The sequence below is a fragment of the Phalangium opilio genome, unplaced genomic scaffold, assembly GCF_054372755.1.
Source record: "Phalangium opilio isolate 3A_F unplaced genomic scaffold, DU_Popi_V2 ptg001170l_1, whole genome shotgun sequence".
NCBI classification, from domain to species: Eukaryota; Metazoa; Arthropoda; class Arachnida; order Opiliones; family Phalangiidae; genus Phalangium; species Phalangium opilio.
In genome coordinates, this window is record NW_028324255.1 from 10,994,832 (window position 1) to 11,051,968 (window position 57,137).

Consider the following 57,137-nt stretch of genomic DNA (forward strand, 5'->3'; position numbering starts at 1 on the left):
AGCCAAGTTAAAATCGCAAGTTCAGAGTAAATCATTGAAACATGGTAAAACTAACAAACTTAAGTGTAAACAGTACTATCTTAAAAACAAGGCGTTGTTTAAGAGAAATAGTGCAAAAAACTATGTGAAGCGTAAATCTCTACTTGAGACAGGGAAAAAACCTAAGAGAACTATGCCGCCAGGTGGAGACGCTAATTTGCGCTCAAAAAATAGAAAACCAAATAAACGGGATAAATTTGTCTTTGCGAAAAGACTCCTTAACGCTCTACTGATCCTCTTCAAACCGTGGCGTGACGAAACTGAACTATTAGGCGAGTTTGAATTTTACGCGGATGCTTTCGAAAACTCGCTTTCGGTGTTAAAAGATATGAGAGAATATCACGAGAAACTCTCGGTTTCCAAAGAAGTTGAAAAGAAACGCGAGGCTTCTAAAAAGGCGAAAGAGCCAGAAACCATAATTTCGGAAGCAGAAAGTGACGACGATGAAAATGCGTTGCAAGGGAAGGAAATTGTTATTGAAGTTGAGAATGCGATGGCTGATGTAGAAGCTGCCATGGAAATGAATTTTGAGACTGATGTTGACAATGTGGCGTTACTAAACTCGGATCAAAGGCGAATATATGATCACATCATGGATCACTTCTCCCAAGAGGGGGAAAAATCTGGAAACAAGTGCCTTTTTGTGTCGGGACCTGGTGGCACTGGCAAATCGTTTCTTATCGACACTCTCGCCAACGCCGTAAGGCGACGCTTTCAAAATCCTGCTAGCGTGGCAATTGCCGCGCCAACGGGTTTGGCAGCGTTGAATGTTAATGGCGTAACATTACACAGATTACTAATGTTGCCGGTAGATCATGGGCGTATTGCCGAATACCATTCCCTAAGTTCTGACAATATGAGCATTATGAAAGAAACTTTGGGAAATTTAAAACTGTTAATTATTGATGAAATTTCCATGGTCTCGTCGGTGTTACTGACTCATGTTCACTTGAGGCTCAACGAATTTTGGGAAATGAACCAACCATTTGGTGGTGTGGTCTCTATCCTTGTTTTGGGAGACTTTTTCCAATTGCCTCCAGTTCAAGGGAATCCCGCGTTCATCAAAATCACTTCCGAAGAAGCCAGACTTAGATTCAATTGCATCGGAGGAAGTGATCTTTGGAAGTTTTTTAAATACGATGAACTAACGCAAAATGTTAGACAAGCCAACAACCAAAGTTACAGCGACATTTTAAGCAGAGTTAGAATTGGAAATATTTCCGAAGCTGATGTTGCAACCTTAAAAAGTAGATTGGTTGCTGACGGACAACACATCGAGGTGGCTATGGCCCTTTTCATAAAGCTGTCCAATGAAGGGTTTCACCCAATTTGTTTGATGCCTAAATTAGCCATGTGCGAAAAATTCAACTGTGAAATGCTGCGAAAAAACGGCGAGAAAGTTGAAGTCATTCCTTGCCAGGATAGACTCGCTGACTACGGCAAAAAAATGAATAAAAACATTCTCAGGAGACTGCAAAGGCTAGAAAACGAACCGTCCAAAACGGGTGGTTTGGAGAGCAAATTATTTCTGTGCGTTGGCTGCCACATGAAGAAGGAATATCAGTTTTGAAGAAAGCGTTGTAAATGGTACGATGGGTTTCATAACTGGATTTAAGAAGGACGAACAAGGAAACGTTATTGGTATTTTTCTCAGAGTAGATCGCGAACCGAATAACGACGACGCTAACACTGACTTTTTAGTTGAGAAAATTTGCGTCAAATTTTTGCTCATGGCAAACATTTACGTTAAGCGCTCGCAGTTTCCCGTCATCCTGGCGTACGCTATTACGATACACAAAAGCCAAGGAATGAGTTTAAAATGCGCCATTATGGATTTGGGTCCGAATTTATTTGGAACGGGCATGTCGTACGTCGCTTTATCGAGAGTGACGACCTTAGCCGGACTCCATCTATTACAGTTCGATCCGACTAAAATTAAGGCGGATGGACGAGCCATAATGGAGTATAACAGGCTTCGCAAAAAATATAGGCCAGATCTGCCTGTTTTGGAAATAACGGAGTCGAAAGAAAGGCGCGGTGGGAAAAGAAGTGCGCCTACACTATCTAAAAGCTTTTTAGAATGCGAGGAAGAGAGATGTGAAGAAACACCGAAGAAGAAAAGGAAAGCCCAACAGAGTTTGGATAGTTTTCCCTTGAAGGGTTTAGCTAACGATGATCAAGTAACGTGCTATTCTAATAGCGTTTTGCAACTGCTTTTATTAGTGCCGGAATTAAGAGAATTGGTTAAGTCTTACAATGGATCGTTCGTTGAAAAACCAGTTTTACGGTAAACGACATCGAGAGTTCTCAAGGAAGTTTCAGTCGTAAAGGGTTGGAACTGAGAATGGCTGTCGGAAATCATTTTACGCAAAACGATCAACAAGACGCCAGTGAATTTTTGATGGTGCTCTTGACGACACTAAGCCAAGAAATGGAAGCCGATTACTCTAAGGCTCTAAAAGATCTTTTTTGGTCAAAGTCGCGAAACGTTACCAAATGCCCCGAATGTCAAGTTGAACAAAATTCGGAGAATGTTGTTGAAAGCAACATTTTCAATCTTCCACTAGAAAACCGAGATAAAATTGATTGGAAATCTCTAGAAAAAAGGATGGGATTAACAGAGGTGCCATGCGTATTTTGTAACAACCCAAAAATACAAGAGCGTGATGTATTGATATCCAGCGGGAAGTACGTATTTTTGTGTCTTCTCCGTGGCGATTACAAAGATGGTCGTCCAGTTAAGATTTCCACCAAAATATCAAGTTTTGAAAATCAAAATGTCACTTTGAGCAAGATGCTTTTTAAAACTAAAGGGGTGATTATTCATAAAGGTCAATCGTTAGCCGAGGGACATTATGTGAACTTTGTGAGAAAAGACAACAGCTGGTACGAGGTCAGTGATGCAATGATCAGAAAAAGGGAGAGATTCGTCAGTAACTTGACTGACGTGACTGTTCTGCTCTTGGAAAGAGTCCAGACACATTAAAGGGAATCTAACGTGCTTGAAGAATCCATATGAAATTTACCCCGCGTAAAGTCCAAAATTTCAATATTCGTACCAGAAAGGAGCATCATATCTGTCAAAGATATACTAATAGTTTCATATTCCCTTTAAAGTAATTTATGACTGGGTAAGATTGTTAATCCTAGAGGAAGTTTAAGGTTAACGATGGTTCTGGAGTAATTTTGATGTTGCCTACTATAATAACCGTGAAAGGGAGAGGAGGGAGGATTGTAAGGCCATGCTATTGTTACGAAAAAAGGCGATGATTCTTGCATTCATTTTAGAATTTTCTAGTGAAGGGTTTTTAGTACTCTGTATTAGTCTTGCCCCAATGGTGTTTAATGTAAAAAACACACTAAAAACGTAACCCCTGTTGGTAATGCTATGTGATTAAATATAATTCTTTAATAGGCTGGCGAAACTATTGAGACAAACTCATCCTATTAGTTAACATTGAACAGATTTTTTGAACTGAGATTTAGACACTCGTATCCAAATTTTAAATAAATACTGATTAAAATTAATATATTCAAAGAGTTTTCTAAATATCAGTTTCGCATCTTCCATTTTTTTCTCTTTTAAGCGCACTATTTTTTTTAAATTAAGACGCCTATAACTTTTTTACATTAACAATTTAAAAATATTCAAAAACATTAAATTAAATTTATCTAATCTAATATTATCCTGTTACAATATCAAAGATTAGCAAAGCTTTTATGTTTAAATATTATCTATTAATATAACCTTTTCTTTGTATAACTTATCAATAATGTGTACCCGACCCAATCTAATACCACTTACAAAAATCCATTTTTAAAACTATTTAATGGCCATATGAACTAATTAATTTGTCCCACTAACTAATATCCTACTATTGTTGGAGAATTTGTTTTTATAAAGTTTGAGAATTATTTCCCCAATTGCGTTTACCAATATATATATATATTACATTACCCTTGTAAATAAAATAACTAAACCATTTTTTTACAATTAATATTCCAGGAAGTTTTGCATATTCTCTATGTGTTTCTCACCAGCTGGAGTAGTCTGAGTGACGGGTGCCATTGAGTAAAACCAACAGGGGTAGAATTTGCAAAACTTCTGGAATAGGTTTTTTTCTTCAGAATTTAATAACCTTTTCATTGTCCGTTTGGTAACCCACGCGCAAAACAATAATTCTCATGTTCTAGCAGCACTGTTTCCAAACTTAAAGCTAAGAGTTGCCTGACAAAATTTAAAAAAAAAAATGACCCTCAAAATTTATTTTTAAATGAACATATAATAGCCAGTAAATGGTAAAGTTTTCTATCGCCTCTTCCCCCTCCGCCCGTTTACATAACTAATATAACGAAGAACAAAATTATTTCGACATAAATGCTACAAGCAGTGCATATTTTCAAGTTTGAAACATGCAATTTAAAGACTATTTTCGTACAACTACAAGCGTATTGGATCAACACGTGCCAGCTGCTAAGCTTCAACAGAAAGATAATTCATCATAGCCTTTACCAGTATAATAAAAGTTTAAAACTACACAGCTAAAAAAAATTATCATCATCATTATAAAAAACAACACCACAAGACTTCGATAGACAGATCAAGAAATAAAATATTCAACTTCTATGCCGAAACAACAGACACTTTAGACTGGCGTGTTCAAAGAATGAGAGCGACTTTGGATTAAAAAAAAGCAAAGATATCAAAGAAATAACCTTCGTATTGGTTGAGCGAGTGTCTATAGAACGTCAAGGTGTACCAAGGCCAAATAATACATGTCAATTATTTGATTTCCCTGCATTTATATAACGGCTTGGCAAGCCTTGCCTTCAAGTTCATCAACACAATAGAAGTTCATAATAGATATGAATTCGCCAAAAAAAACTTTTTTGAACAAAAGTTGCTTCAACGTTATTAAAATTTAGAACAGCAATGGTTTGTTACTAAAATTATGTACTTCACTATGTTGGGAGTTTGGGTGCACTCCTGTAAGCCAAGCTTCTGGGCGACAAAATTTTGAGGGAATAAGGGACTTGTCAGCATGCCTAACCTACAGGAACTGACTACCCCGTGTCCGCGGGTGGTGAAATACCCCAAATCCCCCCTCCTTCACCACCCGATTAAACCTCTAGTACTTCACTCATAACTCTAAAAACCCAACTGTGATTAACCGCATAATCACCTTGGACTTCAATTTAAATTTCCATCAAAACGCCTTATGAACGTTATTTTACGGACGTTTGCCAAACAAAACAAGCTCGATGGAATAAGTAAAATAAAGCTGCCAATTAATGACGTTAAGCAGTAATGCTATCTGAGTTCAAACGTAATAAATATAAAAAAAATAAAATGGACTGGAGATGTCGCTACCAAACACAAGACACATCATTAACTCTCTGAACTAAATTGCAGATTCTACATTAACAAAACAAAATCACGCGCGATGGAGCTAGTAAAAAGCTACCGATTAATGACATTAACCACTAACGCCATCTTAGTTCAATAGTGAAACACAAGGCTCCTCATTAACTGTGAACTAAACTGCAGACTCTACATCAATAAAACAAAACCAAGCGCGATTGAACCAGTAAAAAAAGCTACCGATTAATGACATTAACCACTAACGCCATCTTAGTTCAATAGTGAAACACAAGGCTCCTCATTAACTGTGAACTAAACTGCAGACTCTACATCAATAAAACAAAACCAAGCGCGATGGAACCAGTAAAAAAGCTACCAATTAATGACATTAACCACTAACGCCATCTTAGTTCAATAGTATGAAATATAGAAAAAAAAAATAAATCAACTGGATTGAAGATGTCACTAACGAAATACAAGGCGCTTCATTAACTCTCTAAGCTAAACTGCAGATTCTACACCAACAAATCACTACCCTTTTTAAAAAGGATCTTTAAGTATATTAGCAGTATTTTAACAAACTCCCCCTTCCCTTAATGGGAAGGGGGAGTTTGTTAGTTTAATTTAACATTAAAACCCATGCTTACTATTTTTCTGGCTATTATATATTCTCAATTTTACAGTCCTAGGATTAAATGTGTATAAATATTTTTTCATTGAATTATTCACTTAAGAGATTAACAAAATGATTATTGGTGCTCTAAAGTTAATGTTGAACTTTTCACACTTTTTAAATCCAACCTTCACGTATGACTGTCTTTGAACATTTTTTAATCCATCTCATGTATTCATAGTGAAACTTACATTTTAGATTCAGTTAAAATTAATTATAGTTATTCATAGCTTTTCCCTGTTAAGGTCTATTTTTTGCCAGTTAGGACGCAATCACTAATTATTCTCAAAAGCCTTTCTGGTGTCCAAAATAATTTTCCTTATAAAGTTATGAATGAAACCCTTTTAAAAATACGCAACTATTAGCTTTAAATGTGAAAAACAACATTTTTATTTACTGGAAAATAATTATAATGAGTACCATAAATAAATAACAACCAGGGAAATATAATTCCAAATTGCATGCTATAAATAAACGTAGCAATTATCAAACCAAATGTGTTTTTAAAATAAATCTTTAGCACATTCCAATAAAATAATAATCATGCGTGTTTTAACTTTGAAAAAAAGGTTTAACCAAAATATTCTTATTATTGTTTTAATGATTTGAAAGAAATTATTGAACAGCTATAACCTTAAAAAATTACAATTTATATTTTATAAAATAAATAATACTATTATTTGACATCAATAAACTACTGTAACTCTCATTTGACTTTATTTATCAAAGGTAAAATAGTTACCATTAGTTTCATAAATACTACTAAATAATTGTTGATCCTATTATTTCCTATATTCAATGAAAAATCTAAGCACAGTTCCATTGCCAGACTCCCGTAGTACGCTGGCTAATCATTTGTCATCTATCCCAATGGCTAAATCCAATTAAAATTGTACTTAAGGACAGAGCGTAAAATAAAATATGCCAAACTACCACACTGTACGGAATAGAAAATCTTTTTAAGACGCGTTATATTTATATTATATAATTATTATGATATTGCCAGCTTTTCCAAAATACTACAAAACTGTATTTCTTTTCCTCCGAAATATTGCCAAATTATTGCTAGTTGTCTTATTTAATGTCATTTTTAACAAAAAAATAACTATTTTAGTTTCTTAAATTAGGTTAAAGTTAATCACAAAAGATGGTAATCTATATGTTGAATCTCGTGTAAAGGTTAAGAGAAATATCCGTTCTGAATAAGATCTTATTGACACAATTACATTGGAAATGGGGTTCAAAATAAGCGTGAAAGCAACTGGTATATTCTGGTCTAGGTTCATCAGAAATAGACGAACTAAAATCTTTGTCATGACTTCACACCCTCGTATATCTACGAATTTCATCAGCTTAAATTAAGACTAAAAATATTGATGTGACGTCCCCTTAGCTACTAACTCTCAGTCTATAGAATGACAAACTATTTCCTTTTCTGCAGCTAGCGGGAATGAGCACTGAAATAAATTAATCACCACCACATGGAAGCAAAATTAATAAAAATTAAGACCGAAGTTACAGATATTAATCAAAACGCGTCTTGGATTTAACCAAGACCTAAAAAGTATCGATAAGAACATGGTTAATCACTTGACTGAATGAGCAGATATTGAAACTTTTTTTAATTAAATCTTACATGCTTAAGAAAGTAATGTTCCATCACCCTATTCCATTGAATAAACTTATTTTACTGGTAGTAAATATTTTCCCTCTCAATAATTTGAAAAATTTACTTATCTCGGGTTTTCGAGCACAATTCCATTCCCCGAAAACATTTTATAACTACATTTATTATCACTTTTAAGAGTTTTCGTGTGGAAAATACCATATGACTATAACATAACAATGACAAAACGATTTAGGGTAGTCTACTTTAGCCTCTGCTGCGCCAGATACGAACAAGGAGTATGTATAGTTGTATACCCCTTGATAGAAGTACGCCTTGTGCCATTCTCATGCCTTGTCTTTCGCTGGCCTCGTTACCAAGGCAATAGCCTACTCAATTACGCGTTAAACTGCTCGAGAATTCTGTGTGAATTACTTTTTAAGGTATTCGTCAGCAAATAGTAATTGTTTTTGTGAGCATTCCTCGCCTTGAAATAGGACAACTTCGAAATAATTCGACCAAATTGAAGTTTAAATATTCGAACAAATTTTAATTTATAAATATCTTCTACCATTTCAATTTCTATAAAACTGTTCTACCAAATGCATACAGAGTGCTACTAGAAGTCTCTGGGGCTATTAGAAATACTACATTTTCTATAGGAAGATTCGCAGCGACAAGTTTATAAATCCCATATTCCTTTGAAAACCGTTAATACATGTTCCTTCACTTCCTTGTTACTGAAGATATACAGACTAAGTAGCGGAGTCGAGCCACAGCGTCCTAGATCACGCGACTCGGTGAACGCAGGCTATATTTCAAAATAACCAAGTCAGAATTTTCAGGCTACGACCGTGCTTAAGTTAACAATTACAACAAAGAAAATCAAAAAATTACGAATATCATGGACGCCCCTACTGCTTGCGAACCATAGAAACTCCATGGCATAGAACCGTGTGACCATTGTCTGTCGTACCGCTGCTATAGACCCTTTCTACGTAAAAAAAAGAGATGTCAATCCTCAGTATCGGGACATAGGGGGGTTCACCCCTCGCCGTCTCTGCTCTATTTATGATCTTTCCATCGAGCGAGTTGGAAGGCTAAGTTTTACCCCCGTGTCTTTCCCTCTAAGATATGTCGAAGTGGTCTATTACATAATTCAGTTTAACCAGGGGTAAATAACGAAAGGAGTTAGAGACGCTAGCTTCCGTAGTGTAGAATACAGTGGGACGTTCAAACGTAGACACAGAAAAGAGAAAACGCCTCGGTCGCGCCGTCTATAATTCAAAATAAGTATGATATTTTCCAACCAATAGCGTAGCAGCAAAGTTTCGAAAGTCATACTGGGATATCGATTTTCTCCTGTCTGCTAGTTTTCGTCTGCTAGTGTTCGTCTGCTTACGACTGAGTGACAATTAGGCTTAGAGTAAAGTTTATTCATTAAGGTGCACTTGAATTAGAAACATGCAACTTTAAAGTTGGTAAATTCCTCATTCGATAATGAAATGGAATTAAATGTCGTTTTTGCATCCATCAATACAGTTTTAGTTGTTTTAATTTCTTTAGTCACAGATACAGTCGATGATCCTGATCCCACAGTTCCCACTGGCACTAACTCGGAAAAATCACTAAGCCTTGGCTCACTGGGCCGACTCTGTAACCGCGCACTTACGGCAAAACAAGTTTGAACACATTTTGAGGACTTCCCCGGCTTCAAATTGCAAATTGTTGACTTATCTTTCTTCTTTAAATCGCTGTTTACTCGCGATTGAATATAGTAATTGCATTGGGTTGATTTATGAGACGACTTCACAACATCGACACCCGCCATTTTACTTTACCCAGAATACCTTGCGGCGCGAGATTTTAAGGCAAAACTTTTAAGGTTCTGGTCTTATTTACAATACAGTTCCAAAGATGGCACTACGTTAGTTAAAAATTCTATGACGTTTCAAGGTCCCACTGTATTCTACACTACGGAACCTAGCGTCTCTAACTCCTTTCGTTATTTACCCCTGGTTTAACCAAGAGCAAAAATCATAACGTCCCCATTGAATGTGCTGCCATTGTTGAAATTTGCACTAAAATTAACAAAAGGTTTCACTATGGAGCGTACAGGGCATGAACGGGGGGATATGTTAGCAACCTATTAACGACACAATGTCATACACGTACTCTCTTAAAAGTGATAATAAATGTAGTTATAAAATGTTTTCGGGGAATGGAATTGTGCTCGAAAACCCTAGATAAGTAAATTTTTCAAATTATTGAGAGGGAAAAATTTACTACCAGTAAAATAAGTTTATTCAATGGAATAGGGTGATGGAACATTACTTTCTTAAGCATGTAAGATTTAATTAAAAAAAAGTTTCTATATCTGCTCATTCAGTCAAGTGATTAATCATGTTCTTATCGATACTTTTTAGGTCTTGGTTAAATCCAAGACGCGTTTTGATTAATACTCAAAAGGATTTCATGCAGATTTGCACAAAAACATTCCGTAGACCTGTGTAAAACAATATTCCATAGGCCTGTGCACGAAAAGATTCCATAGACCAGGAAACAAAAATATTCCACTGACCAGTGCACAAAAAGATTCCACTGACCAGTGCACAAAAAGATTGCATACGCCTCTGCACAAAGAGATTTTATACCCCATTGCAGAAAAATATTCTGTAGGTCTGCGCTTTAACAGATTTCGTAGACTTGTACACAAACAGATGTTATAGTTTAGACTCGTGTAAAAATTTAATCTATATCTATGTAAATCAAAGTCCTGACTGACTGACTGACTGACAGACTGACTGAAAATCAACGCCCAGCCCAAACCACTTGCCCTAGAAGGCTGAAACTTTGCAGGAACGTTACTCATAAGTAGTAGGCGCGTACTAAGAAAGATTTTTCCAATCCGCCACCATCTTAAAAAATGGCGACCAGAAATGTAAAAAATATTCTCTTTGCAATAAAGTACGCGCGTTTCATGCGATTTCGCAAATATTTAATACACTGGTTTACTTTAACCTTAAGACGGGCTAAATGATCTTTCGGGTTCGATTTGTCGCCATCATTTAAAATGGCGCCCAGAAATGTAAAAAAATATTCTCCTTGCAATAAAGTCCGCGCGTTTCAACCGATTTCACAAATATTTAGTACAATGGTTTCCTTTAACCTATAGACGGGCAGAATGGTCTTTCGGGTTCGATTTGTTGCCATCTCTTTAAATGGTGGCCTAAAATTTAAAACCCTTCTATAAGGAATAATGTCCGCATGAAAAGTAATGAAAACTGTCCCGACGGGCTGACGGGCAACGCCGAGTGCCTTCGTTCCTAGGGTGCTACAAAAATATTAGCCATCACTAAAATCTCCCCATTCATTATATCATTTTGATGAAGTTCTTATTACACGCGAGCGACGCCGCGGGTTAAAAGCTAGTTTTCTATAATTGGTAATTATCTTTAATTGCTTATTTTGTTTAATTAAGTTTAATCTGTACTTCGCAACTAAATTGGTTGGACGCGCAAAAGTTATAATGACAATTAAGCTAGCTAATTGCCCTACCAATTTGATTATCCGCAGTAAAACGACGTAAGTCCTAGAATGACTTTCTTTATTACTTAACCCAAGCAAAAAAGTCTTAAGTTCCACAGTTTTAACGTAAACCACGTAATTCGGAGCAGGTACTTAAAAATATTAAAAACAATACTTAAACTTTGTTTTTCTTAATGAAACGAAAATTGGCGTCCACTTTAAAAATGGGGCTATCATTTAAGACCGTTTTCAAATCTATCAAACGTATAGTTATTTTTGTAAGGGTAGTTACAAAATGGGTAAGTTTGGAAAACTTCCCATGTTATTTCTATGGAGATTCTCTAGTTTTTCGCCAAAATCTGTGATTAAATTTATGGAAATGAAAACCACCCTTAGCAACTTTATGCTTTATAAAATAAACTATTGGATTGATCATCTTGAAATTTTTACCACTTATTAAGGGCCCGGAGTTTAGTTCAGTAGAAAAATTTCAAAACAATAAACTTAATACGAAAAAAGTTAAAACCAATTCAAAAACCTTCCTTATACATAAGAGCCGTCATCAGGCCTTATCTAAGGGAGCTACCGCTCCCTTAGAATACAGTAGAGGAGTAGACACTATAGCCTTTATCAATGCATAAGGGAATATGTCGCTAAATGTTTACTATTCATTTCCGGTTTTTTCCCATTGGCTGAATGCTTTCTGTACAAGACTTATCCTTATTTGTTGAAAAATGTTTTTTGCTTATTTGTACATCTTCTGTAGAAGCAGAGAATGATATTTAGACAAAGATAACCAAGTGTCTATGAAGAAACCGAGTGCCGGAAGTAGCTCCAAAAATTTGAAAAGAACCATATACCAAACTATATTTTACCACTGACTCCTAAAACAACGGAGTGATTTTCTGTAGTTTGAAGCAAATTATTATTTCAGTAAGATGGTTAAGTTAGAATCACCTTTAGTAGTATCGAATTACAAAGCCATACTGGGCAAATTAAATTATTTTCCAGTTGTTATGTTCTTAAACATTTTGCCTACATTCTCTAATAAACTGGTTTTCCAAAAGTCAGAAATTAAGCTGCCAGCATTCTGACTTTCCAAGGATGTTTTCAATAAGTTAAATTTTGTGTGCATTTTTCTTAGTGCAGGAATTCATATCATCTACTATTCTCCATTGTCAGATCAAGATAGACTTGCTTTAACGTACGAAGTGGTTCGTGTTATGTCAGTTTTCACATTAGCGTGTTTTGAAGCGTCGTGTAGCGTATGCGTGGGCCATAACGCGGGTTTTGGCTTGACTTCTCAAAACAGGCAAATGTGTAGTGGAGATCAACTTCTTAACTACGCGTCATAGCCCACAGTTCTCGAGTTCATTTTTGTCCTGTTGTATGCAAAAACACAATCCAGTAGATAGAAGCGAGCAATATCAGAATTGCTGGAAACACAACTCGAGAAACTTTATCAATATTCAGGTTTTCAAGACATTCTCTATTTCCAAATTTGCAGCATCTTCCAAGCTTGAATTTGGTGTTCATGTCTGTTGTCAAACTGCCAACTTTAACATTCTCCATTGGTTTTTTTTCATTTTCTGTTTGACTAACATCATTGAACATGGGTTTGGTTCGTTTCTAAAAAATAATGCGATACAGAAATGTATTGATAATAACATAAGCACATCAAACCATGCACCCGTAAGCGTGAATCGGAGGGAATTTAGCCACAGGCATTGTCTAGGTAAAACTCGCGACACGGGTCTTCCTGGTGGCACAAAGGAGAAACATTTCTCAAATCGCGCAAGGGATGCTACCGGAAGCTTAGACATAAATACAAGGATTAGTATATATCTTATTCTTACCTAGTATATGCTCTACCTATATTAACACTTGTAATCATATCAAACATTTTAAACCGTGGATTTTCATGTTCGCGTCTTCGCTAATGATCGGGGAGGGGGAGGAGTGCAAAGTTAATGTTTATTTTAATTTTATTTTTTCATCTATTTATTCGGATGGGATAGTACACTGAATTTTTATAACCGTTAAAGTGGCGAATACAAAACTTGCGGTAACCTACTCTTTTCTTTTTGGTTATTATAATATTGATCTGAAACCATGTATTGTGTAAACTTATCTCTATTAGTTTTTCTATTTTGAGCAAAAATTCGAGATAATTTACGCTTAATTAACTTAAAATAACAACTGAAATAATTGGCGGCGGTAATCGTAGTGTAAAAGCAGACGACTGCTTAGATTGCCGAGGCAGGGAAGAAAATAAGCACAGGACATTGTCCAATAAAATTTTAAAATGTCCCATAATTTTGTTAAAAATTAAGGGGGTCACTGGACATTTTGACATATAAATTTTCCCAAGTTTTGATACCTTGACTATGGAGAAGCGACACCATTTTTGCACACTCCAGTGGACAATGTCCTATAAATTTTCCAGTCAAACAGGGGGTCACTGGACACATGTCCTATAAGAATTTTTTTCTTATTTCCGGCCCTGTGCCGAGGTAGGGGGATCAGGGCCGGAAATAACCACAGGACACTGGACATTGTCCAATAAAATTTTAAAATGTCCCATAATTTTTGTAAAAACTAAGGGGGTCACTGGACAATGTAACCAATAAATTTTCCGAGGTTTTGATACCTTGACTCTGGAGAATCGACACAATTTTTGCACACTTAAGTGGACAAAGTCCAATAGTTTTCTTATTTCCGGCCCTGAGGGGGATACGGGGAAGGAGAGAATTGCTTCGATACCCCTAGAGGTGGCGTAGGACCTCAAATCTCTCTCTGGCGCTATTGTACAATGGTGATTACCCGTGGTCGTATTGTGAATTCATGCTTACGGGTGGTATGATATGCTTATGATAATAACAACATTACAAACAGTAGAAACTTACCAATCGCCTTCTTTCAAAAGAATTTGCCAATGTAAACTCTACTAATGATAAGAAAACCAACAACAAACATCCAAACAGCCATATGTCCAACGCTGTCATATAGTTAATTGGAGGTAATGCGTTCCTTGCGGATACAATTTGAGTCGATAGTGTCAAAATAGACGTCACACCGAGAGTAATGCGTCCCGGCACAGCGTCAACGTCCAACCAAAATGATACAAAAGAAAGGCAAACCACGAGAAGACTCGGGACGTACGTGTTTAAAAGTGCTGACATGATCAGTCGAACGAAAGTTATTTTACAAATTAGCTCCGTAGTGTTTCCTAAAATATTAAATCTATATTAGGTTTAGTCAGGGATAGATTTAATTTTAGAAGTAGGAATGGAGAACAGAGTAATCTGGACTCGCGTCAAAGTCCCGGACCCCTTCCCCGGTAAGGGGGGTATTAAAGAAGTGGCGGGCCAGAGGTGAAAACTAATTACGTATTTTTCGTCGTCTCCGTCAGCAACCTCAACAAAACGTAGTTTAAGTGAGCCAAAAAGATAATTTAAACTTTTCGTTACGTGTTGGAGGGAGGGGCTCTATTCTGGGCTATGAGTCGGAAGGTAGTAAATACTAACCGTTCTCCATTCGTACTTCTAAAATAAAATCTATCCCAGGCTTAGTTTATAAAACGCTGACTAATCTATGACTTACGTACCCGATTGGTGTTGAACTTCCTTGGTTTCCGCTACTGGGGTTTCCATTTTGAATTGAGTAACCTTAACATGAGGACGTAGAACTATGCTCGGATATGACAAATTATCCCTTGACTCGCTCATCCAGTAGAGGTTAGCTTCTCTTGATCTGCTGTAAACTTGAAACGAAGTGTAAGTGGCTGGTTTTAATTATATTTTGGCCATTCATATCAGCACGTAAACTTTATATTACTTACAAAATGTAAGTTTGATGGAACAAACTTGTTTGTCCATTGGATACTCTCTAAAATCCATGTCGCAGTTCACCGTCATTTGGTACCTGAAAACGATAGGAATCAAATTAATTAGCTAGGTGTGGTTATATAATCACACCTAGGTATTGCGCTGATGGCTTGTGTGTGTGTGTGTCTGTGTGTGTGTCTGTCTGTGTGTCTGTCTGTCACACCCCACGTGACCGCGTTCGCAGTTTGCGTATCGGAGCAAACGTGTTCCCAATTTCCGGACTGCATTGACAGTTCACGGAAATTTGGGTTTGTCTCTGGCTATTGTACTTGAGTTCCAACACCACCAGCTTTGGTTTTCGTCCACTCGACATGGACACTAGTCTGTACTTGCTAGCTTCCAAGCACAACCATCTTCTGTTCTTCGTCAATTTCACCTTGACACCAGCTTTTATGCACCACCATCTTCTGTTCTTCGTCAATTCCACTTTGACACCAGCTTCTATGCACCACCATCTTCTGTTCTTCGTCAAGGGACCGTCCATAAACTACGTCACGCGAAAAAAAGCATTTTCTGACCCCCCCGTCCCCCCAGATCACGCTTCGTCACGCTTTTCTCAGACCCCTCCCCTAAAAACTACGTCACATTTCTTTGACCCCCCCCCTCCGCACTATGATTTGTCTTAATTTACAAATTAAATTTGATTAATTTCTTGAGTGATATGCCGCCCTCTCAGAAATATTTTGCTCGGCTGAAAATTCAAGTTCTCTTCCGTTTTAAGCTTTTTCCCTCTGATTGACCTTTAGAATTTTAATGTCTGGATGTGCTTTCTATAAGCTTCAAAAAAGTTCCATAAAGCTTAGTTAAAGGGGCACACTTTTTAGGTTTCGACACTGTCACCGAAAACAGTCTAATCGAGCTTGAGATTTAGAAAATTTGCCAAAGAATCGAAACCATTTCAATCGGCAGGGGAATTTGATTCATCCTCACAAATAATAGGGGCGAATAAACAAAGCCATAAGAGAGATTACGCAGTTTATTTTAAATGCGCTATTTAAATTGGCTATATAAAAGTGTAAATAGTTCATAATTGCATAATTTTCTACTGTTTAAGCGATGATGGAATAAAAATTTTGGTAAATTATTGTAACGGTGGACTATGGAATGTTGTCTTTCTTCTTCCATAACATAAGAGAGCCAACCTGCCTCTTACTGACTTCGTAACAAAATCAATGCTAAATGTGACGTCACGCATCGAAGAACCCCCTCCCTCCCCCTTGTCACGGACCGTCACAAATTTAGAAACCCCCTCCCCCCCATAAGAGTGTGACGTAGTTTATGGACGGTCCCCAATTCCACATTGACACCAGCTTCTATGCACCACCATCTTCTGTTCTTCGTCAATTCCACATTGACACCAGCTTCTATGCACCACCATCTTCAGGTCTTTGTCCATCACACATGGACGCCAGTCAGTCCATTCTGGCTTCTTTTCCCTCGTCATCGTTTGGTTTCAAGATATACGCGGCGATCGGCTAGGGTTACGAGAAACGTCTAGCCTCCCAATGGCAGGGCTTCCACCATCGGTTCACGCGAATGCGTTTTTATCTATTATTGGTTTCAAGATATCCGCGGCGATCGGCTAGGGTTACGAGAAACGTCTAGCCTCCCAATGGCAGGGCTTCCACCATCGGTTCACGCGAATGCGTTTTTATCTATTATTATAATGGAAACGAATCGTATATATACCCCAAAATTTGAAAACAGCGGGCAAGAGGGGTACCCTTCACTTTAAACGTCAATATTAGCAAAGTTTCGAAAGAAAATAGGAACAACTTTTTTTTAACGATTTGACTATTTTTAAAGTTATTTACTGGCGATTAAAATAATTAATATCATTTATATTTAATTAATTATTTAAGATAAACTTATTTCTATGTAATGACACAAGTGAGAGTTTATATAGAACGAGTAATGAAGATTGCATCCGAATCGAAACACTACACGCACATCAAAGTTAATATAAAGCGAGTATGATGATAAGATCTCTTACAAAACGATAACATTTCCTTTTTGCAGAATATTGAATGGAAATATTTTAAATATTTTTCGGCATTACGATTCTTTAACTAGTTGTGTAGCTATAAAGCTCTGTTTCATCTTAATATTCCAAGAACATCTTTCGATATTAACATTTCAAATTTGGTGTTTACTTTTTAATTCAGCTTTACTTCATTTATATATAGTGTAATCGCATTTTTATATTCATTATATAATATGGGTGTTAATTCTTCATCTATCCGCAAGTGTTGAAACGATTGGGTCTGTGAAATAAGATACCCTAGATTTAAACTAGAAATGACCTTGTTTCGCCTCCTCTTATAGGAGGTGTTAACGGTTCAGAGTGAGCCGAAAGTTAAATACACCCTTCAGTGATACATTTAAGTCCTCATTAGAATTATTGAGGATACAAAGGAAATTGTTAAAGACCTTGGCAATATTTCGCCAATTTGAACTATGTATTTCCGGTTTTTCTCATTGGCTGGTAGACCTGTGTTTAGAAAGTAAATTCGTCTCGGCTGGGAGAGGTTTATTTTGGTTTCCCAACTTGTGTTATTTTACAAGATTCACGAACACCTCTCCGAATCGCGCTTCTGCGTAATGATATTTTACCTTTCAAAGGGATATGGAACATTTAAAAATATTTGAGGTTCCAATTTTAAGATTATTTTCACGTATTTTATGTGAGGTGATTGAAGTTTTTAAATAATTCTAGCTTCACTCTAAAGAGGAAATACTTTTATACATCTTCGCACTTTTAACCTTATCTTTGGAACACGGGCATGGTTTTGTTATTTGACACCGGTGGTTAATTACATATAACATAGTGTAAACACTGGTTTAAAAGTAGATCGCAATGTTGAACTTAACATGATCGATCAATGTTATTTTTGAAAATATACGCAATGTTGTTTCAAAACTGAAATTATTTTCATTTCTTGAAAACCGAGTCTTGACTGACTTAGTCATATCTTGACGCCAAGGAACAAGACAATGTCCAGGGGTTGTTACTGAAGGTCGTGAGGTCAAAGTTACAGTGCGTACATCGCGATTAAGCCCCTCAACGAAACCACCTGATTCTTTGATTTTAATACTAACTTAAATCATTGAAAGTGTTGGTCTCGATTAGCTAGACCACCCTGTATGACATCATTGTAAGTCAACCAATAACGAAGGATTTTTAATCTTATCACCTATTGTCGGTTGTTGTTTTGAATCAGTTACAACGGATGATTTTAGGTACTCAGGGCGTAACGTTACAACAGCGTTCACGAATGAGGGGTGATCTTATTGGTTCGCTTAGAAATGCGCAGAGGCAGAATTTTAGTGTCAGAATGTTTTCAGCCAATGAAAAAATGTCACCTTTTAGTTTGTATTTCTGTTCACTAGATGGCGCTTGCTTCATTTAGTGTCAGAATGTTTTCAGCCAATGAAAAAATGGCACCTTTGAGTTTGTATTTCTGTTCACTAGATGGCGTTAGCTTCATTTTTAATCTGCCCCTTAACGGGCGTATATATATGGCCAGCTTGTTAATTTTATTTTTAGGTCTATTGGGGGGTGCTGAAGATGCCTTCGCGCGCAGGAGCAGCGTCTAATCAAGTGTACTATGAATGGATGTTATGTATTGACTCACTTTAGTTTTTTCGGATGGGAAAAATTCAAAATGTTTCAAGATGAAAAGTAAGCATAATTTCACTTCCAAAAGAGCCAATCTCATGGCTATTCAATTCCTGGGACCAGCTCCAAACGGAAAATATGTGTAAGATTTAGCGATAGCAGACCTTCCTTCACCTAAAAATCTATGATAAGAAAGGTAATAAAATCAGTATTATATTTAAAAGAAGACTAGCTGTTACCCGCGGCGTCGCTCGCGTATAATAAGAACTTCCATCAAAATGATATAAAGAATGGGCAGATTTTAGTGATGACCAATTTTTTTGTAGCACCCTAGGAGCGAAGGCACTCGGTGTTGCCCGTCAGCCTGTCGGGACATTTTTTATTTCCTTTCACTCGGACATTATCCCATACAGAAGGGTTTTCACTCGGACATTATCCCATACAGAAGGGTTTTTAAGTTTTTGGCCGCCATTTAAAAAGATGGCAACAAATCGAACTCAAAAGACCATTAAGCCCGCCTATAGGTTAAAGGAAAGCAGTGTACTAAATGTTTACAAAATCGGTTGAAAAGCGCGGACTTTGTTGCAGAGAGAAAATGTTTTTTTACATTTCTGGGCGCCATTTTTTAAGATGTCGGCGGATTGGAAAAATCTTTCTTATTACGAGCCTACTACTTATGAGCAACTTTCCAGCAAATTTTCAGCCTCCTAGGGCAAGCGGTTTGGGCTAGGCGTTGATTTTCAGTCAGTCAGGACTTTGATTTATATAGATATAGATATAGTTTGCGTAATGTAGGTTTTTACCTTTCTGGTATAAATTTATCTGGATCAGGAAAAAATTCTGGATCGTGATGCATAGAAAAGGTTGGAATCTCAACGACCATTCCGACTGGGATAGTTAAACCGGTGTTACCAAGCTCGTATTCCTTGCCGCAAGTTCGTGTAATCCTAAAAAGTAATGAAGTTTCATAATTTTCTAAAATAATCATCTAACGTGGTAAAGGGACTCATATTTAGGAATTGGGGGAACAAGTCTAAGAGCTTCATCAATTGCTGCTCCGATGAATTTTGCCTCAGAAAGACATTCGAAATCAATAGTCTTCTAAAATATTTGTTTAAATTTTAACACTTTTGTATTCATATGTTTTTACATGTTGGTTTGCTTAAAACGTTTCATTTAATAATAGTTAGCTGCACACTGCTTCCGCCATTGTGGAAAAGTGACTAAAACGACGCAAAGCAGCGAAAACCCAATGTGATCAGTTGCGCGATCCTGCAAACAAGCGAACTACAATATTGGGAGAATACAATATTTTTGGGCTGGTACATGTATTTAGAAAACGATTAGTCATTTTGAAACGAATATTCGTTTGATACAACCGAGTACTAGAATTCATATATTTGGATTATGAGTAATTTTCGTTTGAATCAGTACTCGATTCGGAGACTTAGTATTCAATTTGAAATCTCATCCTATACTGGTATAAAAAATTGCTTTTTCATTTTCCATTTGACACTTGACAGCGTGGTAATTTCGTACACTCTATGAAAATGGAGTGTGTTTTATCACCCTTAAGAGTAGTTTTTATGGGTCCAAATTTGACACTGTTTCAAGTGTTCATTTCCATCCCTGAAAGGATTTAATCAGACTTATTTGAACAATAAGTGTCAAAGATGAAAATAAAAATTGTGCAACAGAGGTGAAGTATAACACCTTTTTACCTCTTATATCTCCCTTTAAATTTATTTTTACTCTTTAATTAGTGTTGTGCAATTCCTTGAAGGGTGCGCATAGCACCTTTCCAAGTTTAACACTTCTATCAGAGTCGCATAACACTTTCAAAACTTTCGCATAGCACGTTTCAGAGTGTCGTATAACACGTTTAGCAGCCTGATCACCAATTTATTTGTAAATTTTTTTTATGGGAAAAAATATTTTCATTCATGAATATCATCTTTTAAAACATGTTAGTTATCAATGAATTCCAACAATAAGTTTTTTCAGAAGGGGATAATAGAAGAAGGATGACACTCTGTATCCTCTTAATGCTTTAGTTATGTAACGTCATTCTTCCCAGGCTCACCCTTTTAGTTTGATTTCCCGCTCATCAAACTACAAATGGGCATCGCATCTTAAGGTGAATTCTATAATTGTTTGGCATTAATTCCCCAGCAATCATCCCAAAAACCTCGTCTTGACGTGGGACAAAAATGCACAAGCGCGTCTTGCCATGGCATCATCTAGTCATTGAACAGATTTTGAGTGATTCATTTTCTTGTGGTCTTTATGTTTTTGGTATTACCCCATTAACACTTCTTTGCATTTGAAAGTTACCTTTTTTAATCTGCCAGATGTAAATGCGCTTGTGATTGTTTTACGTACATTTCTCCACTTTTCGTCACCTTTTAATGAAGTGAGCATGTTGTCCACAATGGGATTATTTGATTTAAAAATCTAACATCAAAATTAGTATCGTGTGAGATACAGGACTGTAAAACGAAAAACTCGTTGCCAAAGCCTGGCACTCCAATGGTAAATGTTTAGTAAACGCCATTACCACCCTAACGTTATTGTTTTATTTAAAACTTCTCCCAACTGCCAATCAATTTTTTTTTCAATTCCTGCCAAAGCACATTGATAGATTCCAAAAACTTTCCAATCCCTGTCAAAGCCATTTAAAAACCCCACAACGTTTCCAATCTCGACCAAAGGCAATGAAAAGTCCACAAGCTTTTGAAACCCTTTCAAAGACACTGAAAATTCCGACAAGCTTTCCAATCCTGCCAAAGCGGAAGATAAATTCGACAAGTTTTCCAACTCCAAACAGATCAAAGGTGCAAATGCAATTACTTTTTACTAAGAGATGTTTCAAAATCTATAATATTTAACTTAAAATTTTACACGGTTTTGCAGCGGATGTTTTTTAAAGTTAAAAATAAGTTTCAATATTAAATGTTTATTTAAAACATTATGAACTTAAAACTTTGAACATCTCTCAATGAAATTTCAGGATATTTTGACCAAGTTATACTGAGTATTCGAACTGAACCCATAATCTTTTCATTGTAAATTAATTTTAAAAAAGCCGCCGCGCACTCCAAATTTCTTAATCTTTTTAGTTGAAATCAACTGGTTGTGAATTAAATTTAATACGCAACTGATAATAAGGCAACCATCAGATTTCTTCTACCAGAAGTAGGATGAGACTAGAAGTAAAGAGCTCTAGCATTGGTAATAGATCCTGGCACTAGTGAACAAATTTGAGGATTTTATGCCGCTTCCATCGCGCCTACACTAGAGAGAAAGAAATTGGTCGAGTTCCAAAAACTTTTCCTATAACCCTTTCCCTCAACCTAAAGCCGCGGAACACGGACGCAGTTCCTTGAATCTAGTTTGGCCGTCTACCACCACGAGCGTCTCACGTTTTGGAGGGAAAATTCAGAAACCGCTACCAGAGGTCCAAGCGTTGTTGTGTTATCAAGAATATTCACTTTCGCCAAGTGAAGAATTTGGTTACCTCAATACTTATAGTCCCTTATCCTACTTCTGCTTCTACAGGTACCTTCGCAAACGAGCGTAAAGTGAAAACTGAAAGCGGTATCTGAAGCAGATTGAAGAATTCAGTTTCAGCGTGGCCTTTCGCATACTAGACTAACGCGGATTTGTTTAAGCGGTTGTGCAAGCAGGCGCTGAATCCCATTTTCAGCTAATGTCTGTTTCAATTAGATATTCCAGTTTCCTCTTGGGGCCACGTGATATATTTTGACCAATTAAGAGTTAATTTAGGGAAATCACATTCGATTTACATCATTTTTTATCTTGTCGTCCTGTTATTCTTCAATTTAGTTAGCAGAACTATTTTTCTGCCATGAAATCGGCCAAAACATTAGTACAAGAAAAAAATGCTTAAAGCTTGTCAAATAGTATCCTTGCGTGGTTCTGAAAGTATCAAGGATCGTGTTTCAAAACCTTGCATAGCAGAGAATATGGAAATCCCCTTCTTTCTTTCTATTTCGCAAAATTGAATGAACCCACCAACGAGGACTGTTCCTAATTTTCAATGTTTTTAATACAGTGCGTTAACATTAACAAACGCTTATTTCTTGCACTAGCCATCTCTACAAACTATGTTCTTTAACTAGATTTCGCATTGGACAGCAAACTTTAATATCCTTGGAAATAATTAAGTGCGCCTATGCGATAGGTGTAGGAAAGAATCAGAAACGAATTTCCGATTCTGAAGCACAAAGTTGAACTCGAAAGCAGAAAGTGTTCAATCAGTTTAAGCTTCTGTACAGCGGATTCCGCTCGTTTGCGAAGGTACCTTACGAAAAATAGTAACATACTCTTCTAGATGAGAAGCTTGAAAAATCCTTCACGAGAATCAATTTTACCAATTCTGGATCAGCAACATAGATAACTGGTGACATTCCAAAGTAAGTGCTGCGAAGGGAAAAACACTTGGAAAATGGACATAAAATACACGAAATGAAAATTATACCCCACTAAGCGGCCATATTTATCATATAGCTCTTGAATTATTTCATGAAGTAGCTGAACACATGAATGTTTAAATTAAAAATGTTATTTTGAGTGCAGAGCCGCTACATATTATAAAATTACATAAACGAACCTTTCCTTTCAAAATTCCTACGGCGTTACCCAAAAATGGGATTGGAGAATCTGAAGGTATAGGTTTTCCAACCCAAAAGTTGTGCCTTTTGAAGTATATCCTAAGAATGGTTTAAATAGCAGATAATATCACGCATTGCTTTGACGGTATATAACCATTGAACAGAATTCCATTGGAACGAAATTCCATTGGACCGAAATAAAAAATAAGTTGTTCTAGTTGACCGAAGCTAGCCGGCTGTTCCCAATGGACCTAATTCCCATTGAGCAGACTTCCCATTCCTGTTGGACAGAAGTCTCGTTGGAGCGAATTTCCCATTGGCGCGATTTCGCATTTTATCGTATTCCCATTGAGCAGACTTCCCATTCCTGTTGGACAGAAGTCTCGTTGGAGCGAATTTCCCATTGGTGCGATTTCGCATTTTATAATGCTATATTAATTAAGGTCGTTGAAAAATAAAAATGGGCCTTTTCCAAAATTTTCTAGGTTGGCCTAGGGTTAGGTTAGGTTAGGTTAGGTTGGGTTAGGTTAGGTTAGGTTAGGTTAGGTTAGGTTTGGTTTGGTTTGGTTTGGTTTGGTTTGGTTTGGTTAGGTTAGGTTAGGTTTGGTTTGGTTTGGTTTGGTTTGGTTTGGTTTGGTTTGGTTAGGTTAGGTTTGGTTAGGGTTGGTTAGGTTTGGTAGTTTGGTTAGGTTAGGTTGGGTTAGGTTTGGTTAGGTTTGGTTAGGTTTGGTTTGGTTTGGTTTGGTTTGGTTAGGTTCGTTGTGTGGAATCGGATATAGACGAATTCATTTATTCCATAAATAAGCCGGAATTGTCGTTAACAGCAGCTTCAAGCTTGAGCCAAAAAGCGACGCCAGTCATCGTTCACTACCTCTAGCGTTGGCTCTTGGCAGAACGAGAATGGCTGCTCGCCCCATGTACGGTTGGATTCTCTTCTTGTACTTAATGGTTTCATTCACATGACCAATCTGTCGAATGGGATTTCCGACCGAAGGGGATTTCTGTCGAATGGGACTTTCGGCCGAATGGGATTTCTGTCGAATGGGATTTCCGACCGAATGGGATTTCTGTCGCATGGGATTTCTGTAGAATAGGATTTCTGTCGAATGGGATTTTCGGCCGAATGGGATTTCTGTCGAATGGGATTTTCAGCCGAATGGGATTTCTGTCGAATGAAATTCTGCCCAACGGATTCTATCCAATGGGATATAAGCGCTTTGACCGATCGTTCAATTGAACGTGAAATATAATTAGATTTTCTTAGAAGAACTAAATTTGTGAGAAATAAATAAAATTGAGGGTTTAAATTAAATTTAATGAAATAATTTCAGCGATTAGAGAACGAACGCATTGTAACATACAGAGTGTTCCAAAAAGGGTGGTAGAAATGAAATATAGTAGAGTCTATGGGCAATTTTGAGTCGGAAATGTTTTATCACATTTTGCCATATAAGGAACATCTTGTAAAAGTTATGATACAATTCTAGCTAATGGGTCACTGAAATCATAACTTGAAAACGATGGTCCTTAGTGCAAATTGTCATAGAACATTTTCAATTACTTGCCCATGGAATTACCCTCTATACTTCGGTACTATCATCCATTTTGGAACTCCTATGTTCAATATATTATTCGAAAGACTAATCTGTCCTCAAACTGTACCTTTTTTGGCGGGGAAATTAAATGCATAATAAAGCGTTAAGTATGTCTTACCAATACGCTCCAAGAAACGAGCAAATAAATGCTAATAATGCACCGGTAATTTGCAATCCATCATAAACGACCATTTTTGCCGCCACTCGAGTAATATCTGGACCAAATATTTTAAAATATTTTTGCCTGTACATGCAGTGTACAGCTGAATAGTTGATCGAACCATTGAAAACACGCACCTGTTTGTTTACAGGCTTGTGTTGACCCAATATTCGCTAAAACATCGCTCGTGGATTCGTATAATCACTCCGCAGATATAATATCATCAACCTTAAAAGTTGTGTCAATCATGGAGTACACCGTTAAAGTGCGAAGATTTTGTTATAATTGTATTCACGTTCTGCACGAAGCATAATTGCTTGTGTTAAATATAAACGACTCATTATCTGATACAATTTTAATGTACATTTTTCAGCCGCATTTTAAAAATATAAACAATTTACTGTATGTTTTAAAGTGGAAAATCTTAATAACAATGAAAACTCCCTGAATATATACTTATTTATAAAAAATACATTAAAGTAGTAGCAGAAGTAAGATAAGGGACTAGAAGTATCGAGGTAACCAAATTCTTCACTTGGCGAACGGTTGGCCCTCTGGTACCGGTTTCTGGATTTTCCCCCCAAACGTAAGACGCTCGCGGCGGTAGACGGCCGAACTAGATTCAGGCACCCGCGTCCGTGTTCCTCGGCTTAAGGTTGAAGGGAAGGGGATAGAAAATGTTTTTGGAACTCGACCAATTTTTGCTGTGTGGTTATATCTAGGAGGATATAGGGGTCAGGGAGTCTTCTACTGTCAATTTTCCCATTGAAACGGACTTACAGATTATCGGCCATGGTTTCACCCCCTTTTCACTCGTTCTGCGAGATTCTTAGCCGCGCACCTAGTTCCACGCACATCGTCATCTATCGGATCATCTATTAATTTTTACCTCTCCGTGTGACGTAGTCCAGTGTGTCTGTGTGTCTGTCCGTTGTTACACCCACGTGACCGCGTTCGCAGTTTGCGTATCGAAGCAAACGTGTTCCCAATTTCCGGACCGCATTGACAGGTCACAGAAATTTAGAAAATTGTATTGCTCCGTTGGCTACTCTAAACTTGAGTTCTCACACCACCATGTTTGGTCTTCGTCCATCCCACATGGACACCAGTCTGTACATACTGGCTTCTAGTCACCACCATCTTCTGGTCTTCGTCCATTCCACTTGGACACCAGTCTGTACATACTGGCTCCTAAACACCACCATCCACTGGTCTTCCGTCTACTCCACATAGACACCAATCTGTATCATTGACTTCTAACACCACCTACCTCTGGTCTTCCGTCTATTCCACATAGACACCAATCTGTATCATTGGCTTCTACTCCATTATCATCGTTTGGATTTAGGATATACGCGGCGATCAGCTAGGGTTACGAGAAACGTCTAGCCTCCCTAAGGTGGGATCGCCTCCAAAGGTTTTCACAATGGCGCTTTTTCCTTACTGTTAAAATGGAAACGAATCGTATATATACCCCAAAATTTGAAGAAAGCGGGCAAGTAAGTACCCTTCACTTTAAACGTCAATATTAGCAAAGTTTGAGATGATAATAGGTATAACTTTATTTTAAACGATTTAACTATTATTAATGTTAATAATTGAAGTTTAAAATAATTAAAAATAATTATATTTATTTAAATATTAAAGATAAACCTCTCGTGCAAAGAGAGAGATTATCATCGCCTCCTATATCTACCAAGGCCCGTGCATGCGATATATTTCCTTCATTGCCTCCTATATCTATCAAGGCCCGTGCATTGTGATATATTTCATTCATTGCCTCCTATATCTATCAAGGCCCGTGCATTGTGATATATTTCATTCATTGCCTCCTATATCTATCAAGGCCCGTGCATTGCGATATATTTTTCAAAACAACAACCAAAATGGGAAACTCCTCTCAGAAACATAATAATTTATTTTCTCTGTATATGAAATGAAAATATGGATAATATTGCGCTCCATCTTTAATGGTATCAAAAGTGGATGAGAGGAAAAGTATGAAATTGGCCAAAAGTCGCGAGTCGTCTGAGTTTCGCCTTAGTTGACCGTTTTATTGGCGTAGCTATACTGGGCCTGTTCACTCCCTTAAAATAGGTCTTGTGTTAATTCGCGGTTACGCGGTTACTGCCGTCTGCTACTGTGTATGCTAGAACTTCCTCGATTTGTGTTAGTAGTCAGGACAGAGTAGCTGGTAATATTTTAAAAGGTATTTGATGGTATAATATGGATTTTAGTAAGGTTAGTGAAGCCCAAAAAAAAAATCTCGGTAATTTAGCTATATCGCGAGCAGGTTGCGTCGTGATGCGCGTGATCAAGTGGGCTATGGTTAAACCAAGGAGCATAAATGTCTGAACTACTTTCAGTCGCGAGTTTGCAAGTCCATCAGTCACTAATGGGCTAAATAGTTATTGGCGAAACTTTGATGTCCGCTTTTTTTAACACAGGCTCTATGGCCATTGTCATACTTTCCCTCTCATCCACATTTGATGGTATCAATCCTTGCCTGTCTATTAATATTTTACGTAGGAGTAATACGTTTTAGCGAAGTCTAGAGAGGATAAACATAAGCGAGATTGTTTCGGAAAAAAAAATACTGCTTCCATTAAAGGGTTTATACTCCCTGTTACCGTTGTATAGAGTAGTCATGATTAAAGCTTAAAAAATTACGAGAGGACAGACCTTTTTTATCCTCTTTATTTATTCTTAATAAGAATATAAAACATTTATTTTGTATCAAAAAATATTATTTGGTGCTAAGATTGCTTTAAAAAAATCCAACTTGGTAAAAAAGACAAATGATATTTTTCAAATCTAATGAGATAACGCCCACCTAGTTGAAAATTGCCCTTTTTTATCCGCGGGAGCCATTCTTAATGAGAATTTCGATGCTAGTAGGTTGTCAATTAAACTACCGGTATATTATTGTTGTTGGAAATTGGATACTAAGTCAAATTAAGTGGTTATAAAGAGCCAGCAGGTATTTGCCGCCTCTTTTTGTGAGTATTTGATTTTTGTATGTAAAATGGAGGAAGATAATGTTGAGAGTAAGGATGAAATGCGGAAGCGCAAAGCGCGGGAAAGGATGAGGGCAAAAAGGTCGACGTTTTCATTGGATACTTAAGTTTATATAATCTTCTCGACACGGAGAGTGTTACATAAGATGACGTCACACCGCTAGGCGGCGTGACTAGCAATAAACATAGTTGTTCTGTAAACTAGTATGCTCTCAAGTAGACATTACAGTGCTAGACCTTGCCGAATAAACAAGCTTTACTAGAACTACCCTTAGTCGTTATTTACTCGTGCACACATACGTAACATGGTGTCAGAAGTGGGGTGTGAAAAGAAACAAGAAATCAAGCGCTGAGCCCAACAATTGAACTAAACGCGGATAACGTGAATTAGACAAATTAGACAAGTAAGCCTTTGCGGCAAGTTTTTTTTTTGTTGATTCCGCGATTCACATGGCTACGTTTCACGCGCCGGCGCCCTTTACCCCCGGTCAAAATTCGGCGGATGCCTGGGAAGATTGGGTAGAGGAGTTTGATATCTTTGCCAAGGCTACAGAACTGAGCAAGAAAAGTGCGGATACGCAAATCAATACCTTCCTGCATATTATTGGAACAGAAGGTAGGAAGCTATATAAAATTTTAGACATTCCAATCCTAACGGATAATAACGGTACGGCCCTGCCGCGAACATTACGGCAAATTTATGACGCTTTCTCGGCTTACTTCGCGCCGTACAAAAACGTGACTCTTTCGCGGCATCTATTCTTTTCAACTCGCCAAGGCTTAACGCAATCGTTTGACTCTTTTGTGACTGAATTGAAAACTAAAATAAACCACTGTGATCTCGATGCAGTCCGCGATTCGCTTATTTGCTCACAAATAGTTGAAGGCATTCATAGTAAAGATTTGCAAACCAAACTTTTAACGATTCGAAATGTTACTTTAACACAAGCCATCTCCGAATGTCGTGCAGTGGAGAGTGCGATTGCATTCTCATCAGTCATGAAAGCAACAACGAACAATACACTACGTGTACCAACCTCACCACCGCCAGTTACGGTGGATGCATTGCATCATCGTTCACGACCACCTTTTCATAGACGACAACAATATCCCAACGCCTTACGTCATCAATCCTTGTCTCCAGGTCCTAGACGATCTCAAACATCATTTCCGCGACCACCTCGTGCAACATCAGCTTTCCCACAGGCCAGCCTTAACTATCGTGCAACACATACTAACCCATCTTGTCCTCGGTGTGGTTTACAACACGCTCCTCGCACTTGTCCAGCAAACGGGTCCAGACAAATCATTGCGGAATTCCAAGACGTATTTGGTCCTATGGGTTGTCTGCCCGGATTTCATAATATTACCTTACGAGCCGACGCCAAGCCAGTAATTGTTCCGCCGCGTAGCATACCTCATGCTTTTCGCGAGCCTTTAAAGAAAGAACTTCAAAGGATGGTCGCACTAGGAGTAATTGAGCCAGTTACGAAACCCACGGACTGGGTTCACCCAATTGTAGTAGTCCCGAAAGCTAAAAAAAACCAACACAACAAACAGTTCAGTCTACTAACCGGAACGAAGAAACAGAAATTCGAGTCTGTCTGGACCCGAGAAATCTAAATATATCCATCAAACGTCAACACTACAAACTGCCAACATCTCAAGAAATATTTAGCAATCTACAAGGTTGCAAAGTCTTCACTGTGCTGGATGCAACATCTGCTTTTTGGCAGATCAAGCTGACTGAGGAAAGCTCGTACTTGTGTACGTTTGCCACGCCGTACGGTAGATTCCGTTTTCTACGTCTCCCTTTTGGAATATCAAGTGCTTCTGAAATCTGTCAGCAGGTAATGCATGAGATTTTTGGAGATATTCCAGGCGTGTATATATCGACAGATGACTTCCTGCTGGCTGGTACTGGAATCTCACATCACAACGACATCTTAAAAGCCGTTTTAACACGGGCACGGGCTAATGGAGTAACATTCAGTGCCAAGAAACTTCAACTTGTGGTTCCAAGAATTTCCTATCTGGGTCATATAATCTCACAGTACGGGGTGCAAGTAGATCCCAAGAAAATAGCTGCTGTTCAGTCTCTCACTCCCCCGAGAAACAAGAAAGAGTTGCAAAGGTTTCTTGGAATAATAAATTACCTTAGTAAATTTATAGAACGCCACTCCGAAAAGACGATGCACCTGAGGACATTATTAAAAGCAACATCTGAATTCATATGGGACGCCAATACACAACGCCTTTTCGACCGCCTGAAGGAAGACATCACGAAAGCTCCCGTATTAGCTTTTTATAATCCCGACAAAGAGAACCTTATTTCCGTCGACGCCAGTCAATTTGGCATTGGAGCGGTCCTTTTGCAGGACGGTCAACCGATAGAATACGCTTCCACCACTTTGACAGAAACACAACAGCGCTATGCGCAAATAGAGAAAGAAATGCTCGCGATTGTCTACGCTGTTGAACATTTCAACTATTATATTGTTGGTAATAAGGTTACGGTTGAAACTGACCATAACCCATTACTTGCCATAATGAAAAAACCCATCGCCACACTATCACCCCGACTACAACGGATGGTTCTCCGACTTGCCCGTTACGACCTGACACTCAAATATGTGCCAGGGTCGCAAATGTACATAGCCGATGCACTTTCGCGTTCACCTACTCTGACCTTAGGCATCAACACCGATTTCCTGGAAGGGCCCGCAACAGCATTGTATTCTATGACTGTCATGTCACGGGACAAAGTTCTGGACTTTCAACATGCCATACGCCAAGACATGAACATGCAGAAGCTTCAACACTATGTCCAGCACGGATGGCCCAAATACGCATCTATGGTTGACGCAAATCTAGCTTCCTATTGGCCCATCAAGAATGAAATTCATAGCGATCAAGGCTTACTGTACAGAGGCGACCGTTTGATCGTCCCTTTATCGCTACGGCCCATGATAATTGATCAACTTCATGGTGCTCATCAAGGAATTAACACCTGCCTTCGAAAAGCAAGAATGCACGTGTACTGGCCAGGCATGACAGATCAAATTTCTAAAGTCATCCAGAAATGTGAAATTTGCTTAAGAAGAAGCAGGGCAAATACACACGTCATAACAAAACCACATGAAATACCAATGCTCCCATGGGAAACAGTGGGAATAGACTTATTTCATACGGAAGGAAAACCCGCTCTCCTATGTGTGGATTATCATTCCAAATTCGTCGAAGTTGACGAATTACGGTCAACAAATGCAAAAACAGTCATAAAAGCCTTAAAACCTCATTTTGCACGGTACGGGACCCCACAAAGGATAGTTACTGACAATGGACCACCTTTCAACTCTTCCGAGTTTGCGCACTTCCTATTGCAGTGGGGAGTAGAACACCGGACATCAAGTCCTCATTTCCCACAATCCAACGGGATGGTAGAAAGGCACATTCAAACGGTAAAAAATCTTCTCAACAAAGCCGCTCAGACTGGAGTAGATCCACACTACATTTTACTTGAATATCGAGCCACACCTCTCCAAGACCTTCCGGCTCCGTCAGAAATGTTAATGGGTCGTGTGATTCGGACACCAGCAACAACAACTTCCGCTATCTTGAAGCCTCACTTCTTATTACAACGCACAAGGCAAGCACTAGAGCTCGAAGAGCGCGAATGGCAAAACATGATTCACGACCCAATACCCATAAGAATTCTTTCAATATTGGCGAAAATATTCTCTTCAGTGTTGGCCCTCGTAGCTGGCAAAAAGCAACAATCACTGGCATCGCAAATGAACCCGATTCCTATATAATCACGACACCGAACGGAGCACAATATAGAAGAAATAGAATACACCTGAGACCAACGTATGAAAATCTTCACCACGAAATTATGACCAATACATCGATGACAAATACAATGACCCCAAAGCCAATCACGGCGAAAGCGATGATTCCGAAGCGTACAAAGGGAGAAATTAGTAGATGTCAAATTTCCTGGCGAATTGGTAAAGAGCAAGAAAATCAGAGAAGAAGGACAACAACCTCTATTGGAATAACAAGAATACCAGAGAGACCACTACTAACGGCTCAAAGAAAGTTGCCAGGACCTCAAATGCCTCAAGCTCAACCGCAAGAAACTGGCAAAAGTTCTAGAAGTGGGCGGCAAATAATCACACCGAAGCGTTATCAAAATTCTTAAAATTAACCTAGTTTTGTGTAATTACTGTTTAAGCAGAATTTTAATTAACCTAGTTTTGTGTAATTACTGTTTGGGCAGAATTTTAATTAACCTAGTTTTATGTAATTACTGCTTAAGCAGAATTTTAATTAACCTAGTTTTGTGTAAATTACTATTTAAGCAGAATTTTGTTCAGGAGGCATTTATAACAAATTTTTAACTAAAAAAAAAAAAAAAAGAAACATGTTACATAAGATGACGTCACACCGCTAGGCGGCGTGACTAGCAATAAACATAGTTGTTCTGTAAACTAGTATGCTCTCAAGTAGACATTACAGTGCTAGACCTTGCCGAATAAACAAGCTTTACTAGAACTACCCTTAGTCGTTATTTACTCGTGCACACATACGTAACAGAGAGGTAATAGTTTGGTTTTCCCAACTTGTTGATAATGGCTTAATGCGTCGCGAAGCATTTTTTTAGTGCTTTAACGGAACATTTATCGTTATTTTATTTTTTATTAATAGTAAATTATGGTTATGCCCTCAAATAGTGGCGTTGCGTCACTGTCCCAGATGAATTCGGAGGTGTTCTTCAACAGATTCCGAAGTGGAGCGGCTTTTTCTGAATAATGAGTTATGAACTTGCTGAGGTAATTGATGAGCCCTAGAAATCTTTGAAGTTCCTTCTTGGTCTGCGGTGGTTGTATATCTCTGATTGCGGCTACCTTTTTACTGTCAACTTTAACGCCATAGAATGAGAGTATATAAGGTATTTGACTGATGGTACCGCTAGTTGTAATTTCTTATTCCGGCACGGCGGGCCCGTTCGAGCACGGTACGCAATAATCTGTTGTGGTGTTGAATTGAGGTGGCGGCCAGGAGTATGTCATCCGTTGAGATATAGACATGTTTTATGTTACCGAAGATTTTGTGCATGAATCTTTGACAAAATTCACTAGCGCTAGATATTCCATACGGTAGGCGTTTGAAACGATACCTGCCGTATGGCGTCTCAAACGTGCATAGCCGTGAGCTTTCCTCAGTTAGTTGTATTTGCCAGAAAGCAGAGCTTGTTGCGCGAAAGTTTAGTCACTCGTATTGGGAGAGCTTAAATTGCTTTCGAACCCGACTGAAAAGTCCGAAAGTTTCTAGATGGAACTTTGAGAATATTCGTTCGACACGCGCGGATTTAAAATGAGGATAGTATAACCAACAACGACTTGAGTTAAGTTAACAAAAACCATATCTTTAATAGTAGCGTAAAGAAGTCAGTTCCGAGTTACAATTTAGAATTTATTCATAAAGCGGACTCGCAGACGAATCCCAAACTTATTAGGTTGAATAAAATATTGCGACTAAAATTTTAAGATAATCGTTTCACGAGGTAAACAATTAAGAGTTCAAAGATCAAATTTATGATTGGCCAAATAACGATAAAAAAGGTTTCTAAGAAGGATTGACATGAATATTTTTTAGTTATACAGTATTTTAAACAGGGTCGCCTACAAGTTTAATTTAAAAAAAGAGAAAACTAGATTTTTGATTTAACATAAGCTCCCCCCCCCCTTGAACATTTAATGTTCAAGAAAGATTTTTAAACCGATAGGCTTATTCGTTTTCTCTAGATTTTAGATTAGGGGGAGGTTTAAAACTATATGCTTTTTCGCGACATGCAATTTCTTTTCGAAGGAAAGTTAACAAATCCTCAATTTTGTAAGATATGCTATCATATTTTCTATTAAATTCAATATTTAATTCTAACGGAAGCATTTTTGTTAAAACATGACATAAAAGAATACTGTATGAGTCAGAGAATACACCTCAAGACTGCAAACTTCTTATCTGCACTTCGCAAGTAGAGTACAATTGCTTTAAGGCCTCAAGGTCACTCGACCTTGTCACAGGATTTAAATTAGTCAAAATATTCATGTGCATATTAGCAATTTTTTCAGTATCCCCAAAAACGTTCTTTTATAAGAGTAATAGCATAATCATAATTGGAATCAGTAGCTGCTAATCCTTTTATAGCCATAGCGGCTTCTCCCTCTAAATAAGACTTCAAATAGGTAAACTTATCTGACTTCCGTAGATCAGTTCTGTCATGGACGCCGTTGCAAAATTGTGTCCAGAAGTTGAGCCAGTCAGATATTTCCCCGTTGAAGCGTTGCATTTCCCACTTTGGAAGTCTCACATAAAGTTCTCGCGAGGCCGACACGCCTCCCGTACTTCCAGCTTGCGAACGGTTTTCATCTTGTGGGTTAGGATGTAGCGAGAGTCCATCCATCGATGGGAGTCCAGGGTTGATTATCGTCGATGACATGGATCCAGGTGGATTTTCTCGTAGATTTTGAACTAAGGAAGTTCCTTGTTTTTTAAGACGATCGTGTGGACGCTGGGCAGCTCCACGAACCTCGATGATTTCGTCATTGTACTTAATACAGGTCTCGAACTCCCTTTCCTCTTCTTCAGGGTTATCGATAAGACGCTCCACGATAGCGTTTAATAAGTTCAGTTTCTTCTCCTTATCGTTGAGAAGTAGGATGCCATTTTGAAGGTGATCGAGACAAGGGTTACCATCATCTATTTCTTTCTGAAGCGCAGAAATAGTCTTCGTAACTGAAGCTCGCAATGGCTTACGTTTTCTTATTGTTTTTGCAAGTTCCCTGGCGGCGAAATCAGGATCTTGTGGTTGTTGTTGACCCTCCATGGTAATTAAGGTTAAATCGGCGTATCCTCCCGGGTTTCGGCACCAAAATGTTGCGCGAAAGTTTAGTCACTCGTATTGGGAGAGCTTAAATTGCTTTCGAACCCGACTGAAAAAGTCCGAAAGTTTCTAGATGGAACTTTGAAAATATTCGTTCGACACGCGCGGATTTAAAATGAGGATAGTATAACCAACAACGACTTGAGTTAAGTTAACAAAAACAATATCTTTAATAGTAGCTTAAAGAAGTCAGTTCCGAGTTACAATTTAGAATTTATTCATAAAGCGAACTCGCAGACGAATCCCAAACTTATTAGGTTGAATAAAATATTGCGACTAAAATTTTAAGATAATCGTTTCACGAGGTAAACAATTAAGAGTTCAAAGATCAAATTTATGATTGGCCAAATAACGATAAAAAAGGTTTCTAAGAAGGATTGACATGAATATGTTTTAGTTATACGGTATTTTAAACAGGGTCGCCTACAAGTTTAATTTAAAAAAAGAGAAAACTAGATTTTTGATTTAACAGAGCTGGCGTCCAATACAGTGAAGATCGTGCTGCCTTGTAAATTGCTGAATATTTCCTGTGAGGTAGGTAACTTGAAATGTTCTCTTTTGAGTGAAGGATTGAGATTCCGAGTGTCCAAACAGACTCTAATATTTCCATCCTCTTTAGGAACAATGACCAAGGGATGAACCCAGTCGGTTGGTTCGGTGACACTTTCAATTACTCCCATCTCAAGCATTCTTTGCAATTCTTTCTTTAGTGGTTCCGGAAAGCGTGTGGGATAGCCGTGGCTGGGACTATTACTTGTTGTTCATCCTCTTTGAGAATTAGGTTATGCATTCCGGGAAGGCATCCCATGGAGCCGAAGACGTCTCTGAATTCCGTTATGATATCTTCGGTTTTTCTGTGATTTGGAGTGTCTCCAACACGACGCTAGACCGTTGGGGTGCAGGAATTCCATTTACGAGCACGGGGTAGTTGTCTAAACGCTGTATGGAGCCCCATGGTGACCGATGCCTCTGCCCCCAATATTGGAATAGTATCTTGAGGAGTGACATAAAACTGTCATTGCCGGACGACATTTGTAGATGTGGTTACTAAGTCGATGCATCCTAGCATTGGTACTTGGTGTCCTGTGTATGACGTAACACGCTTGCGAGTCGGGATTATTCTGGGTGGTGATGTTAAGCGAGCATACACTGTGTAAGGGATAACATTGACCTGAGACCCCGTGTTGATCTGGAACAGAAGAGGTTCATCGTGTAAATACAGTCGGGACATCCAAGACTGTGCAAGTCGTTCACTGTTAATAGAGTTGAGAAACAGCATGTTGACGTATAAAGGATCTGTATCGAGGAAGTCGGCTTCCGCAAAATATTCTTCAGGCTCGTATGCAGGTTTATTAGGCCGTCCTTCGGGTCCAATTACGTGTAGAAATGTATTAATTTGTGTATCGTTGTTTTTGGAATATAGTTCAGTGGCTTTTGCAAAGACATCAAATTCCTCCTGCCATTCTTTCCATGAATCGGCTGGAGTATCACCTGTGTGAAAGAGGCGGGCGCGCGGAATGTAGCGGAGTTCATAGTGTAAACAAGTTGTGACGAGAAATTTGACTCGACGCGTAAACACTTCTGACCGCGACGTAGAACGGATCCTAGTAAAGACGGTGGCGAGAAATTTAGGGCTCGGAGTTTTTATAATATAAGCCATTTGAATAATGATGACTATCATGTCATTATTCATAATACGATATGCATTAATGGATTGTAACTGAAGTAGACGATGAATTTGTTCATATACAAATATCTATAAACAAACAAAAGAAGTATATATTTATTCAATTTACTGTTATAAACAGTGATAATCGAAATACTTTATCAGTTTAATTATCGTAACTTTAGACTTGATAACAACCAACAAAATATAAACAAGGCGTATCAACAAATAAATGTCGGCGTTCATTCGTATATAACGTTTTTTATAGATGAAAGAAAATAATTTCGTCATACACTTTATAATCCATTAAAAAAATTGCAACTTATTACACATCTTTTTAATACTCATAAGAATTTTTTCAACTAATAGAAATTATATATCAACAATATGTTACATTTTGAAAAAAATATCTGCAGACCTCATTGACAGTTTAAAATCTTCATGTTTTTAAATCCTTCGTTTTGGCTACTCGTTTATGGTTTCATAACTTAGTGTCTCGTGTAAACGCGGCTTTAGTTGCGATCCATTTTCGTTTCATTATCCATTGCCATCATGTTGGAGATTCCACGTACCCGCATCACTGTTTGGCATCATTTTGATATATTATGTGAAGCATTCGGTAATAAAATAAAACGTGTTGCGAAATGAGTATATTGTTTCCGAGTAGTAAGTGTTAAATTATTTTTGTTTACCTTAACTTTAACTAAAGAAATTACTAAATAACTAAACTGATTTTGATTATTAACCCTATTTTGATTTGTGAACTGTAAATGTGTGTCATAACTCTGTACAAAAATTTAATTAGAAATGTTTTGTTTCATATTGAAATACTAACCCTTCAAATAAAAAGTTTTATCAATAGTCTTTTTGGGTTTCTCTTGCCCATAGTTCTATTTCACTTTCGCGTGAGTCACGCTTATGGTTTAAAGTAATAATTTTGTTTGTTAAAATCAGTTCATTATTCCACCGAATTACTTCTGATCGACATTAGTTTGACCAACCCTTTAATTTTATTCAAAGGAATAAGGTTGACTTTTAAGTTCTTTTTCAGTCTCAAATTTTAAAGTAAACTTAGCTCTCCCACTCTTGGGCAACCCTTCGGCCAAAATCCCATTGCACTACCTGGGACAGCTATAAACTTGAATTAAATACAAGCGGGATTAGGTGTCCCTGCCCAAGCGTTCTCAGTTTAGTGGCTTTGGTCAAAATGTTTCAAAGTTTCCCAGAATTCAATCAAATACATGTGTCTAGTATAAGCTTACTTGGTTTAGTTTCTTGTAGAGAGCTGCATTTCAGTTTCAAACGTTACGATTTTTTCCATACCAGTTTTGTTTACCAATTCCACCCATATTTTTCATCAACCTCCCCATCCGTTGCCGATCCGTGGTTTCCAAATACCAACCATTCCCATTCCCATTCCCAATTAAGAAACGTTATTGCAGTTCCAACCATTAACGAAATGAACAATAGCAGAAAAGCATTTCCCTACCAAAGAGTTCGAAAGAATATAACCTTTGAGCGTCTTGGATTGGCCCAAAATTACCACTGCAATACGGATTCTTCATCAAGAATTTTAGTAAAAATAAGGAGGATGAACAACTGTAGAAAAATTTAACTTGGCTGAGGGACTCCTGTTCGCCTGTCGCCAAGTAGCATGAGTCACTTCCTCAAAATATTTATTCCGAGAATGAGATGACTAGTAGTGGCACCTATGTTATATTGCCTTATATCGTCTAATACTGTCAAAGGCCGATATCTGCCTTACTCAGTGGTGAAACCGTTTTTATTTATTTTAAAATTTTAGGATCTTCCATAGAAAATAGATTCTATCCATTTATTAACCATTTCCAACTAAAATGTGTATCAATTTAACCACTTTCATTCCATATTGGTTTTTTTCGTCCATTCCCGATCCGAAAAACCATCCATTCCCACGGTTTTCAATGGTTACCGCGATAAATGGAAATAAACCGTTTCCATGCAGCTCTCTATTTTCTTGGGTTGAAATGTTTTTTAGGTTGAAAAATACTGCCAAATATAAGCGTCAGTAGGTGTCTTTGTCAAACCCTAGAGGCTTTGATTGAGAAGTATTTCATGTTTATCAGAATACAGTCAGATGCAAATGTACTCCGTCTAGTGTAGCGCCCGGAACCTTTTCGCACTTTAGTTTCGATAAGTTTACAGTTCCAATCGGGTTTTCTGTCAATACTTTCTGTACCAGAAAATAAATACCTCGTTAATGAAATTGCGGTTGGTTCTTCATGTTTTATAACAGATGTATATAATACTTCTCTTCGAGAGAGGTGTACCACAATGCGGCTTAACTATTTGAAAAGCCCCGCTTGTGGATTTATGTCCCGCGTCAGGACGAGGTTTCTGAGGTGATTGCTGAGGACTAAGTGTAGGCTTATGGAATTCACTAGCTTTATTATTCATAAGTCAAACCTCATTTAAAACATTTAAAATTATTTAAAAACATATTTACAAAAAGGTGCATAAATTTTAATAACATAACTCAGCTGACTTGTACATCTCGTACTGCATGAAACTATTTAACATTAAGTTCTTTAACCGAATTGACCTGGGAATTACTTAACGCTAGTGAATTTATCTTAAAGGACTCTTGTGCATAGCTCATAAGAATATCCACGTAACTAAAGCTTTATTATTAATGTTGTGGCACCGATATTTACAAGTAAACCTAAGTGTGTTTAAATACTTGTCAGTTTCTGAAAGTAGAGTTACCCACCGCGTTTGTAACGCTCGTCCTACGCATACACATCCGTTGACAATCTTTGGATCTCTTGTGAAAGTTTAAAATGTTATTGAGAGGCTATCTCGTTCAAATCATTTTTGATACCAAACACACACGTTATTTCATTAACTTCTTGGTTTAATTTATCATTAAAACACCAGGGAATCAAGCTAAGAGTAATGAAAGCCGTAAAATGACAACCCTTTCGTAGTGAAACACGAGTTTCGTCGCTTACAGCTGTAACGACTGATGTCATCTTGAAGCATATTTTTAAATATTAAACAAAGCCAGATCCTATATAGGCACGGAATTTAATTTAAGCCTCTCATGGATATACGTTAGTAACGGTAACGTTGCTATACATTGTCTGTGAGAGACTACGTTCAGAAATAAAGCTTGTATGAATGATTATGGAAAGGAGCCAATATGAAGAAATATGTTATCTTTATCAGTTGCCAATATTATACGGGAATAGAAATATCTAGCGCTAATGTTGTATACTAACAATGTCAATTGAATATCTACTAAGGTCTTCTGTTATTGTTTGTAAATAACGTATTCATTAGCATTATTCGTTCCGCTATATTTATAAATAATATATACATCTCAATATCTATAATTTCAGATAATGTATAACGGTGTCCGAGCCCTACGCGCGCAGGAGCAGCGTCTAATCAAGTGTACTATGAATGGATATTATGTATTGACTCACTTTAGTTTTTTCGGATGGGAAAAATTTAAAATGTTTCAAGACGAAAAGTAAACATAATTTCACTTCCAAAAGAGCCAATCTCATGGCTATGCAATTCCTGGGACCAGCTCCGAACGGAAAATATGTGTAAGATTTAGCGATATCAGTCCTTCCTTCACCTAAAAATCTATGATAAGAAATGTAATAAAATCAGTATTAAATTTAAAAGTAGACTAGCTGTTACCCGCGGCGTCGCTCGCGTTTAATAAGAACTTCCATAAAAATGATATAAAGAATGGGCAGATTTTACTGATGACCAATTTTTTTGTAGCACCCTAGGAGCGAAGGCACTCGGTGTTGCCCGTCAGCCTGTCGGGACATTTTTTATTTCTTTTCACTCGGACATTATTCCTTACAGAAGGGTTTTTAAGTTTTTGGCCGCCATTTAAAAAGATGGCAACAAATCGAACTCAAAAGACCATTCAGCCCGCCTATAGGTTAAAGGAAAGCAGTGTACTAAATGTTTACAAAATCGGTTGAAAAGCGCGGACTTTGTTGCAGAGAGAAGATTTTTTTACATTTCTGGGCGCCATTTTTTAAGATGTCGGCGGATTGGAAAAATCTTTCTTAGTACGCGCCTACTACTTATGAGCAACGTTCCAGCAAATTTTCAGCCTTCTAGGGCAAGCGGTTTGGGCTGGGCGTTGATTATCAGTCAGTCAATCAGTCAGTCAGGACTTTGAGTTGTATAGATATAGATATAGTTTGCGTAAAGTAGGTTTTTACCAAGGGGGGCCCATACGCGGTTTTCGCGCGTCGAGTTTTCGATTTTCCAGACAACCAGCGCGTTGGTTTACAAAGCTAGCACGGAGAGGCTTATAAAATATCTTACGTATGTCTGTTTAGCGAAAGATTTCTCTCTCCCCACTTTCATCACAAGCGGTACGCGTCGCCTTGTTTCGTATGTTTGAGATATTTCTACCTCTCGGGCCTCGCTCCGAAAAACCGAGATTTTTTGGGGTCTGTATGAGCCAACCTAATAGTGCAATTTTTTTGCGCATTTACAGACCTTGGGTTTTTACCTTTCTGGTATAAATTTATCTGGATCAGGAAAAAATTCTGGATCGTGATGCATAGAAAAGGTTGGAATCTCAACGACCATTCCGACTGTAATAGTTAGACCGGTGTTACCAAGCTCATATTCCTTGCCGCAAGTTCGTGTAATCCTAAAAAGTAATGAAGTTTCATAATTTTCTAAAATAATCATCTAACGTGGTAAAGGGACTCATACTTAGGAATTGGGGGAACAAGTCTAAGAGCTTCATCAATTGCTGCTCCGAAGTATTTTGCCTCAGAAAGACATTCGAAATCAATAGTCTTCTAAAATATTTGTTTAAATTTTAACACTTTTGTATTCACATGTTTTTACATGTTGGTTTGCTAAAAACGTTTCATTTATTAATAGTGAGCTACACAGTGCTTACGCCATTGTGAAAAAGTGACACAAACGAAACTAATCGACGCCATCCACACCCCACCCTCTCGTCTGTGATTGGTGTTTTTCTTGCGAAGGCATGAAATTAGTGTCTTCACGAGGTGAGGACGCAAAGAAGCGAAAACCTAATGTGATCAGTTGCGCGATCCTCCAAACAAGCAAAGTGAAAATGCGAACGCGTAAAGCAAGTCTGGACAGACCTTTAGCGTGCGAAGCAAAGAGCAAGGAAAAATTCCATTCTACGGGGGTACTACAATATTTCTAGGCTAGTACGTGTATTTAGACAACCTCCTTGATTAAGAAAACGATTAGTCATTTTGAAACGAGTATTTGTTTGATAAAACCAAGGAGAATGAATAATTATCCTCCTTGATAAAACCGAGTTCTCGAATTCATATATTTGGAAAATGCACTGTAAAAAATAATGGACTAAAAATGGTTTAAAAATTCTGAGAGAGCGATTGCTCTCTTAGATAAGACTTCATACTGCTCTTAATGTATAAGGAGGGTTTTTTGTTTGGATGTAGTTTTTTTTTGTATTGTATTAATTGTTTTGAAAAAAATCCACTGAACTAAAATTCGGACCCTTAATATGTGGTTAAAATTTCAAAGAGATCCCTCCATTAGTTTTTTTTATAGAAAATAATGTTGCTAAGGGTGGTTTTCATTTCCATAAAAAAATTAAGACATTTTGGCAAAAAAAAGGAAATTTTCCCATAGGAATAACATGGGAAATGTTTGCTGTGATGGCCAAATTGACTCGAGCATTTTTTGAAGACTATTTATTCGATAGGTCTGAAAATGGTTTTAAATGAAAGGTTGAACATTTTTCTGGTGCCTTTCGAAGTTTTATTGAAAACAATTAATATTAAGTATTACTTTTTGTACTTTTAAACACATGCTTAAACTTACGACCTTTTATTCTGTTGGACTTACGTGTTTTAGTCCTGGCTAAAATCATTGAGAAACGTACTGTTGGACTTACGCTGTTTTACCTCTAATAGAAAGACTGAGCGAAGATTTTTGTTTACACAACAAGTGTGGCTGTGTCGAGCTTAAGGCGAATTTTTAACTTTTCACATAAAAGAAGGGGTTAATTCGTCCTCATTTTATTTTAATTTTGTAAGTTAAACCTTATTATAATTTAATACAAAAGAATTTAAATTTAGGATTTAGCCGATAATTTTTAAATTCACTGATTTCACTAAGCCTTGGTCAAAATTTAAATACAGCTGATTGTATGTAGAGAGTCGACTAGAGACCAATTGGCCGTGTTGCGTTCGTTTTAAGGTGTTTCACCTGGTGCCATCGGCCAACGATAGCCGCTAATTAGGTAATTTGTTTTAAATAAATCAATATTTGTTGTTTAAACTACGCACAAGGGTTCGTTCCCTGCTTTCTCGACTGGTGCCACCAGCGGCCAGCCAAGTGCCAACGGTTACCGCTACGAAGATACGTTTTCACTGGTAAAATAAATGATGGATTCAATCACACTATCACTAAATCCTGTCACCAAATCAACCAATATTTTTAATTCAGGTCCTTCCAATCATTTGTATTAGGTAACAATTGTATTATTAATTATTTTGCGCCAATTCTAACGTTGCCTAAGAAAACAGTAAACAATGGCCAGATTGCCAACGATAAACGCTACAAAGATTATATCTGGTGCAACCGGCAAACGATAACCCCTGCTTAGATCATTTTGAATGTTTCATTAGTGGTAAAATAATTGATAGATTAAATCACACGATCACTAAACCCTGTCAACAAACCAACCAATGTTTTTTATTCCGGCTCTTCCAATAATTTTTATTAGGTAACATTTAAATTTTTATTATTTATTAGTGCCATCGACCAACAATAACCGCTAATTAGAATAATTTTTTTTTAAATTAGACAAATTTTTGTTGTTTAAGATTAATGCAAACTCTACACATAGGTTTGTTACCTGGTTTCTAAACTGGTGCCAAGGGTAAAAACAAACCATAAGTAACATATAACACTAGAAAAGTGTCCATCGATTTCCTACTCTGACTTTGGTATTGCAAATTAGTTTAATGTTTAATCTCCTCGAAAAAGGGGTGCGGAAGCTGTGTATTATTCTCGAAAAGTTAGACAAGCCTCAAGGACTCCGTCATGCTAAATTTTATTTCATTTCTTCAGTATTTATAATTCAATTACCATTTTCAATTAGTTAAAAATGACAATTACCCAACTAACTATTTAACACTGCTGTGAAAAAAAGCCATATTTTGTATTGTGGCTCTTCCAATCATTTTGATTAGGTAATAATTAAATTTTTTATTAATAATTTAGTGCTTATTTTAAGGATACATAGGAAAAAATGAAACCATGGCCAGTTTATGTATATAATGTTCATTTTAGTGCATATTCTAACATTACCTAAAAAAACCATAAACAATGGTTAGTTTTTCCCAAGATTATCAATTCCCATATTGGTTCTGAAAATATAAGTAAAACAATCTTACTAATAAAATTATTAATATATTGAATCATAGGGTCGCTAAACCCGGTCAGGCAGTCACCCACAAACCAATATTTAATGTCCAAGCTGTTCCAGTCATTGTAATTAGGTAAAAAAAACTAAAAATAAATTTTTTTATCAATTATATGGGTGTCTGTAACTCAGTTTAGAAGATGTTAAGTTCTTAACACTGTTGAATTATTGATTTACAAAATTACATTTCACTAGATTCATCATAAGCACGAAATTATAAATTAAATGGATCACTGTGTAGCTTTCTACGTCATCAAATAGATCTACTGGGCAACCGTGAATTTCGTACCAATATCAGTGCATTTGCTATGGATGTTTAATACATCTGCCTAACCAATATTCCAGGAAATAGTAACACTACTCCCTAAAACACCTTCCAAAATAGGCCTAACTCGTTGTACTGATAAATCAAGGCCTGACAACCCCGCTCTTGGACTACAGGACCATCTAGTGGCGTATGTTTAAACTAAACAATGGCAGATATTGCTTTAAAATTAGGAAACTATAAGTTTAAAACCTTTTACAAAAAACAAGATAATTTAGGACATTTTAATTATACTGAGCTTAGCAGGCCAGTTAGCTATTCCCTTTCGACTATGGGAGCATCTAGTAGCGTTTGTTTAAACTAAACCACAACATGTATTTGCTTTAAAATTCGACGAATTTTCATTAAGTTATGAAGAAATTGATTAACGCAAGTTGATAAAAAAATTATTTTATTTAAATTATTAGTATTTGTTTACAGCAATCAATGATGCATTCATATTAGTATAAATTGTTCATTTGTGTTAATAGGAAATAAAGCAAAGCGCGGGCCAATGGATCCCCTACAAGTTGACTTTCCTCCTTGGCGAAGGCTAGTGGGCGGGGTTTATAAGTGCACTTATAAATCCCGACCACAAATGTCCCTGCCTTCGACCGTAGTGGCAGGTCGCCCGTCTTCATTTCCAATCCATCTTACTTCATGTGCAAATGATTTAATGGGTTAGCGAAATGACTGGGAAACGTTTTTCTTAAGTACAAGGGATAACATTTATATTAAAACGGTTTAATAATAACGGAACATTAATTTATTAAAATAGATCAAAAAGAATGGAATAAGGTTGGAGAACTTAGTTTCCATTTTTTGAAGGATAACAAGATGTCTAGGAAACCATTTCCTTTGTCCAAGGGGTAATGAAATGACTAGTAAACCTTTTCTTCAGTTAAAGGGGTAAAATTTACTAAAATGGAATAATTAGAACGGAACATTATAATTTATTAAAATGGATCAAAATAATGGAATAATGATAGAAAGTTATTTTCTTCAATAAAATACAAAATGGCTGGGAAACCGTGTCTTTAGTTCAAGGGATAAAGAAATGGCTGGGAAACGTTTCCTTAAGTTCAAGGGATAAAATTTATTAAAATGAATTAATTAGAACGGACCTTTCCTTTATTAAATAGATCAATAATGATGAAAAAAAATTATTTGGTTCAAGAGAATAACCATTTTTAAGTCAAGGAATAACGTAATTGCTGGTCAATAGTTTCTTAAGTTTAAGGTATTATGAAATGGCTGGGAAACCATTTCTCGGGTTCAAATGATAAACAAATGACTGGGAAACCATTTCTTATGTTAAAAGAAATAAAAATTTTCTAAAATGGATTAATAGGAATCAGAAGAATGGAATATTAGTTCATTCAAATGAATTAAAAAGAATGCAATAATTATGGATGAAATTTATTTTGTTAAATGGATAAATATTATGAAAAAAATGTTTTTGGAAAATTAATATGGTGATGATGCTACAAAAAATATAAGAAAAATATATTAATTATCTTCAATGAAAATTTTTAATTGAAACTCAAGAAAAGAATTGAAACTGTAAAAATATTTAAAAATCCACCTTATTCCCATTCGATGGAAGTTAGGCTTAGCTCAGGATTCATGGGGGTGAGTAACGGGAAGAAATTTGTCTGTCGTCTGCTACAGTACATATTTTTGGCTGTTGTAGCAGACGACAGACGAATTTCTTCCCGTTACTCACCCCCATGAATCCTGAGCTAATCCTAACTTCCGGCAAAAGGGAATAAGGTGGATTATGGCTTTCGAGAAATTAATAAAAACCTGAAATTAACTTCTTTTCCTGTGCCCCAATTTAATAAAAGTGTTAACTTTTTTAAATGTGGCTTAATACTTACAAAATATTTACAATGGGGTTTCCATGTTTGTACCCTCTTGTGGTGGGGGGGTTGGGTTGGTGGTGGTGGTGGTAGTCGGGTTGGTGGTGGTGGTAGTTGAATTGGTGGTGGTAGTCGGGTTGGTGGTGGTGGTAGTTGAATTGGTGGTGGTGGTGGTAGTCGGGTTGGTGGTGGTGGTAGTTGGGTTAGTGCTGGTGGAGTTGGTGCCCATTTCGTCTACTATGTAACCGTATGTAAGTCAACTATATATGCTTGAGCCTTTTACACCTTTGGCTGGTTTGCGTGCGATGTGCTTTTTTTTATAATTCATTTTGGTCTCACATGCATAGATTCTGTGTCCTACAATTTCAGTCTAATATCCCCTTTTCTCTAGATACTTTTATACCATAGAATACCTTTCTACCTCATTTCCAATATTACAACAAAATTACGCTATGAAAGCCATGGCGATAAAAGGCTCTAACTAAGATTGCTTGCATTAGGGCCACCTAGTGATAGCAGGGAACATCACTGTCTTTTTTAAATTCAATAGGGAGCTTTCAGATGGGATAGTAGTAGGTACGTCACACCCACCCAAGTCTTCTGGGAGCCATATTGGGTGGTCTCGGCTTCATTCCTGCTTTAAACCCACCAATATGGCAGGGTAAATTATGTCCCGAGACTCAGCTCCAACTGAAAGCTCTCTATAACATTTTATTAAATTTAAAACTCTTTTCCCTAAATGAGAACTTTAACGAAGTGCATAGAAGTTTTTAGGTAGCCCCAGGAAAAGCAATCGAAAATACTTAGTACCTCGGTTTTGCGGGCAGTCCCGCGTTATGTGCCCCGCCTCCTTACACCTGTAACAGGTTCGCACCCATTGCCACCGTCCGCGACCGCCGCCTCGTCCGCGACCGCCGCCTCTCCCACGACCGCCGCCTCGTCCGCCACCGCGTCCTCGATTTTTGCCGCCGCCGCCGTAAAAGTACGCATTCACGACCTTAATGTTTTTGCCTTCCATTACTAAGCCCAAACCGACAAACAAGAAATTTCATTGAATAGTTTACAATCAATTACTTTCTATCTAGTTTAAGGTTTGACATTAAATTTAAACATTATAACTTTAAATTTTATGACTTAGCTTCAAAATCCGTTAATTATTAATATTAACTATTAAAAATAGTGTTCAAAACATACTTACGAGGTTCAAGTTAGTCTGGCTGGATTAAAAATGATAAACTCTAGGATTTCCCGCCAAAAACTTCCCCGCGCGAGCAGCAGTAACATGGAGCAATTAAAACATTGGAGTTAAAACCATGATTTCACAGCAACGTTCTAGGTATAATTGCTCCATGCTACTGTTCTAGACTCGGGAGTCGGGAGGGCACTAAATTGAAATCGCTTGGCTGCTATTTGGGCGGGAATTGTTTCAATTTCCTCATCGTTCTGTTCTCTTACAATTCTGAAGACTTGTAAATGAATATCAATTGCCACGAATCTTAATTATTAAGGTTTTATATGATCTATAAACAATTTTTTTATGTTCCTACTGTTACATTAACTTTTGTTTTCGTTTCAGATTGTGAAATTGTCTTTTTCACTCTAAGCCTTAAAAGGCTTCACTATCCCTTGTAATTAATTTATTTTCATTCATTTTTATTGTATTTTTTTTACGATTTGCAATTCTGTCAGAGGTATTTATTTTCATTCATTTTAATTGTATTTTTTTTTACGATTTGCAATTCTGTCAGAGGTTTTTTTTTGACACTGGGTTCTTTCTGTGCGCCCAATAGGTTCTCTGTGTTCCTATTATTTAGCCAATTCTTTGTGTTTGGCAATTGGGTTCTCTGTGCTCTCATTAATTGGGTTCTCTGTGTTCTCATTAATTGGGTTCTCTGTGTTCTCATTAATTGGATATCTTTGTGTATCCAAATTGCAAGTTCCAGTGTGGAATTAAGGTATCTTTGTGACCTATTGCAATCTGTGTCAAATATAGTACTACTTGTACTGTTTGAAAATTTACAAAAATTGAAAAGAATTTGCTATTTTGCGTCCATTAAGAAATTTTGAAATGGTTTCTCAGGAGAGACTTAGGAAAAAAAAATGGCGTGAATTAAACCAAAAGAAAAGAGCTGAAGCTAAGTTAAAGTTACTTGTTCAAAGGAAAGCTTCGCAAAAAAAGCAAGCTAAACGAGATATTAACAAGAAGTACTATTTGAAAAACAAAGATAATTTTCTTAGAAAAAGTAAATCAACGCTATGTACACAAAAAGGTGGTAAAAGGGCTATGGCACCAGGTGGCGCCACTAATGGTGGTTTTTGCTCCAAAAAAACAAAACCCAAACCTAAAACAACTAAACAAGATAAATTTGGTTTTGCGAAAAAGCTCCTCAATGCGGGGATTTTCAAAACGAAAAACAAAAGAATTATAGCCGAAAGCTATAAAAGGTTTCTAGTCAAACGTCTCACTGGAAGATTGGCGGCGTCAAAGTCTTTTGACACCGAGACCAAAAATAGACGCACGAAGTCCATCTCTCACAAGCTAAAATGCCAAGTGCTAGCTGGTAGAATATTGCATTTGAAAAGGCAATTATATTCGGCTTACCACGCCCAACTAACGGGGATTGTTAGTGAATTTAAGGATTTTGTCGAGAAAATCAAACATATTGGGTCCATTGATCCTGACAATTTGGCAGAAGTTGTGGGTGGGAAAAGGCTTCACAGTAGCATGAAAGAGGCCTATTTCCATGAAACTTCCTATTATCTGATTGGAAATAATGGTAAAATATTGAAAAATGACGATGAGTCACATTACGGCAAAATTTTTCAATTGGATTCTAATGGTCGTGTACGAAAAGTTCTGAGAGACCGTGTTACGAGTTCAACAAAAGAATTGTTTGTTGACGAAATGGGAAATTTCGTTGACATAAAAAACAATAACGAGACTAGTAACGTAGAACGAGTTTTACAAGTTAATGAGTCGGGAATTGTTACGAATCTTTTCAAAATTGTTGAAACTGAAGAGAAGAATCCGAAAGCAAATTTAGTGATCAATGAAGGGGGGTTTATTGAAACCCAAAACAAATCTGTATATTGGGAATGCAGTGATATTTGTAATGTTCGAACTCGAGCCATTGCAAAAGTACTAGCTTTCATAAAAACAGTTGCCAATGCTAATGAAAAATCTTTGACTAAAATTTTTGAGTCTGATTTGGACCTTTGCGAATTAAGAAAAGAATTTTGCAAAAAATCAAAAGTGTTTATACCACCAGATGGGGACGAAGTAGTGGTGAGAATAGTTCCGTTCCTAGGGCACACCTCTTACTGCGCTGATAGCGAAGAGTGCCAAAGTCATTTGCGTTCTTTCGCTGAATTGGCTCCACATTATTCGGGAATAAGAAGTATTCTGAATAAGATCTATCAAGTCAAAGCGTTGCTCAACGCGTTAACTAAAGTTTCAACTGAAATTGAAAGTGGTGATTACGATTCTCTGACGACTGTCATGGCGGAGTCAAGAAAAATCCTAGCCACACGTGGGAAAAATTTAAATAACGAACAAAATAATGCTCCCACAGGAAGCATTAACGCTCCTCGGCCCACTCTCGATGAAAGTGAAATCTTGAGTCTTTACGAGAATCAATTCGCTCGGGCAATGCTAAACACCAACGAGTATCACGACACGCCTTGCGACTGTTGTTTTAGATTACTGAAAAAAACTGATTTAAGAGCTGTAGAAAAACTAGTAAACAGTGCTGTTTTCAATAACGAGGCCTATCTGATTTTAAGAGCTGGCTGGATAATGAACAATTCGGACGCTAGAGAAGCTGACATGCTTCTATGTCGTTACTGCGCTACGGATTTGGGAAAGGGTAAAGTTCCCATTAGATGTTTTCTGAACAACTTGGCGGTTGACAATCCTCCGCCAGATGTCACCAATTTAAACATGTTTGAGAAAGTTTTAATTCAGCTTGTGAAGCCCTTCCACACTGTGGTGCGGTTAGGCACTAAAACCAATTCCAACATGCAGTTTGGCACGGTTAAAGCTTTGAAGGGAAGAGTAATTTATCTTCCAATACCCGTGGAGAAAAATTTGAAGATGATTCCCAAGACATTGCCTAAAAATCACGAACTGCATATCTTGGTGAACGGTGTTCCCACTGCGGACAAAAAAGTTTGGCAGCAGCTTGTTTGCCTCGAAAAAGTGTTGAAAGCTTTCAAAGTGCTGAAAAAGATAAACCCTTTTTACAAAGATATTGATATTTCGACAATGAACGAGGAATATATTTGTGGGACGCAAGAAATTGATGGAAATGAAAATTCATTGACTCCAGAAGAATTACTGAGCGTAACAGATCCACTTGCGTTAATTAATGATGGATCTGATGCGTTGACACGCGCTTCCGCTGCGCTTCCAACAGAAGGACCAGCGGATAGTAGTCACGACGTCCAAGGTGACCAAAACGCTTCGAACATGCAGGAGCAGGATGAAAATCAGTCTAGCCTTGCACCAGGCGACGCCTACAAAATTCTAACACAGCCCGAGGCTTTGTTACGAAAACTATCTGAGGGTGAAGCCAATGATCTGTACGATCATTACTCTATTCATCCAGTAAACGTTCAACCACCGAAAGATTTACTTGGCGCTTACCAAATGAAGCGCGTCGAAGCCGAGCCAGTTAGCACTTGGGACAAAAAACTGGAATACATGAGCTTTGTTCATTTGTTCCCTAAGGGTCGTTTTGGCAAGCACGATGATAGACCATTTGGGAAAATAACGGAAACCGAGTATCGTTTATCCCGTATTTTGAACAAAAGTCCAATTTTTAGACGAGATTATGCCTATTTGTTCCATTCTTATCAAGAATGCGAAATGAAAGCGATTTCTAGCAGTTTGAACTACGTTCTTCGTGTTAAAAAACCCATGCCAATTGGGGTTGAAAATTTGCTCAATCGAGTTGAATCTGGCGATAAAGAACTTGAGAGTAATTTAGCTACTTTCTTGGGTCATATTCGAGGAACGAAGGACTACTGGTATAAAGTTCTTAGAAACGTTTTAGCGATGATTCGGGAATTTGGTCCTCCCACCTGGCTTCTAACTTTTAACCCGGCCGAGTACGATGATATGGAACTGCACGATCACTTGAGAAAAGTGAATTCAGACGTTCCGGGAGTAGAGTCGATGACGGTGGCTGAATTGTTGAATTTCGACCCACTTAGCGTCAATTTGCACTTTCACAACAAAGTGCGGTCGCTGTTAAACAACTTTGTCTTGTGTAAGCAAAATCCAGTTCTTGGCATGATAGAACATCATTTTTGGAGGGTTGAATACCAATCTCGAGGTTTACCTCACTACCATATGCTTTTGTGGGCCAAGGACGCTCCAAAGATTGGAACTTCTTCGACCGAGACTATTTTGGATTACGTGCAAAAACACGTCACGTGTTCGATGCCGAGAGCATCGGTAAGTCCGGAACTGCGACGGCTGGTAAAAAAATTCCAAACTCACAAATGCACCTCTAGTTGTTACAAGAAGGTGAAAAATTCTAAAAAAGGATCGAGAGTGTGTCGTTACGGTTTCCCTCGTAACGTAACAAACGTAGCGACTATGAATTCCGTTAGATCAGTTACTCGTCACCGTAACATGAAAAAGGTGCAGAAACGGTTGTACGACTTGCCGAGAAAACAGCACGAAGATTTAATAAATGATTATAATCCCACGCTACTATTGGCTTCCAAAGCCAACATGGATTTGCAATTTGTCGCTGACAAATCGGAAATAGTGGCAAACTATGTCACGGCTTACGTGACAAAGGGAGACCGGGCTGACATGGACCAAACTTTTGCCGAGTTAGGGAATGAAAGTTTGTCCAAAAAATTATTTGCCTATAGATTGAAATCTTTGACGTGCAAGCAAATAGGAATTTATGAAGCTCTAGATATGATGCTGGGCCAAGATCTTTACAACAAGTCCGACAGCACTAAATTTATAAACACTAACTTGAAAGAAAACCGATCGAGAATTTTGAAAGGTTACAAGGAACTCGCGCGTTTGAGGGAAACTGACCCCGAAAGCATGGACACTTGCCAAAAAGGGTTCGTCGACGACAAGTATCCGAATCGTCCCGACAGCTTGGAAAATCTTAGTTTGCGGGAATTTGGTCAGTTTTACGATTACGCGAAGCACTCTGATGGTGTCGAGAAAAATGCGAATGTAATCGAGTTGAAAAACAATCTGGGTTTCATGAGAAAGAGAATTAAGCCCTACATAGTGGAGCACTACATTCACGATCCGATAGAGGAGAAAGAACAGTATTGTCACGCTCTATTGATCCTCTTCAAACCGTGGCGTGACGAAACCGAGCTATTGGGCGATTTTGAAACATACGCCGATGCTTTCGAAAATTCGCTTTCGGTGTTGAAGGACATGAGAGAATATCACGACAAACTCTCGGTTTCCAAAGAAGTTCAAAAGAAACGGGAGGCTTCTAAAAAGGCGAAAGAGCCAGAAACCATAATTTCGGAGGGAGAAAGTGAAGACGATGAAAATGCGCTGCAAGGGAAAGAAATTGTTATCGAAACCGAACACGCGATGGCTGATGTGGAAGCTGCCATGGAAATGAATTTCGAGACTGATGTTGACAATGTGGCGTCACTAAACTCGGATCAAAAGAGAATTTATGATCAGATCATGAATCACTTCTCCCAAGAGGGAGAAAAATCTAGAAACAAGTGCCTTTTTGTGTCGGGACCTGGTGGAACTTATCGACACTCTCGCCAGCGCTGTAAGGCGACTCTTTCAAAATCCTGCTAGCGTGGCCATTGCCGCGCCAACGGGTTTGGCAGCGATGAATGTTAATGGCGTAACGTTACACAGATTACTAATGTTGCCGGTAGATCATGGGCGTATCGCCGAATTCCATTCCCTGAGTTCTGAGAATATAAGCATTATGAAAGAAACTTTGGGTAATTTAAAACTGTTAATTATTGATGAAATTTCTATGGTCTCATCGGTGTTACTGACTCACGTTCACTTGAGGCTGAACGAATTTTGGGAAATGAACCAACCATTTGGCGGAGTTGTTTCTATCCTTGTTTTGGGAGACTTTTTCCAATTGCCTCCGGTTCAAGGAAATCCCGCGTTCATCAAAATCACTTCCGAAGAAGCCAGACTTAGATTCAATTGCATCGGAGGAAGTGATCTTTGGAAGTTTTTTAAATACGATGAATTAACGCAAAATGTTAGACAAGCCAACGACCGAAGTTACAGCGACATTTTAAGCAGAGTTAGAATTGGAAATATTTCCAAAGCTGATGTTGTAACCTTAGAAAGTAGATTGGTTGCTGGAGGAGAAAACATCAAGGTGGCTATGGACCTTTTCATTAAGCTGTCCAATGAAGGGTTTCACCCAATTTGTTTGATGCCTAAATTAGCCATGTGCGAAAAATTTAACTGTGAAATGTTGCGAAAAAACGGAGAGAAAGTTGAAGTCATTCATTGCCAGGATAGACTCGCTGACTACGGCAAAAAAATGAATAAAAACATTCTCAGCAGACTGCAAAGGCTACAAAACGAACCGTCCAAAACGGCCGGTTTGGAGAGCAAGTTAGTTCTGTGCGTTGGCTGCCGAATAATGGTCAGAAGGAATATCAGTTTTGAAAAAGGCGTTGTAAATGGTACGATGGGTTTCGTAACTGGGTTCAAGAAGGACGAACAAGGAAACGTTACTGGGATTTTTCTAAGAGTAGATCGCGAACCGAATAACGACGACGCCAACACTGACTTTTTAGTTGAGAAAATTTGCGTCAAATTTTTGCTCATGGCAAACATTTACGTTAAACGCTCCCAGTTTCCCGTCATCCTGGCGTACGCTATTACGATACACAAAAGCCAAGGCATGAGTTTAAAATGCGCCATTATGGATTTGGATCCGAATTTATTTGGAACAGGCATGGCGTATGTGGCTTTATTGAGAGTGACGTCCTTGGCCGGACTCCATTTATTACAGTTCGATCCGACTAAAATTAAGGCGGATGGACGAGCCATTATGGAGTATAACAGGCTTCGCAAAAAATATAGGCCAGATCTGCCTCTTTTGGAAGTAACGGAGTCGAAAGAAAGTCGAGGTGGCAAAAGAAGTGCGCCTACACTATCTAAAAGCCTTTTAGAAGGCGAGGAAGAGAGATGTGAAGAAACACCGAAGAAGAAAAGGAAAGCCCAACAGAGTTTGGATAGTTTTCCCTTGAAGGGTTTAGCTAACGATGATCAAGTAACGTGCTATTCTAATAGCGTTTTGCAACTACTCTTATTAGTGCCGGAATTAAGAGAATTGGTTAAATCTTACAATGGATCATTCGTTGAAAAACCAGTTTTACGTTGCCTCCATAACACGATAAACGACATCGAGAGTTCTCAAGGAAGTTTCAGTCGAAAAGGGTTGGAACTGAGAATGGCTGTCGGAAACCTTTTTACGCAAAACGATCAACAAGACGCCAGTGAATTTTTGATGGTCCTTTTGACGACACTAAGTCAAGAAATGGAAGCCAATTACTCTAAGGCTCTAAAAGATCTTTTTTGGTCAAAGTCGCGAAACGTTACCAAATGCCCCCAATGTCAAGTTGAACAAAATTCGGAGAATATTGTTGAAAGCAACATTTTCAATCTTCCACTAGAAAACCGAGATAAAATTGATTGGAAATCTCTAGAAAAAAGGATGAGATTAACAGATGTGCCATGCGTATTTTGTAACAACCCAAAAATACAAGAGCGTGATGTATTGATATCCAGCGGGAAGTACGTATTTTTGTGTCTTCTCCGTGGCGATTACAAAGATGGTCGACCAATTAAGATATCGACCAAAATATCAAGTTTTGAAAATCAAAATGTCTCTATGAGTAAGATGCTTTTTAAAACTAAAGGGGTGATTATTCATAAAGGTGAATCGTTGGCCGAGGGACATTATGTGAACTTTGTGAGAAAAGACAACGGCTGGTACGAGGTCAGTGATACAATGATCAGAAAAAGGGAGAGATTCGTCAGTAACTTGACTGACGTCACTGTTCTGCTCTTGGAAAGAGTTTAGAAACATTAAAGGGAATCTAACGTGCTTGAAGAATCCATATCAAATTTACCCCGAGTAAAGCCTAAAATTTCAATATTCCTACCAGAAAGGAGCATCATATCTGTCAAAGATATACTAATAGTTTCCCTTTAAAGTAATTTATGACTGGGTAAGATTGTTAATCCTCGAGCAAGTTTAAGGTTAACGATGGTTCTGGAGTAATTTTGATGTTGCCTACTATAATAAGCGTGAAAGGGAGAGGAGGGAGGATTGTAGGGCCATGCTATTTTACGAAAAAAAGGCGATGATTCTTGCATTAATTTTAGAATTTTCTAGTGAAGGGTTAACTTTTTAGTACTCTGTATTACTTTTGCCCCAATGGTGTTTTATGTAAAAAACACGCTAAAAACGTAACCCCTGTTGGTAATGCTATGTGATTAAATATAATTCTTTAATAAGCTGGTGAAACTATTGAGACAAACTCATCCTATTAGTTAACATTGAACAGATTTTTTGAACTGAGATTTAGACACTCGTATCTAAATTTTAAATAAATACTGATTAAAATTAATATATTCAAAGAGTTTTCTAAATATCAGTTTCGCATCTTCCATTTTTTTCTCTTTTAAGCGCGCTATATTTTTTTTAAATTAAGACGCCCATAACTTTTTTACATTAACAATTTAAAACCATTCAAAAACATTAAATTAAATTAATATAATCTAATATTATCCTGTTACAATATCAAAGATTAGCAAAGATTTTATGTTTAAATATTATCTATTATTATAATCTTTTCTTTCTATAACTTATCAATAATGTGTACCAGACACAATCCGATACCACTTACAAAAATTTATTTTTAAACTATTTAATAGTTACGCTTAAAAAAACCCATATAAACTTATTATTTGCCGAATTGTGGTTACCAATATATATATAGACATAACCCCTGTAATTAAAACAACTAAACCATTTTTCCAATTAATATTCCAGTAAGTTTTGCATAATCTCTTTGTGTTTCTCACCAGCTGGGGTAGTCTGCGTGACAGGTTGCATTGCGTAAATCCAACAGGGGTACAATTTGCAAAGCCTTCTGGAATATTTTTTTTTCCCAAAAATTAATAACCTTTTCATTGTCCCTTTGGTAACCCACGCGCAAAACAATAATTGCCATGTTCTAGCAGCAATGTTTACAAACTTAAAGTTAAGAGTTGCGTGACAAAATCTTAAAAATAGACCCTCAAAATCTTATATTTAAATGAACATATAATTGCCAGTAAATTGTAAAGTTTTCTTTCAACCCCCGCCCCTTTACATAACTAATATAACGAAGATTAAAATTATTTCGACATAAATACTACAAGCAGTGCATATTTTCGAGTTTGAAACATACAATTTAAAGACAAATTTCGTGCAACTACATGCGTATCGTATCAACACGTGCCAACTACTAAGCTTCAACAGAAGATAATTCATCATAGCTATTACCAGTACAGCTCAAAAATATGATGATCATCATCATTTTAAAAAAACCACAACAAGACTTCGATAGACAAATCAAAATATATATTCAACTTCTCCACCGAAATAACAGACACTTTAGACTGGCGTGTTCAAAGAGTGAGAGCGTCTTTGGATTAAGAACAGCAAAGATATTCAAAGAAATAACCTTTCTATTGGCTTGAGTCAGTGTTTATAGAACATCAAGCTGTATC

The 57,137-nt window shown here is 37.5% G+C and overlaps 2 protein-coding genes and 1 long non-coding RNA gene across 5 annotated transcripts; 1 reads left to right on the forward strand and 2 right to left on the reverse strand.

Moving 5' to 3' along the window:
- Window positions 1-12,579: 12,579 nt before the first annotated feature.
- On the reverse strand, window positions 12,580-14,390 carry LOC149587244 (glycine receptor subunit alpha-1-like). Its single transcript, XM_089863544.1, has 2 exons — window positions 14,115-14,390; window positions 12,580-12,837 (listed from the first exon to the last, which is right to left on the reverse strand). The coding sequence occupies exons 1-2, from the start codon at window positions 14,388-14,390 to the stop codon at window positions 12,580-12,582; spliced, it is 534 nt and encodes a 177-aa protein (XP_089719670.1).
- A 25,713-nt stretch (window positions 14,391-40,103) lies between these two features.
- On the reverse strand, window positions 40,104-41,708 carry LOC149587245 (cytochrome P450 3A19-like). The gene is made up of 5 exons (XM_089863545.1): window positions 41,691-41,708; window positions 41,473-41,561; window positions 41,264-41,407; window positions 40,203-40,368; window positions 40,104-40,139 (listed from the first exon to the last, which is right to left on the reverse strand). Exons 1-5 carry the CDS (start codon window positions 41,706-41,708, stop codon window positions 40,104-40,106), a joined length of 453 nt encoding a protein of 150 aa, XP_089719671.1.
- A 1,443-nt stretch (window positions 41,709-43,151) lies between these two features.
- On the forward strand, window positions 43,152-45,358 carry LOC149587246 (uncharacterized). 3 transcript variants are annotated; one of them, XR_016380339.1, is made up of 4 exons: window positions 43,152-43,495; window positions 43,576-44,273; window positions 44,393-45,214; window positions 45,280-45,358. It is a non-coding gene; the product is annotated as an uncharacterized LOC149587246 (long non-coding RNA). The 3 variants fall into 3 exon arrangements; XR_016380338.1 differs by having other exon boundaries at window positions 43,576-44,103; window positions 44,199-44,273; window positions 44,393-45,353; XR_016380337.1 differs by having other exon boundaries at window positions 44,393-45,353.
- Window positions 45,359-57,137: the final 11,779 nt, after the last annotated feature.

Coding starts and splice junctions, on each gene's coding strand:
- LOC149587244 (XM_089863544.1), bottom strand. CDS start 14,390: ATGTCAGCACTTTTAAACACGTACGTCCCGAGTCTTCTCGTGGTTTGC. Junction 12,838..14,114: donor CTTTTGAAAGAAGGCGATTG/GTAAGTTTCTAC, acceptor ATTATTTTTTAG/AAACGAACCAAACCCATGTT.
- LOC149587245 (XM_089863545.1), bottom strand. Junction 41,408..41,472: donor CTTGTTCCCCCAATTCCTAA/GTATGAGTCCCT, acceptor ATTACTTTTTAG/GATTACACGAACTTGCGGCA. Junction 40,369..41,263: donor GATAAATTTATACCAGAAAG/GTAAAAACCCAA, acceptor TTCTTATCATAG/ATTTTTAGGTGAAGGAAGGA.